General features: G+C 47.4%; 2 protein-coding genes and 1 long non-coding RNA gene across 4 annotated transcripts; 2 read left to right on the top strand and 1 right to left on the bottom strand.

The window, feature by feature from the left end:
* Positions 1 to 46,675: 46,675 nt before the first annotated feature.
* Positions 46,676 to 60,544, top strand: LOC109731563 (senescence-induced receptor-like serine/threonine-protein kinase). Of its 2 annotated transcripts, XM_045235001.1 has the most exons (12): positions 46,676 to 47,778; positions 47,969 to 48,533; positions 48,748 to 49,247; positions 49,893 to 50,037; positions 50,316 to 50,387; positions 50,473 to 50,535; positions 50,610 to 50,690; positions 56,919 to 57,073; positions 57,188 to 57,423; positions 57,582 to 57,711; positions 59,261 to 59,320; positions 59,439 to 60,544. In XM_045235001.1, exons 1-12 carry the CDS (start codon positions 47,682 to 47,684, stop codon positions 60,086 to 60,088), a joined length of 2,754 nt encoding a protein of 917 aa, XP_045090936.1. In that variant the 5' UTR covers positions 46,676 to 47,681; the 3' UTR covers positions 60,089 to 60,544. The 2 variants fall into 2 exon arrangements, with proteins under 2 accessions (XP_045090936.1, XP_020146332.3); XM_020290743.4 differs by lacking the exon at positions 46,676 to 47,778 and having other exon boundaries at positions 47,814 to 48,533; positions 57,582 to 57,708.
* A 1,051-nt stretch (positions 60,545 to 61,595) lies between these two features.
* Positions 61,596 to 69,218, bottom strand: LOC141042459 (uncharacterized). Its single transcript, XR_012205311.1, has 2 exons — positions 68,956 to 69,218; positions 61,596 to 62,018 (listed from the first exon to the last, which is right to left on the bottom strand). It is a non-coding gene; the product is annotated as an uncharacterized lncRNA (long non-coding RNA).
* LOC109731559 (probable LRR receptor-like serine/threonine-protein kinase At1g51880) lies at positions 61,867 to 70,957 on the top strand. The gene is made up of 14 exons (XM_073510823.1): positions 61,867 to 61,975; positions 62,194 to 62,761; positions 63,662 to 64,146; positions 64,588 to 64,732; positions 65,106 to 65,177; positions 65,264 to 65,329; positions 65,434 to 65,514; positions 66,155 to 66,309; positions 66,424 to 66,659; positions 67,463 to 67,529; positions 67,639 to 67,698; positions 67,813 to 68,482; positions 68,574 to 68,584; positions 68,912 to 70,957. The coding sequence occupies exons 1-14, from the start codon at positions 61,867 to 61,869 to the stop codon at positions 69,283 to 69,285; spliced, it is 3,099 nt and encodes a 1,032-aa protein (XP_073366924.1). The 3' UTR covers positions 69,286 to 70,957.
* Positions 70,958 to 72,089: the final 1,132 nt, after the last annotated feature.

Below are 72,089 nucleotides of genomic sequence, written 5' to 3'. Positions count from 1 at the left end.
GTGCATTACCGAGAGGGCCCAGAGATACCTCTCCGACAATCGGAGTGACAAATCCTAATCTCGATCTATGCTAACTCAACAAGTACCATCGGAGACACCTGTAGATCACCTTTATAATCACCCAGTTACGTTGTTACGTTTGGTAGTTGAGGGAGTCCTGGACTAAGGGGTCCTCGGGCGTCCGGCCTGTTATTCGTTGGGCCGGACTGATGGGCTGTGAAGACATGAAGGCCGAAGACTATACCCGTGTCCGGAGTGGACTCTACTTGGCGTGGAAGGCAAGCTAGGCGATCGACTATGAAGATTCCCTCTTATGTAACCGACCCCATGTAACCCTAGATCTCTCTGGTGCCTATATAAACCGGAGAGCATAGTCCGGATAGGGACAGATTCATTACCATATACACATAGGCTAGGCTCCTAGGGTTTAGCCATTACGATCTCGTGGTAGATCAACTCTTGTAATACTCATATTCATCAAGATCAATCAAGGAGGAAGTACGGTATTACCTCCATAGAGAGGGCTCAAACCTGGGTAAACATCGTGTCCCCCGTCTCCTGTTACCATCGATCCTAGTCGCACAGTTCGGGACCCCCTACCCGAGATCCGCTAGTTTTGACACCGACATTGGTGCTTTCATTGAGAGTTCCTATGTGCCGTCGACGAGAGGTTCGATGGCCCCTCCAATCGTCGATAATGACGCTGTCCAAGGAGAAACCTTCCTCCCCGGACAGATTTTTGTGTTCGGCGGCTTCGTACTGTGGGCCAACTCGCTTGGCCATCTGGAGCAGATCGATAGCTACGCCCCTGGCCATCAGGCCGGATTGGGAAGCTTGAATTACGTTGCGGATATCCGTGGAGATTCGATCTTCGATGGATTTGAGACCGCGGCGATCGCTCCCCCTCTCTCCGATGAACGTGACTTAAATCTGTCATCGGAGCACACCCAGGAGATGGATCCTGTTGCTGCAACGGCCTCAGAACCGAAGCAGATCATACCCTCCGAGGCCAAAAAGTCCGCGGCGTTGGAGCCGCACACAAACTCGACATCCTGCAATGCTTGCGCCAATGGAACTCCGGACTCGTCCCCAGCTATACGTTCCGGATCAGGTACGCCTGCGGACACCGAGCTGGATCGGTTATCCTCTAGATCAAAATCAAGAACTTTATCAAGGATAAATTCTGGAAGATCCTTAGTTATACGTTTCATTTCTTCATAACCCACAAGAAAACTAAGTTCATTATGATGTGCTGTGACGCCCCCGATTTGACCGTACACTAATCATGCACGCAAATGTGTACGATCATGATCAGGGACTCACGGGAAGATATCACAACACAACTCTAAAACATAAGTAAGTCATACAAGCATTATAATACAAGCCAGGGGCCTCGAGGGCTCGAATACAAGTGCTCGATCATAGACGAGTCAGCGGAAGCAACAATATCTGAGTACAGACATAAGTTAAACAAGTTTGCCTTAAGAAGGCTAGCACAAAAGTAGCAACGATCGAAAAGGCAAGGCCTCCTGCCTGGGACCTCCTAACTACTCCTGGTCGTCGTCAGCGGCCTGCACGTAGTAGTAGGCACCTCCAGTGCCGTGGGAGTCGTCGTCGACGGTGGCGTCTGGCTCCTGGACTCCAACATCTGGTTGCGACAACCAGATAGAAAGGAAAGGGGGAAAAGGAGGGAGAGAAGCAACCGTGAGTACTCATCCAAAGTACTCGCAAGCAAGGAGCTACACTACATATGCATGGGTATATGAGTAAAGAGGCATATCAGTGGACTGAACTGCAGAATGCCGGAATAAGAGGGGGATAGCTAGTCCTGTCGAAGACTAAGCTTCTGGACATCTCCATCTTGCAGCATGTAGAAGAGAGTAGATTGAAGTCCTCCAAGTAGCATCGCATAGCATAATCCTACCCGGCAATCCCCTCCTCGTCGCCCTGTTAGAGAGCGATCACCGGGTTGTATCTGGCACTAGGAAGGGTGTATTTTATTCAGTATCCAGTTCTAGTTGTCATAAGCTCAAGGTACAACTCCGGGTCGTCCTTTTACCGAGGGACACGGCTATTCGAATAGATAAACTTCCCTGCAGGGGTGCACCACATAACCCAACACGCTCGATCCCAATTGGCCGGACACACTTTTCTGGGTCATGCCCGGCCTCGTAAGATCAACACGTCGCAGCCCCACCTAGGCTCAACAGAGAGGTCAGCACGCCGGTCTAAACCTATGCGCGCAGGGGTCTGGGACCATCGCCCTAAGCACACCTGCACGTTGCGAACGCGGCCGCGAGCAGACCTAGCAACCCACACGATCACGGCGGTTACGTCAAAGCGGTCCAACACGGCGCGCGCCACTCAGTCGCTGACGTCAAAAGAGCTTCGGCTGATACCACGACGTCGGGATACCCATAACTACTCCCACGTAGATGGTTAGTGCGTATAGACCAAATGGCCAGACTCAGATCAAATACCAAGATCTCGTTAAGCGTGTTAAGTATCCGCGAACGCCGACCAGGGCCAGGCCCACCTCTTACCTAGGCGGTCTCAACCTGCCCTGTCGCTCCGCCGCAAAGATCCACTTGCGGGTACTCCTACGAGCCGACCCGACTTTAGTCATCACATGTGTCATGTATATAGTATATAAGTATATGCCCGTGATCACCGCCCAGGTGATCACGGCCCGATAGTATAGCACAGCAGACGGACAAGAATGTAGGGCCACTGATGGAAATCTAGCATCCTAGACTAAGCATGTAGGATTGCAGGTAAAGGTGTCAACAGTAGTAGCAAGGATAGGCTATGCATCAGAATAGGATATCGAAAAGCAGTAACATGCTACACTACTCTAATGCAAGCAGTAGAGATTAGAGTAGGCGATATCTGGTGATCAAAGGGGGGGCTTGCCTGGTTGCTCTGGCAAGTAGGAGGGGTCGTCGACTCCGTAGTCGAACTGGGCAGCAGCAGTGTCGGTCTCGTAGTCTACCGGAGAGAAGAGGGGGAAGAAACAGTAAATACAATGCAAACATAAGCAAGACGATGCGTGACAAGACAATGAGCGGTGCTAGGGGTGCCCTAACGCGACAGTAGGTGGTACCGGTGAAGGGGGGGAACATCCGGGAGGTATTCCCGATGTTTCGCGTTTTCGGACAGACGGACCGGAGGGGGAAAGTTGCTAGTTCGATAGGTTAGGGAGGTGTGGTGGACGAACGGACTGCGTATTCGGATTCGTCTCGTCGTTCTGAGCAACTTTCATATAGAAAACATTTTCATCCGAGTTACGGTTTAAAAGATATGAATTTTCAAAGTTTATTTGAATTTCTGGAATTATCTAATTAACAGAAAAAAGGGATATGACGTCAGCATGACATAGGAGTGACATCAGCGGTCAACAGTCCGGGTTGACTGGTCAAACTGACAAGGGGGACCCACCTGTCATAGACAGTGGGTTAACAGAGGATTAAACTAATTAGTTTTTAGTTAATTAACTACTGGGCCCACCTGTCAGTGAGAGATTAATTAAACTAATTATTTTTATTTATAAAACATTTTCTTTTTCTTTTCTTTTTTTTTTAATTTTTGCGGCGGGGCCCGCATGTCAGTGACTGGGCCTGCCCAGTCAGCAGTTGACTGGGTCAACCCAGTCAACTGGGGCCCGTGGGGGCCACTGGCAGGGTCACTGGGGGTGGGCCAGGCCAGCCACGTCGGCAGGGCACCGGAGAGGGGCTCCGGCGAGCTCCAACGCGGCGGCGATGCGCGGGTGAGCTCGGGTTTCGCCCACGGTGGCCCATTTGGAGCGCGGTTAGGTCCTATGACGAGCTGACGCTCGCGCGCATCGGGCGCGGCAAGCGGCAGGTGCCGAGGTGGTCGGAAATGGCACCGGCGATGAGCCGAGGCGGCGACCAGAGCACGGCACTGACGGGAAAGACGCAGGGGGCATGCGGGAAAGAGCTAGTGGGTGCTACGGCTTCCTACGGAGATGTTGAGCACGACGGCGTGCTCAAACGCCAGCTGCGTGAGCTGTGGCCGCAACGGCGAGGTGAGCGGCGGAGCAAGCTTTCGGCCGATGGCGGATCAGCTGCTAGAGCTCGCAATCGAGCGCGTTGAGTGAGGGGAAGGAGAGAGATGCTCACAGGGGGGGTCTGCAGAGGTGCTAAGCGGGCGCGGGGTGGTCCGGCGAGGCAGATCGATGAGGTGGACGACGACGGCCGTGGTTGGGGAAGAAGGCCGGCGGCGACGTCTCGAGGCACTCCGGCTCAACCTAGCGCTTGCATACGGTGCAGAAGAGGACGGCGGTGCTCCTCGACATCCTCCCGAGCGCCGGGGAGGCTTGTGGCCACGAGCACGGTGACGGCACGGCGATGGCGTTCGGACGACAGAGGAGGGAAGAGAGCGAGCGAGGAGGAGGGGAATGGATGGGGACGCCAGGGGGATTGGAGAGGGGATCGAGGAGTCGAGGCGTGGCAGCCTTATCCTCTCGCGGGGTTCATCGCCGGCGAGGGGGGGTCCGGCGGCGACCAGCCTCCTGTAGCGACGGGGTCGGGGGAATAGAGACCCGACCGGGGAGGGGGAGTGGGCCGGCTAGGGTGGGTCGACGGCCAGCTGGGCCGAGGCCCAGCGGGGAGGGGGGTCTTTTCCCTTTTTCCTTTTTTTTCTGGGATCTGTTTTCTGTTTTCCTTTTATTTGTTTATTTCCTTTTTTGTTTTATTTCATTTAAAAGTATTTAGACATTTTATAAAAATGTGATTTCTCCACCATAATTACCAGTGTATTATTTAGAACCCACTGAACATTTTTGTTTGAATTTTTGAAAACTTTTATTTTCCACTTTTAAATTTAATTGAAGTTTGAACTAGGAGTTTGACAAGGGTGTGGTTCAAATGTGATCTAGCCCTGTTTAGCAATATGATTAGCTTAATCACAGGGGGTTACTGTAGCATGATTCTCAGGGTGTTACAAATCTCCTCCACTACAAGAAATCTCGTCCCGAGATTTAGGAGGTAGAAGGAAACAGTGCGGGGTATTCTTCGCGCAGACGATCCTCTCGTTCCCAAGTGGCCTCATCTTCAGAATGGTGCGACCACTGGACTTTGAGAAACTTGATCGCCTTCTGACGTGTGCGGCGTTCAGCTTGGTCGAGAATGCGGACCGGATGCTCCTTATAGGAGAGGTCTTGCTGCAATTTGAGCACTTCGTGATCCACAGCTCGGATTGGATTCTTGAAGCAACGGCGGAGCTGTGACACATGGAACACATCGTGAACCTGAGAAAGGTTCGGCGGTAGTTCCAGTTGGTATGCCACTTTTCCACGCCTTTCGAGAATAGTGAATGGGCCAATATAGCGAGGAGCTAGTTTGCCCTTGATCCCGAAGCGGTGAGCACCCTTCATAGGTGTGACTCGAAGATAAGCCTTTTCGCCAGGTTGATAGACCATGTCTTTATGATGACGGTCATACTGACTCTTCTGACGTGACTGAGCAGTCTTGAGATTCTCGCGAATAATGCGGACTTGTTCTTCGGCATCTTGGATAATATCCGGACCAAAGAGTGTACGTTCCCCAGTTTCTGGCCAGTTCAGAGGGGTTCGGCACTTTCGTCCATATAACACTTCGAAGGGGGCCATCTTCAGACTAGCTTGATAGCTATTATTATAAGAGAACTCAGCATACGGGAGAGATTCCTCCCATTTCTTGCCGAAGGAAATAATGCAAGCTCGAAGCATGTCTTCGAGAACTTGATTGACGCGTTCAACTTGTCCTTGCGATTGAGGATGAAACGCAGTACTGAATGACAGATGAGTTCCCATTGCTTCTTGGAAACTTGCCCAGAATCTTGAAGTGAATAAGCTGCCACGGTCTGAGCTGATAACCAATGGAATACCGTGGAGTGAAACAATCCTGGACATATAGAGCGTTGCCAACTGGCTAGCAGTGATCGTTTCTTTGACCGCCAGAAAATGTGCAACTTTGGAAAGCCGGTCAATGACGACAAGAATAGCATCATTACCTTTCTGCGATTTGGGAAATCCAGTGACGAAGTCCATCTCAACATGGTCCCATTTCCATTCAGGAATAGAGATAGGTTGCAGAGTTCCAGCAGGCCTTTGATGTTCTGCTTTGATGCGACGGCAAACGTCACACTCAGCAACATAACGAGCAATGTCTTGCTTCATATTAGTCCACCAGAATCTCTGGCGGATATCTTGGTACATCTTTGTACTACCCGGATGGATACTTAGAGGCGTATCATGAGCTTCTTTCATAACTTCCTGTGTCATATCCAGGTTTTTCTCTGCACATGGCACCACTAGGCGGCCCTTGAAGTATAGGGCGCCATCTTCAGAAATGGTGAAGAATGAGGGCCTTCCTTCTGCGAGGTAGCGCTTAATCTTGTAGGCTTCAGAGTCATACTTCTGTAGCCTTTTGATGTTGTCCTCGAGATCTGGTTTAGCAACTAGGGTATTGAGGGAACCCTGGGTAACAACGTGGAGGTTCACCTTGCCAAATTGTTTAGGAGGGGGAGCGAGTGCACCCGGAGGAAAAATATGGAGGTTCAGCTTCCTGAATTCCTCAACAAGCGAGGGCTGAACTTTGTGAACCTGAAGGTGGTTGCAGTAAGACTTGCGGCTCAAGGCATCAGCCATTACATTAGCCTTGCCTGGCGTATAGGAAATACCCAAGTCAAAGTCTGCAACAAGCTCCATCCATCTCTGTTGACGGAGGTTCAGATCTGGCTGAGTAAACAGATACTTCAGACTTTGGTGGTCAGTGAAGATCTCGCAACGATTACCGAGAAGGTAATGTCGCCACTGCTTCAGCGCATGAATGACGGCAGCAAGTTCGAGGTCGTGAACTGGGTAGTTCTCTTCGTGAGGGCGCAATTGTCGAGAGGCATAAGCAATCACTTTGCGGTCTTGCATTAGGACACAGCCTAATCCTTGACGGGAAGCGTCGCAGTAAATGACAAAGTCCTTCTTAGTATCAGGTGGAGCTAGAACTGGAGCAGAAGTCAACTTGTCTTTGAGTGCTTGGAAACTTTCCTGACATTTGTCTGTCCATTGGAACTTGACGCCCTTATGCAACAGGTTAGTCAGAGGCCTGGCGATCTTAGAGAAGTTCTCGACAAATCGACGGCAATAGCTGGCGAGACCGAGAAAACTTCTGACTTGCTTAACGTTCTTGGGAGGAGTCCAATCAAGAATAGCCTGAACTCGTTCAGGGTTGACGGCAATACCATCCTTAGAGATGACATGCCCAAGATAGGTTACTTCGGGTAGCCAGAATTCACATTTGGAGAACTTGGCATATAGTTGATGTTCTCGTAGCTTTTCCAGCACAAGTCGAAGATGTTCAGCATGTTCTTCTTCGTTCTTGGAGAATATCAGGATATCATCCAGATAAACCACGACGAACTTGTCGAGGTAATCCATGAATATGTAGTTCATCAGACGAGAGAAGGTGGCTGGAGCATTGGTTAAACCGAAAGACATGACGGTGTACTCGTATGAACCATAGCGAGTCACGAAGGCGGTCTTTGGGATATCCTCTTCGCGAACACGGATCTGGTGGTAGCCCAACCTCAAGTCGAGCTTAGAGAACACTGACGAACCCGCCAGTTGATCATACAGATCATTGATCCGAGGAAGAGGGTATTTATTCTGAATGGTAGCTTGGTTTATAGGACGGTAGTCTTGAACTAACCGGTTTGTCCCATCCTTCTTCTTGACAAAGAGAGAAGGTGCTCCCCAAGGAGAGCAACTTGGGCGAATGAATCCTTTGCGAAGAGACTTGTCGATTTCCTCCTTAAGCTCAAGGAGTTCATGCGACGGCATTTTGTAGGGTCGCTTGGCTATAGGAGTGGTGCCTGGTTTCAAGTCGATGATGAATTCGACAGCTCTAGCAGGGGGAATCCCCGGAAGTTCTTCAGGGAAGACGTCGAGGAATTCACGCACGACGGGAATGTTTTCAATGCCCTCGAGTGGTGCAGCGTTCAATGCATTCAATGCATAGAGCCTTGCCTCGGCATTTTGCACCAGATGGGCTTGGTAAGTAACTATCTCATCTGAAGGGTGTAGCAGATGGACGGCCTTAGTGGTGCAAACGATTGAAGCAGTATGCGCTTTTAACCAATTCATTCCCAGAATGAGATCAATGCTACAGGACTTCAGTACGATGGGAGAGACAAGAAATTCCAGTCCTTCAATTTCAACAGTAACGTCGTGACTAACCATAGAGGTTTGACATTGGCCCGCAGGGGTGTGTACCACTAGCGGAGTGTTTATCTCTTCGTAATTAATGCCATGCAGGAATGCAAATTCTGCTGAAATGAATGAGTGGGATGCTCCTGTATCAAATAAAACGGATGCTGGTACTGAATTTACGAGGAGTGTACCCATCACAGTAGCAGGCTGGTCTTGAGCTTCGCTGAGATCAACGTGGTTGGCATGAGCACGACCATGAGACTTAGCATTGTTGTTGCGGGGCTGGTTGTTACCACGGCCAGCTGCTGGAAGGGCCAGTTGATTCTGGTTCTGATAGCAGTTCCTGGCAAAGTGACCCGGTTGACCACACTTGAAGCACAGACCATTATCGGGAGTGGGAACAGGAGCCCCAGGTGGGGGAGTTGGTAGCTTTGACTGCCTAGATGGTGGAGGAGGCAGACGCGGTGCAGCATAAGATTTCCTTGGAGCAGGTGCATTTGGACGATACATGCTGTTCGGGATCCATATCTTACGCTTCTGTGAGGGCGAGCCCGAAGATGAGCCCGTGTCACGGTTGCGCCTCTGAGAGCTCTGGTATTCCTGCAGACCAGTCTCGACATTGATGGCCTTATTCACCAAGGTGGCGAAATCAGCAAAGTCATGCACTAGAAGTGCGAGCTTGATGTCAGCTTGAAGGCCATCACGGAACTTCTCCTGTCTGCGTGCATCAGTTGCAATGTCTTCTTCAGCATAGCGGGACAAGTCCAGAAACTCCCGCTGATAAGCTTCAACAGTTTTGTTGCCTTGGGTGAGGTTGCGGAACTCACGCTTCTTCCGGTCCATGACTCCCTGAGGAATGAAGCGGGCACGGAAAGCAGCTTGGAAGTCTGGCCATGTGATGATTGTTCCAGCTGGCAGAGTACGCCTGTGGCTGTCCCACCATTGAGCTGCGAGTCCCTTCAAGAAGAAGGAAGCAAAGGTGACATAGCTGGCAGGGGCTACATCAGCAGACTCCATCTCATAGGTGATGTCACGGAGCCAGTCATCAGCATCCAAAGGCTGAGTTGAGCTGCGGTAGATGGTTGGGTTGAGGCGTATGAAATCTTGAAGAGTCACTTGGGCTGGCTGCTGGTTCATATTGGGGCGAGGAAACTGAGCCATCATATTTTCCATGAATTGGCGGTTCAGTTCAAACTGTTGGATCATACCAGCCATGTACTCAGGTGGTGGTGGGGCATCGCCACCACGACCACGACCACCTGGTCTAACCATCCTGCTAATATATAACAGGGGTAGTTCAGCATTGAGAAAATTGGCAATGACAAGAATCATTCATGATGAAACATGCATAATGAAAGGAGCACGATAGCTACTACATAGTAGTCGGCATAGCTTACAAAAGGGGTCATGCATAGAGTTCAGTACATAGACTAAAACATCATAGGCGGCACACAGGCTCGCGGCGAATGCCTTTAACACTACAAACAAGCCTACATCAGTCCCAAGAGGTACTGTGGAGGTAATCGTAGCCCGACAGCTGGTAGTGAGGCAACGGATAGCTCTCCACGTCAGCAGACTGGGGGCCGCGGATACTCAGGTGTAGAGCCCGACGCTCAGGTGGCAGAAGAGGACCAAGTGCGGGAGAGTAGCCTCCCACCTCTGGCCAACCGACACCGTGGGGCATCACGGTCCTGGCTGGGTAGATCGCAGAACGCGGTACCTGTCCAGACCGGACAAAGGGGTGCAGCAGCGTCAGAGCACGGTAAAGGTGCTGACGGGTGGTGTACATCTCGTGGCGAAGAGCTCGGTTAGCTCGATCCAGCCCATCAGCATGCAGAACCAGGTGCTGATGGTAGAAGGGCTCTCGGGTGACAGTGGAGTAGGCAGCAGTATAGTATCCCTCTGCACCAACATCAGAGGCGATAGCAATGTGCCTGAAAGGGGAGGTGTCCAACTCCCGATACTCTCCACGAAGACGGGTCAGAGCAGCATAGGCTGCATCGTGGACAGCCATATCGATGGTCACACCAACACCATGTGCGGTGTGCAGCACAGTAGTGGAGTCGTACTCCCGAGAGTAGAGGTGGACGATGGCACGGTACTGCTCCTGGTTAAAGTCCTGGTACTCCTCGTAGACGGTGTACTCAGGGTGCCAGCGATAACCCAGATAGGTCATCATCTCAGCTAGCACCGCAGGTGATCCCGAGGCACCAATGGCCGTCGTGTGGCGCACGACCTGCCTCGAGGGTTCCATCTGAAAGCAAAGACGTTTCAAAGGAGTCAAATGACAGTGTGTGAATTGTTCAAAATACTATTCTAAGAAACAACTATGGCTTATCCATCTTAGGGGTGAACGCGGTCACGGGATCCTAGTGTTAGAGTTAGTAAATTCGTTTAACCCGAGTAGAAGAGAGTTCAGAGTCCCAGAGTAAAGGTCGAGGAGTAAAAGATCCTAGTACCACCCAATGGCGACGTGGGCCCGTAAGCCGCACAGTCATGTTAGTAAAAGTTTTGCAATGACTAGACTCGACTTCGGCCAAGGAGTGTGGAAGGGGGGTTCCTACAGGCAGTCGGCTCTGATACCAACTTGTGACGCCCCCGATTTGACCGTACACTAATCATGCACGCAAATGTGTACGATCATGATCAGGGACTCACGGGAAGATATCACAACACAACTCTAAAACATAAGTAAGTCATACAAGCATTATAATACAAGCCAGGGGCCTCGAGGGCTCGAATACAAGTGCTCGATCATAGACGAGTCAGCGGAAGCAACAATATCTGAGTACAGACATAAGTTAAACAAGTTTGCCTTAAGAAGGCTAGCACAAAAGTAGCAACGATCGAAAAGGCAAGGCCTCCTGCCTGGGACCTCCTAACTACTCCTGGTCGTCGTCAGCGGCCTGCACGTAGTAGTAGGCACCTCCAGTGCCGTGGGAGTCGTCGTCGACGGTGGCGTCTGGCTCCTGGACTCCAACATCTGGTTGCGACAACCAGATAGAAAGGAAAGGGGGAAAAGGAGGGAGAGAAGCAACCGTGAGTACTCATCCAAAGTACTCGCAAGCAAGGAGCTACACTACATATGCATGGGTATATGAGTAAAGAGGCATATCAGTGGACTGAACTGCAGAATGCCGGAATAAGAGGGGGATAGCTAGTCCTGTCGAAGACTAAGCTTCTGGACATCTCCATCTTGCAGCATGTAGAAGAGAGTAGATTGAAGTCCTCCAAGTAGCATCGCATAGCATAATCCTACCCGGCAATCCCCTCCTCGTCGCCCTGTTAGAGAGCGATCACCGGGTTGTATCTGGCACTAGGAAGGGTGTATTTTATTCAGTATCCAGTTCTAGTTGTCATAAGCTCAAGGTACAACTCCGGGTCGTCCTTTTACCGAGGGACACGGCTATTCGAATAGATAAACTTCCCTGCAGGGGTGCACCACATAACCCAACACGCTCGATCCCAATTGGCCGGACACACTTTTCTGGGTCATGCCCGGCCTCGTAAGATCAACACGTCGCAGCCCCACCTAGGCTCAACAGAGAGGTCAGCACGCCGGTCTAAACCTATGCGCGCAGGGGTCTGGGCCCATCGCCCTAAGCACACCTGCACGTTGCGAACGCGGCCGCGAGCAGACCTAGCAACCCACACGATCACGGCGGTTACGTCAAAGCGGTCCAACACGGCGCGCGCCACTCAGTCGCTGACGTCAAAAGAGCTTCGGCTGATACCACGACGTCGGGATACCCATAACTACTCCCACGTAGATGGTTAGTGCGTATAGACCAAATGGCCAGACTCAGATCAAATACCAAGATCTCGTTAAGCGTGTTAAGTATCCGCGAACGCCGACCAGGGCCAGGCCCACCTCTTACCTAGGCGGTCTCAACCTGCCCTGTCGCTCCGCCGCAAAGATCCACTTGCGGGTACTCCTACGAGCCGACCCGACTTTAGTCATCACATGTGTCATGTATATAGTATATAAGTATATGCCCGTGATCACCGCCCAGGTGATCACGGCCCGATAGTATAGCACAGCAGACGGACAAGAATGTAGGGCCACTGATGGAAATCTAGCATCCTAGACTAAGCATGTAGGATTGCAGGTAAAGGTGTCAACAGTAGTAGCAAGGATAGGCTATGCATCAGAATAGGATATCGAAAAGCAGTAACATGCTACACTACTCTAATGCAAGCAGTAGAGATTAGAGTAGGCGATATCTGGTGATCAAAGGGGGGGCTTGCCTGGTTGCTCTGGCAAGTAGGAGGGGTCGTCGACTCCGTAGTCGAACTGGGCAGCAGCAGTGTCGGTCTCGTAGTCTACCGGAGAGAAGAGGGGGAAGAAACAGTAAATACAATGCAAACATAAGCAAGACGATGCGTGACAAGACAATGAGCGGTGCTAGGGGTGCCCTAACGCGACAGTAGGTGGTACCGGTGAAGGGGGGGAACATCCGGGAGGTATTCCCGATGTTTCGCGTTTTCGGACAGACGGACCGGAGGGGGAAAGTTGCTAGTTCGATAGGTTAGGGAGGTGTGGTGGACGAACGGACTGCGTATTCGGATTCGTCTCGTCGTTCTGAGCAACTTTCATATAGAAAACATTTTCATCCGAGTTACGGTTTAAAAGATATGAATTTTCAAAGTTTATTTGAATTTCTGGAATTATCTAATTAACAGAAAAAAGGGATATGACGTCAGCATGACATAGGAGTGACATCAGCGGTCAACAGTCCGGGTTGACTGGTCAAACTGACAAGGGGGACCCACCTGTCATAGACAGTGGGTTAACAGAGGATTAAACTAATTAGTTTTTAGTTAATTAACTACTGGGCCCACCTGTCAGTGAGAGATTAATTAAACTAATTATTTTTATTTATAAAACATTTTCTTTTTCTTTTCTTTTTTTTTAATTTTTGCGGCGGGGCCCGCATGTCAGTGACTGGGCCTGCCCAGTCAGCAGTTGACTGGGTCAACCCAGTCAACTGGGGCCCGTGGGGGCCACTGGCAGGGTCACTGGGGGTGGGCCAGGCCAGCCACGTCGGCAGGGCACCGGAGAGGGGCTCCGGCGAGCTCCAACGCGGTGGCGATGCGCGGGTGAGCTCGGGTTTCGCCCACGGTGGCCCATTTGGAGCGCGGTTAGGTCCTATGACGAGCTGACGCTCGCGCGCATCGGGCGCGGCAAGCGGCAGGTGCCGAGGTGGTCGGAAATGGCACCGGCGATGAGCCGAGGCGGCGACCAGAGCACGGCACTGACGGGAAAGACGCAGGGGGCATGCGGGAAAGAGCTAGTGGGTGCTACGGCTTCCTACGGAGATGTTGAGCACGACGGCGTGCTCAAACGCCAGCTGCGTGAGCTGTGGCCGCAACGGCGAGGTGAGCGGCGGAGCAAGCTTTCGGCCGATGGCGGATCAGCTGCTAGAGCTCGCAATCGAGCGCGTTGAGTGAGGGGAAGGAGAGAGATGCTCACAGGGGGGGTCTGCAGAGGTGCTAAGCGGGCGCGGGGTGGTCCGGCGAGGCAGATCGATGAGGTGGACGACGACGGCCGTGGTTGGGGAAGAAGGCCGGCGGCGACGTCTCGAGGCACTCCGGCTCAACCTAGCGCTTGCATACGGTGCAGAAGAGGACGGCGGTGCTCCTCGACATCCTCCCGAGCGCCGGGGAGGCTTGTGGCCACGAGCACGGTGACGGCACGGCGATGGCGTTCGGACGACAGAGGAGGGAAGAGAGCGAGCGAGGAGGAGGGGAATGGATGGGGACGCCAGGGGGATTGGAGAGGGGATCGAGGAGTCGAGGCGTGGCAGCCTTATCCTCTCGCGGGGTTCATCGCCGGCGAGGGGGGGTCCGGCTGCGACCAGCCTCCTGTAGCGACGGGGTCGGGGGAACAGAGACCCGACCGGGGAGGGGGAGTGGGCCGGCTAGGGTGGGTCGACGGCCAGCTGGGCCGAGGCCCAGCGGGGAGGGGGGTCTTTTCCCTTTTTCCTTTTTTTTCTGGGATCTGTTTTCTGTTTTCCTTTTATTTGTTTATTTCCTTTTTTGTTTTATTTCATTTAAAAGTATTTAGACATTTTATAAAAATGTGATTTCTCCACCATAATTACCAGTGTATTATTTAGAACCCACTGAACATTTTTGTTTGAATTTTTGAAAACTTTTATTTTCCACTTTTAAATTTAATTGAAGTTTGAACTAGGAGTTTGACAAGGGTGTGGTTCAAATGTGATCTAGCCCTGTTTAGCAATATGATTAGCTTAATCACAGGGGGTTACTGTAGCATGATTCTCAGGGTGTTACACCCAGGAGATGGATCCTGTTGCTGCAACGGCCTCAGAACCGAAGCAGATCATACCCTCCGAGGCCAAAAAGTCCGTGGCGTTGGAGCCGCACACAAACTCGACATCCTGCAATGCTTGCGCCAATGGAACTCCGGACTCGTCCCCAGCTATACGTTCCGGATCAGGTACGCCTGCGGACACCGAGCTGGATCGGTTATCCTCTAGATCAAAATCAAGAACTTTATCAAGGATAAATTCTGGAAGATCCTTAGTTATACGTTTCATTTCTTCATAACCCACAAGAAAACTAAGTTTTCGATCTTCGATGGATTTGAGACCGCGGCGATCGCTCCCCCTCTCTCCGATGAACGTGACTTAAATCTGTCATCGGAGCACACCCAGGAGATGGATCCTGTTGCTGCAACGGCCTCAGAACCGAAGCAGATCATACCCTCCGAGGCCAAAAAGTCCGCGGCGTTGGAGCCGCACACAAACTCGACATCCTGCAATGCTTGCGCCAATGGAACTCCGGACTCGTCCCCAGCTATACGTTCCGGATCAGGTACGCCTGCGGACACCGAGCTGGATCGGTTATCCTCTAGATCAAAATCAAGAACTTTATCAAGGATAAATTCTGGAAGATCCTTAGTTATACGTTTCATTTCTTCATAACCCACAAGAAAACTAAGTTCATTATGATGTGCAAGGGAAATCAAGTCATCACAATTTTTGGACACGATACGATCATGAAACAATTTGCATTGGAGATTTAAATGATCACGTTCATTGCAAAGTTCACAAGGATGGCAAAGAAATTTAAATTTTCAGCACAATCATCTAGCCTTTCTTGCAACCATTTAGTTTCCAAATACTTATGCCTCTTGCAAAATCTATCTTCCATATTTGGTGTGTACTTGCAAACTCTATGTACTCCACAAAAGTTGACATGCTTATAAGAGACATTTTCATCATGACTAGTGCAATCATCATTAGTACTATGGATATTCAAAGAGTTCATACTAACAACATTGCAATCATGTTCATCATTCAAAGATTTAGTGCCAAACATTCTAATGCATTCTTCCTCTAGCAATTGAGCACAATTATCAGAATCCTTATTCTCACGAAAGATATTAAAAAGGTGAAGCATATGAGGCACCCTCAATTCCATTTTTTTATAGTTTTCTTTTATAAACTAAACTAGTGATAAAACAAGAAACAAAAAGATTCAATTGCAAGATATAAAGATATACCTTCAAGCACTCACCTCCCCGGCAACGGCGCCAGAAAAGAGCTTGATGTGTACTACACAACCTTCTTCTTGTAGACGTTGTTGGGCCTCCAAGTGCAGAGGTTTGTAGGACAGTAGCAAATTTCCCTCATGTGGATGACCTAAGGTTTATCAATCCGTGGGAGGCGTAGGATGAAGATGGTCTCTCTCAAGCAACCCTGCAACCAAATAACAAAGAGTCTCTTGTGTCCCCAACACATCCAATACATTGGTAAATTGTATCGGTGCACTAGTTCGGCGAAGAGATGGTGATACAAGTGCAATATGGATGGTAGATATAGGTTTTTGTAATCTGAAAATATAAAAACAGCAAGGTAGCAAGTGATAAAAGTGAGCACAAACGGTATTGCAATGCTTCGAAACAAGGCCTAGGGTTCATACTTTCACTAGTGCAAGTTCTCTCAACAATAATAACATAATCGGATCATATAACTATCCCTCAACATGCAACAAAGAGTCACTCCAAAGTCACTAATAGCGTAGAACAAACGAAGAGATTATTGTAGGGTACGAAACCACCTCAAAGTTATTCTTTCGGATCGATCTATTCAAGAGTTCATACTAGAATAACACCTTAATACACATATCAACCGAAACCCTAATATCACCTAGATACTCCAATGTCACCTCAAGTATCCGTGGGTATGATTATACGATATGCATCACACAATCTCATATTCATCTATTCAAACCAACACAAAGTACTTCAAAGAGTGCCCCAAAGTTTCTACCGGAGAGTCAAGACGAAAACGTGTGCCAACCCCTATGCATAAGTTCACAATGTTACGGAACCCGCAAGTTGATCACCAAAACATACATCAAGTAGATCATGTGAATATCCCATTGTCACCATAGATAAGCACATGCAAGACATACATCAAGTGTTCTCAAATCCTTAAAGACTCAATCCGATAAGATAACTTCAAAGGGAAAACTCAATCCATTACAAGAGAGTAGAGGGGAACAAACATCATAAGATCCAACTATAATAGCAAAGCTCACGATACATCAAGATCATACCACCTCAAGAACACGAGAGAGAGAGAGAGAGATCAAACACATAGCTATTGGTACATACCCTCAGCCCCAAGGGTGAACTACTCCCTCCTCGTCATGGAGAGTGCCGGGATGATGAAGATGGCCACCGGTGAGGGATCCCCCTTCCAGCAGGGTGCCGGAACAGGGCCCCGATTGGTTTTTGGTGGCTACAGAGGCTTCCGGCGGCGGAACTCCCTATCTTGGTTTCTTTTTGGAAGTTTGGGGTTATATAAGAGGTGTTGGAGTCGGGAACAAGTCAGGGGGTCCCCGAGGCGGCCAAGAGGCAGGGGGCGCGCCCAGGGGGTAGGGCATGCCCCCCACCCTCGTGGTGGCCTCGGGGCTCTTCTGGCCCACTTCTGGTACTCCGTGGGCTTCTTCTTGTCCAAAAATGATCTCCGTCAAATTTTAGCTTAATTGGACTCCGTTTGGTTTTCCTTTTCTGTGAAACTCAAAACAAGGAAAAAACAGAAACTGGCACTGGGCTCTAGGTTAATAGGTTAGTCCCAAAAATCATATAAAATATCATATAAATGCATATAAAACATCCTAGAAGGATAATATAATAGCATGAATACTTCATAAATTATAGATACGTTGGAGACGTATTAATAAATGAGAAACATATCCTTAGTCCTTTTCAGGTATTTCAGGATGTTCTTGACTGCTGTCCAGTGATCCACTCCTGGATTACTTTGGTACCTCCCTGCTAAACTAATAGCAAGGCACACATCAGGTCTGGTACACAGCATTGCATACATGATAGAGCCTATGGCTGAAGCATAGGGAACACCTTTCATTTTCTCTCTATCTTCTGTAGTGGTCGGGCATTGAGTCTGACTCAACTTCACACCTTGTAACACAGGCAAGAACCCTTTCTTTGCTTGATCCATTTTGAACTTCTTCAAAACTTTATCAAGGTATGTGCTTTGTGAAAGTCCAATTAAGCGTAGATCTTGATGCCTAATATATAAGCAGCTTCACCGAGGTCTTTCATTGAAAAACTCTTATTCAAGTATCTTTTATGCCATCCAGAAATTCTATATCATTTCCAATCAACAATATGTCATCCACATATAATATTAGAAATGCTACAGAGCTCCCACTCACTTTCTTGTAAATACAGGCTTCTCCAAAAGTCTGTATAAAACCATATGCTTTGATCACACTATCAAAACGTGTTGGGATTCGTAGCATAATTTTAAAATTTTCCTACGCTCACCAAGATGCATATATGGAGTATACTAGCAACAAGGGGAAAGGAGTGCATCTACATACCCTTGTAGATCGCGAGCGGAAGCGTTCCAATGAACGTGGATGACGGAGTCGTACTCTCCGTGATTCAAATCACCGATGACCGAGTGCCGAACGGACGGCACCTCCGCGTTCAACACACGTACGGTGCAGCGACGTCTCCTCCTTCTTGATCCAGCAAGGGGAAGGATAGGTTGATGGAGATCCAGCAGCACGACGGCGTGGTGGTGGATGTAGCGGGTCTCGGCAGGGCTTCGCCGAGCTTCTGCGAGAGGGAGAGGTGTAGCAGGGGAGGAGGGAGGCGCCCAAGGCTGTAATGTTGCTGCCCTCCCTCCCCCCCTTTATATAGGCCCCCTGGGAGGGGGGGCCGCAGGCCAAGATCCATCTGGAGGGGGGGGGGCGGCGGCCAAGGGGGGTGGCTTGCCCCCCAAGGCAAGTGGGGCGCCCCCCACCCTAGGGTTTCCAACCCTAGGCGCAGGGGGGAGGCCCATGGGGGGGCGCCCAGCCCACTAGGGGCTGGTTCCCTTCCCATTTCAGCCCACGGGGCCCTCCGGGATAGGTGGCCCCACCCGGTGGACCCCCGGGACCCTTCCGGTGGTCCCGGTACAATACCGGTAACCCCCGAAACTTTCCCGGTAGCCGAAACTTGACTTCCTATATATAATTCTTCACCTCCGGACCATTCTGGAACTCCTCGTGATGTCCGGGATCTCATCCGGGACTCCGAACAACTTTCGGGTTTCCGCATACACATATGTCTACAACCCTAGTGTCACCGAACCTTAAGTGTGTAGACTCTACGGGTTCGGGAGACATGCAGACATGACCGAGACGCCTCTCCGGTCAATAACCAACAGCGGGATCTGGATACCCATGTTGGCTCCCACATGTTCTACGATGATCTCATCGGATGAACCACGATGTCGAGGATTCAATCAATCCCGTATGCAATTCCCTTTGTCAATCGGTATGTTACTTGCCCGAGATTCGATCGTCGGTATCCCAATACCTTGTTCAATCTCGTTACCGGCAAGTCTCTTTACTCGTACCGCAATGCATGATCCCATGACTAATGCCTTAGTCACATTGAGCTCATTATGATGATGCATTACCGAGTGGGCCCAGAGATACCTCTCCGTCATACGGAGTGACAAATCCCAGTCTCGATCCGTGCCAACCCAACAGACACTTTTGGAGATACCCGTAGTGCACCTTTATAGTCACCCAGTTACGTTGTGACGTTTGGCACACCCAAAGCACTCCTACGGTATCCGGGAGTTGCACGATCTCATGGTCTAAGGAAAAGATACTTGACATTGGAAAAGCTCTAGAAAACGAAACTACACGATCTTTTATGCTATGCTTAGGATTGGGTCTTGTCCATCACATCATTCTCCCAATGATGTGATCCCATTCTCAATGACATCCAATGTCCATAGTCAGGAAACCATGACTATCTGTTGATCAACGAACTAGTCAACTAGAGGCTTACTAGGGACACGTTGTGGTCTATGTATTCACACATGTATTACGATTTCCGGATAACACAATTATAGCATGAACAATAGACAATTACCATGAACAAAGAAATATAATAATAACCATTTATTATTGCCTCTAGGGCATATTTCCAACAGTCTCCCACTTGCACTAGAGTCAGTAATCTAGTTACATTGTGATGAATCGAACACCCATTGCGTCCTGGTGTTGATCATGTTTTGCCCTAGGGAGAGGTTTAGTCAACGGATCTGCTACATTCAGGTCCGTATGTACTTTACAAATATCTATGTCTCCATTTTGAACACTTTCACGAATGGAGTTGAAGCGACGCTTGATATGCCTGGTCTTCCTGTGAAACCTGGGCTCCTTCGCAAGGGCAATAGCTCCAGTGTCGTCACAGAAGAGAGTCATCGGGCCCGACGCATTGGGAATCACCCCTAGGTCGGTAATGAACTCCTTCATCCAGACTGCTTCCTGTGCTGCCTCCGAGGCTGCCATGTACTCCGCTTCACATGTAGATCCCGCCACGACGCTTTGCTTGCAACTGCACCAGCTTACTGCGCCTCCATTCAAAATATACACGTATCCGGTTTGTGACTTCGAGTCATCCAGATCTGTGTCGAAGCTAGCATCGACGTAACCCTTTACGACGAGCTCTTCGTCACCTCCATAAACGAGAAACATATCCTTAGTCCTTTTCAGGTACTTCAGGATATTCTTGACCGCTGTCCAGTGTTCCATGCCGGGATTACTTTGGTACCTTCCTACCAAACTTACGGCAAGGTTTACATCAGGTCTGGTACACAGCATGGCATACATAATAGACCCTATGGCCGAGGCATAGGGGATGACACTCATCTTCTCTCTATCTTCTGCCGTGGTCGGGCATTGAGCCGTGCTCAATTGCACACCTTGCAATACAGGCAAGAACCCCTTCTTGGACTGATCCATATTGAACTTCTTCAATATCTTGTCAAGGTATGTACTCTGTGAAAGACCAATGAGGCGTCTTGATCTCTATAGATCTTGATGCCTAATATATAAGCAGCTTCTCCAAGGTCCTTCATTGAAAAACACTTATTCAAATAGGCCTTTATACTTTCCAAGAATTCTATATCATTTCCCATCAATAGTATGTCATCCACATATAATAAGAGAAATGCTACAGAGCTCCCACTCACTTTCTTGTAAACACAGGCTTCTCCATAAGTCTGTGTAAACCCAAACGCTTTGATCATCTCATCAAATCGAATGTTCCAACTCCGAGATGCTTGCACCAGCCCATAGATTGAGCGCTGGAGCTTGCATACTTTGTTAGCATTCTTAGGATCGACAAAACCTTCCGGCTGCATCATATACAACTCTTCCTTAAGGAAGCCATTAAGGAATGATGTTTTGACGTCCATCAGCCATATCTCATAATCATAGTATGCGGCAATTGCTAACATGATTCGGACGGACTTCAGCTTCGCTACGGGTGAGAAAGTCTCATCGTAGTCAACCCCTTGAACTTGTCGATAACCCTTAGCGACAAGTCGAGCCTTATAGATGGTCACATTACCATCCGCGTCTGTCTTCTTCTTAAAGATCCATTTGTTTTCTATTGCTCGCCGATCATCGGGCAAGTCAGTCAAAGTCCATACTTCGTTTTCATACATGGATCCTATCTCAGATTTCATGGCTTCTAGCCATTTGTCGGAATCCGGGCCCGCCATCGCTTCTTCATAGTTCGAAGGTTCACCGTTGTCTACCAACATGATTTCCAGGACAGGGTTGCCGTACCACTCTGGTGCGGAACGTGTCCTTGTGGACCTACGAAGTTCAGTAGTAACTTGATCCGAAGCTTCATGATCATCATCATTAACTTCCTCCCCAGTCGGTGTAGGCACCACAGGAACATATTCCCGCGCTGCGCTACTTTCCGGTTCGGAAGGGGTGACTATCACCTCATCAAGTTCCACTTTCCTCCCACTCAATTCTTTCGAGAGAAACTCCTTCTCCAGAAAGCACCCGTTCTTGACAACGAAGATCTTGCCTTCGGATCTGAGGTAGAAGGTATACACAATAGTTTCCTTAGGGTATCCTATGAAGACGCATTTTTTCGACTTGGGTTCGAGCTTTTCAGGTTGAAGTTTCTTGACATAAGCATCGCATCCCCAAACTTTTAGAAACGACAACTTAGGTTTCTTCCCAAACCATAATTCATACGGTGTCGTCTCAACGGATTTCGACGGAGCCCTATTTAAAGTGAATGCGGCAGTCTCTAAAGCATAGCCCCAAAATGAGAGCGGTAAATCGGTAAGAGACATCATAGATCGCACCATATCCAATAGAGTGCGATTACGACGTTCGGACACACCGTTTCGCTGAGGTGTTCCAGGCGGCGTGAGTTGTGAAACTATTCCACATTTTCTTAAGTGTGCACCAAACTCGTGACTTAAATATTCTCCACCACGATCTGATCGTAAGAATTCTATTTTCCTGTCACGTTGATTCTCAACCTCACTCTGAAATTCCTTGAACTTTTCAAAGGTTTCAGACTTGTGTTTCATTAGGTAGACATACTCATATCTACTTAAGTCATCAGTGAGAGTGAGAACATAACGATATCCTCCGCGAGCCTCAACACTCATTGGACCGCACACATCGGTATGTATGATTTCCAATAAGTTGGTTGCTCGCTCCATTGTTCCGGAGAACGGAGTCTTGGTCATCTTACCCATGAGGCATGGTTCGCACGTGTCAAATGATTCGTAATCAAGAGACTCCAAAAGTCCATCTGCATGGAGCTTCTTCATGCGCTTGACACCAATGTGACCAAGGCGGCAGTGCCACAAGTATGTGGGACTATCGTTATCAACTTCACATCTTTTGGTATTCACACTATGAACATGTGTAACATCACGTTCGAGATTCATCAAGAATAAACCATTAACCAGCGAGGCATGACCATAAAACATATCTCTCAAATAAATAGAACAACCATTATTCTCGGATTTAAATGAGTAGCCATCTCGAATTAAACGAGATCCAGATACAATGTTCATGCTCAAAGCTGGCACTAAATAACAATTATTGAGGTTTTAAAACTAATCCCGTAGGTAGATGCAGAGGTAGCGTGCCGACGGCAATCACATCGACCTTGGAACCATTCCCGACGCGCATCGTCACCTCGTCCTTCGCCAGTCTCCGTTTATTCCGTAGTTCCTGTTTTGAGTTACAAATATGAGCAACCGCACCGGTATCAAATACCCAGGAGCTACTACGAGTACTGGTAAGGTACACATCAATTACATGTATATCACATATACTTTGGTGTTGCCGGCCTTCTTGTCCGCTAAGTATTTGGGGCAGTTCCGCTTCCAGTGACCACTTCCCTTGCAATAAAAGCACTCTGTCTTAGGCTTGGGTCCATTCTTCGACTTCTTCCCAGTAACTGGCTTACCGGGCGCGGCAACTCCCTTGCCGTCCTTCTTGAAGTTCTTCTTACCCTTGCCCTTCTTGAACTTAGTGGTTTTATTCACCATCAACACTTGATGTTCTTTTCTGATCTCCACCTCCGCTGATTTCAGCATTGAATATACCTCAGGAATGGTCTTTTCCATCCCCTGCATATTGAAGTTCATCACAAAGCTCTTGTAGCTTGGTGGAAGCGACTGGAGGATTCTGTCAATGACCGCGTCATCCGGGAGATTAACTCCCAGCTGAGTCAAGCGGTTGTGCAACCCAGACATTCTGAGTATGTGCTCACTAACAGAACTATTCTCCTCCATTTTACAGCTGAAGAACTTGTCGGAGACATCATATCTCTCAACCCAGGCATGAGCTTGGAAAACCATTTTCAGCTCCTCGAACATCTCATATGCTCCATGTTTCTCAAAACGCTTTTGGAGACCCGGTTCTAAGCTGTAAAGCATGCCGCACTGAACGAGGGAGTAATCATCAGCACGTGATTGCCAAGCGTTCATAACGTCTTGGTTCTCTGGGATTGGTGCTTCACCTAGCGGTGCTTCTAAGACATAATCTTTCTTGGCTGCTATGAGGATGATCCTCAGGTTCCGGACCCAGTCCATATAGTTGCTGCCATCATCTTTCAGCTTGGTTTTCTCTATGAACGCGTTGAAATTGAGGACAACGTGGGCCATTTGATCTACAAGACATAGTGTAAAGATTTTAGACTAAGTTCATGATAATTAAGTTCATCTAATCAAATTACTCAATGAACTCCCACTCAGATAGACATCCCTCTAGTCATCTCAGTGAAACATGATCCGAGTTAACTAGGCCGTGTCCGATCATCACGTGAGATGGACTAGTCAAGATCGGTGAACATCTCCATGTTGATCGTATCTTCTATACGACTCATGCTCGACCTTTCGGTCCTCCGTGTTCCGAGGCCATGTCTGTACATGCTAGGCTCGTCAAGTCAACCTAAGTGTATTGCGTGTGTTCCGAGGCCATGTCTGTACATGCTAGGCTCGTCAACACCCGTTGTATGCGAACGTTAGAATCTATCACACCCGATCATCACGTGGTGCTTCGAAACAACGAACCTTCGCAACGGTGCACAGTTAGGGTGAACACTTTCTTGAAATTATCATAAGGGATCATCTTACTTACTACCGTCGTTCTAAGCAAATAGGATGGAAAACATGATAAACATCACATGCAATCAAATAGTGACATGATATGGCCAATATCATTATGCTCCTTTGATCTCCATCTTCGGGGCACCATGATCATCTTCGTCACCGGCATGACACCATGATCTCCATCATTGTGTCTTCATGAAGTCGTCACGCCAACGATTACTTCTACTTCTATGGCTAACGCGTTTAGCAACAAAGTAAAGTAATTTACATGGCGTTATTCAATGACACGCAGGTCATGCAAAATAATAAAGACAACTCCTATGGCTCCTGCCGGTTGTCATACTCATCGACATGCAAGTCGTGATTCCTATTACAAGAATATGATCAATCTCATACATCACATATATCATTCATCACATCTTCTGGCCATATCACATCACATAGCACATGCTGCAAAAACAAGTTAGACGTCCTCTAATTGTTGTTGCAAGTTTTTACGTGGTTTGTAGGTTTCTAGCAAGAACGTTTTCTTACCTACGTATGACCACAACGTGATTTGCCAATTTCTATTTACCCTTCATAAGGACCGTTTTCATCGAATCCGTTCCGACTAAAGTAGGAGAGACAGACACCCGCTAGCCACCTTATGCAACTAGTGCATGTCAGTCGGTGGAACCTGTCTCACGTAAGCGTACGTGTAAGGTCGGTCCGGGCCGCTTCATCCTACAATGCCGCCGAAACAAGAAACGACAAGTAGCGGCAAGAAGAATTGGCAACATCGACGCCCACAACTTCTTTGTGTTCTACTCGTGCATAGTAACTACGCATAGGCCTGGCTCATGATGCCACTGTTGTGATTCGTAGCATAATTTTAAAATTTTCCTACGCTCACCAAGATGCATCTATGGAGTATACTAGCAACGAGGGGAAAGGAGTGCATCTACATACCCTTGTAGATCGCGAGCGGAAGCGTTCCAATGAACGTGGATGACGGAGTCGTACTCGCCGTGATTCAAATCACCGATGACCGAGTGCCGAACGGACGGCACCTCCGCGTTCAACACACGTACAGTGCAGCGACGTCTCCTCCTTCTTGATCCAGCAAGGGGAAGGAGAGGTTGATGGAGATCCAGCAGCACGACGGCGTGGTGGTGGATGTAGCGGGTCTCGGCAGGGCTTCACCGAGCTTCTGCGAGAGGGAGAGGTGTAGCAGGGGAGGAGGGAGGCGCCCAAGGCTATAATGTTGCTGCCCTCCCTCCCCCCCTTTATATAGGCCCCCTGGGAGGGGGGCCGCCGGCCAAGATCCATCTGGAGGGGGGGCGGCGGCCAAGGGGGGTGGCTTGCCCCCCAAGGCAAGTGGGGCGCCCCCACCCTAGGGTTTCCAACCCTAGGCGCAGGGGGGAGGCCCATGGGGGGCGCCCAGCCCACTAGGGGCTGGTTCCCTTCCCATTTCAGCCCACGGGGCCCTCCGGGATAGGTGGCCCCACCCGGTGGACCCCCGGGACCCTTCCGGTGGTCCCGGTACAATACCGGTAACCCCCGAAACTTTCCCGGTGGCCGAAACTTGACTTCCTATATATAATTCTTCACCTCCGGACCATTCCGGAACTCCTCATGACGTCCGGGATCTCATCCGGGACTCCGAACAACTTTCGGGTTTCCGCATACACATATCTCCACAACCCTAGCGTCACCGAACCTTAAGTGTGTAGACCCTACGGGTTCGGGAGACATGCAGACATGACCGAGACGCCTCTCCGGTCAATAACCAACAGCGGGATCTGGATACCCATGTTGGCTCCCACATGTTCCACGATGATCTCATCGCATGAACCACGATGTCGAGGATTCGATCAATCCCGTATGCAATTCCCTTTGTCAATCGGTATGTTACTTGCCCGAGATTCGATCGTCGGTATCCCAATACCTTGTTCAATCTCGTTACCGGCAAGTCTCTTTACTCGTACCGCAATGCATGATCCCGTGACTAACGCCTTAGTCACATTGAGCTCATTATGATGATGCATTACCGAGTGGGCCCAGAGATACCTCTCCGTCATACGGAGTGACAAATCCCAGTCTCGATCCGTGCCAACCCAACAGACACTTTCGGAGATACCCGTAGTGCACCTTTATAGTCACCCAGTTACGTTGTGACGTTTGGCACACCCAAAGCACTCCTACGGTATCCGGGAGTTGCACGATATCATGGTCTAAGGAAAAGATACTTGACATTGGAAAAGCTCTAGCAAACGAAACTACATGATCTTTTATGCTATGCTTAGGATTGGGTCTTGTCCATCACATCATTCTCCCAATGATGTGATCCCGTTATCAATGACATCCAATGTCCATAATCAGGAAACCATGACTATCTGTTGATCAACGAGCTAGTCAACTAGATGCTTACTAGGGACACGTTGTGGTCTATGTATTCACACATGTATTACGATTTCCGGATAACACAATTATAGCATGAACAATAGACAATTACCATGAACAAAGAAATATAATAATAACCATTTATTATTGCCTCTAGGGCATATTTCCAACAAAATATTTATTCCAACTCCGAGATGCTTGCACCAGTCCATAAATGGATCGCTAGAGCTTGCACACTTTGTTAGCATCCTTTGGATCGATAAAACCTTCAGGTTGCATCATATACAACTCTTCTTCCCGAAATCCATTCAGGAATGCAGTCTTTACATCCGTTTGACAAATTTCATAATCATAAAATGCAGCAATTGCTAACATGATTCAGACGGACATAAGCATCACTACGGGTGAGAAGGTCTCATCATAGTCAACTCCTTGAACTTGTCGAAAACCTTTCGCAACAAGTCAAGCTTTTTAGATAGTAACATTACCGTCAGCGTCAGTCTTCTTCTTGAAGATCCATTTATTCTCGATGGCTTGCCGATCAACGGGAAAGTCAACCAAAGTCCACACTTTGTTCTCATACATGGATCCCATCTCAGATTTCATGGCCTCAAGCCATTTCACGGAATCTGGGCTCATCATCGCTTCCTCATAGTTCATAGGTTCGTCATGGTCAAGTAACATGACCTCCAGAACAGGATTACTGTACCACTCTGGTGCGGATCTTACTCTGGTTGACCTACGAGGTTCAGTAGTAAGTTGATCTGAAGTTACATGATCATCATCATTAGCTTCCTCACTAATTGGTGTAGGAGTCACAGGAACAGATTTCTGTGATGAACTACTTTCCAATAAGGGAGCAGGTACAGTTACCTCATCAAGTTCTACTTTCCTCCCACTCACTTCTTTCGAGAGAAACTCCTTCTCTAGAAAGGGTCCATTCTTAGCAACGAATGTCTTGCCTTCGGATCTGTGATAGAAGGTGTACCCAACAGTCTCCTTTGGGTATCCTATGAAGACACATTTCTCCGATTTGGCTTCGAGCTTATCAGGTTGAAGCTTTTTCACATAACTATCACAGCCCCAAACTTTAAGAAACGACAACTTTGGTTTCTTGCCAAACCACAGTTCATAAGGTGTCGTCTCAACGGATTTAGATGGTGCCCTATTTAACGTGAATGCAATCGTCTCTAAAGCATAACCCCAAAACGATAGCGGTAAATCAGTAAGAGACATCATAGATCGCACCATATCTAGTAGAGTACGATTACGACGTTCGGACACACCATTACGCTGTGGTGTTCCGGGTGGCGTGAGTTGCGAAACTATTCCGCATTGTTTCAAATGAAGACCAAACTCGTAACTCAAATATTCTCCTCCACAATCAGATCGTAGAAACTTTATTTTCTTGTTACGATGATTTTCTACTTCACTTTGAAATTCTTTGAACTTTTCAAATGTTTCAGACTTATGTTTCATCAAGTAGATATACCCATATATACTTAAATCATCTGTGAAGGTGAGAAAATAACGATATCCGCCGCGAGCCTCAACATTCATCGGACCACATACATCAGTATGTATGATTTCCAACAAATTTGTTGTTCGCTCCATTGTTCTGGAGAACGGCGTTTTAGTCATCTTGCCCATGAGGCATGGTTCGCAATTTCCAAGTGATTCCAAAAGTCCATCAGAATGGTGTTTCTTCATGCGCTTTACACCAATATGACCTAAACGGCAGTGCCACAAATAAGTTGCACTATCATTATTAACTCTGCATCTTTTGGCTTCAATATTATGAATATGTGTATCACTACTATCGAGATTCAATATAAATAGACCACTCTTCAAGGGTGCATGACCATAAAAGATATTACTCATATAAGTAGAACAACCATTATTCTCTGATTTAAATGAATAACCGTCTCGCATCAAACAAGATCCAGATATAATGTTCATGCTCAACGCTGGCACCAAATAACAATTATTCAGGTCTAAAACTAATCCCGAAGGTAGATGTAGAGGTAGCGTGCCAACCGCGATCACATCGACTTTGGAACCATTTCCCACGCGCATCGTCATCTCGTCCTTAGCCAATCTTCGCTTAATCCGTAGTCCCTGTTTCGAGTTGCAAATATTAGCAACAGAACCAGTATCAAATACCCAGGCACTACTACGAGCATTAGTAACGTACACATCAATAACACGTATATCACATATACCTTTGTTCACCTTGCCATCCTTTTTATCCGCCAAATACTTGGGGCAGTTCCGCTTCCAGTGACCAGTCCCTTTGCAGTAGAAGCACTCAGTCTCAAGCTTAGGTCCAGACTTGGGCTTCTTCACTTGAGCAACAACTTGCTTTCCATTCTTCTTGAAGTTCCCCTTCTTCCCTTTACCCTTTTTCTTGAAACTGGTGGTCTTGTTGACCATCAACACTTGATGCTCCTTCTTGATTCCTACCTCCGCAGCCTTTAGCATTGCGAAGAGCTCGGGAATTGTCTTATCCATCCCTTGCATGTTATAGTTCATCACGAAGCTCTTGTAGCTTGGTGGCAGTGATTGAAGAATTCTATCAATGACACTATCATCAGGAACATTAACTCCCAGTTGAATCAAGTGATTGTTATACCCAGATATTTTGAGTATATGCTCACTGACAGAACTATTCTCCTCCATCTTGCAGCTGTAGAACTTATTGGAGACTTCATATCTCTCAATCGGGGCATTTGCTTGAAATATTAACTTCAACTCCTGGAACATCTCATATGCTCCATGACGTTCAAAACGTCGTTGAAGTCCCGGTTCTAAGCCGTAAAGCATGGCACACAGAACTATCGAGTAGTCATCAGCTTTGCTCTGCCATACGTTCATAACATCTGGCGTTGCTCCTGCAGCGGGTTTGGCACCTAGCGGTGCTTCTAGGACGTAATTCTTCTGTGCAGCAATGAGGATAATCCTCAAGTTACAGACCCAGTCCATGTAGTTGCTACCATCATCTTTCAACTTAGCTTTCTCTAGGAACGCATTAAAATTCAACGGAACAACAGCACGGGCCATCTATCTACAACAACATAGACATGCAAAATACTATCAGGTACTAAGTCCATGATAAATTAAAGTTCAATTAATCAAATTACTTAAGAACTCCCACTTAGATAGACATCCCTCTAATCATCCAAGTGATCACGTGATCCAAATCAACTAAACCATGTCCGATCATCACGTGAGATGGAGTAGTTTTCAATGGTGAACATCACTATGTTGATCATATCTACTATATGATTCACGCTCGACCTTTCGGTCTCAGTGTTCCGAGGCCATATCTACATATGCTAGGCTCATCAAGTTTAACCCGAGTATTCCGCACGTGCAAAACTGGCTTGCACCCGTTGTATGTGAACGTAGAGCTTATCACACCCGATCATCACGTGGTGTCTCGGCACGACGAACTTTCGCAACGGTGCATACTCAGGGAGAACACTTGTACCTTGAAATTTAGTGAGAGATCATCTTATAATGCTATCGCCGAACTAAGCAAAATAAGATGCATAAAGGATAAACATCACATGCAATCAATATAAGTGATATGATATGGCCATCATCATCTTGTGCCTTTGATCTCCATCTCCAAGGCACCGTCATGATCACCATCCTCACCGGCGCGACACCTTGATCTCCATCGTAGCATCGTTGTCGTCTCGCCAACTATTACTTCTACGACTATCGCTACCGCTTAGTGATAAAGTAAATCAATTACATGGCGATTGCATTTCATACAATAAAGCGACAACCATATGGCTCCTGCCAGTTGCTGATAACTCTGTTACAACACATGATCATCTCTTACAATAAAAATTAGCATCATGTCTTGACCATATCACATCACAACATGCCCTACAAAACAAGTTAGACGTCCTCTACTTTGTTGTTGCAAGTTTTACGTGGCTGCTACGGGCTGAGCAAGAACCGTTCTTACCTACGCATCAAAACCACACAGATTTTCGTCAAGTGTGTGATGTTTTAACCTTCACAAGGACCGGGCGTAGCCACACTTGATTCAACTAAAGTTGGAGAAACTGACACCCGCCAGCCACCTGTGTGCGAAGCACGTCGGTAGAACCAGTCTCGCGTAAGCATACGCGCAATGTCGGTCCGGGCCGCTTCATCCAACAATACCGCCGAATCAAAGTATGACATGCTGGTAAGCAGTATGACTATTATCGCCCACGACTCACTTGTGTTATACTGGTGCATATAACATCTACGCATAAACCTGGCTCGGATGCCACTGTTGGGGAACGTAGTAATTTCAAAAAAATCCTACGCACATGCAAGATCATGGTGATGCATAGCAACAAGAGAGGAGAGTGTTGTCTACGTACCCTCGTAGACCATAAGCGAAAGCGTTATGACAACGCGGTTGATGTAGTCGTACGTCTTCACGATCGACCGATCCTACCACCGAAGATACGGCACCTCCGTGATCTGCACACGTTCGGCTCGGTGACGTCCCACGAACTCACGATCCAGCAGAGTGTCGAGGGAGAGCTTCGTCAGCACGACGGCGTGGTGATGGTGATGATCAAGTTACCAGTGCAGGGCTTCGCCTAAGCACTACAACGATATGACCGAGGTGGATTATGGTGGAGTGGGGCACCGCACACGGCTAAGACAATGTCTGTTGTGTGTTCTAGGGTGCCCCTTGCCCCCGTATATAAAGGAGCAAGGGGGAGGCCGGCCGGCCTTGGGGCGCCCCAAGGAGGGGGAGGAGTCCTCCTCCTAGTAGGAGTAGGACTCCCCCTTTCCTAGTCCAACTAGGAGGAGGAAGGGGAAGGAAGGAGAGGGAGAGGGAGAGGGAAAGAGGGGCCGCGCCCCCCTCCCCTAGTCCAATTCGGACTCCCCTTGGGGGGGCGCCACCTCCTGGGCTGCTGCTTTCTCTCCCCTAAGGCCCACTAAGGCCCAATACTTCCCCGGGGGGTTCCGGTAGCCCCTCCGGCACTCCGGTTTTCTCTGAAATCATGCGGAACACTTCCGGTGTCCGAATATAGTCGTCCAATATATCGATCTTTATGTATCGACCATTTCGAGACTCCTCGTCATGTCCGTGATCATATCCGGGACTCCGAACTACCTTTGGTACATCAAAACACATAAACTCATAATACCGATCGTCACCGAACGGTAAGCGTGCGGACCCTACGGGTTCGAGAACTATGTAGACATGACCGAGACTCATCTCTGGTCAATAACCAATAGCGGAACCTGGATGCTCATATTGGTTCCTACATATTCTACGAAGATCTTTATCGGTCAAACCGCATAACAACATACGTTGTTCCCTTTGTCATCGGTATGTTACTTGCCCGAGATTCGATCGTCGGTATCTCAATACCTAGTTCAATCTCGTTACCGACAAGTCTCTTTACTCGTTCCGTAATGCATCATCCCGCAACTAACTCATTAGTAACATTGCTTGCAAGGCTTATAGTGATGAGCATTACCGAGAGGGCCCAGAGATACCTCTCCGATACACGGAGTGACAACTCCTAATCTTGATCTATGCCAACTCAACAAACACCATCAGAGACACCTGTAAAGCATCTTTATAATCACCCAGTTACGTTGTGATGTTTGATAGCACACAAGGTGTTCCTCTGGTATTCGGGAGTTGCATAATCTCATAGTCAGTGGAACATGTATAAGTCATGAAGAAAGCAACAACAATAAAACTCAACGATCATAATGCTAAGCTAACGGATGGGTCTTGTCCATCACATCATTCTCTAATGATGTGATCCCTTTCATCAAATGACAACACATGCGCATAGGATTTAGACCGGCGTGCTGACCTCTCTGTTGAGCCTAGGTGGGGCTGCGACGTGTTGATCTTCCGAGGCCGGGCATGACCCAGGAAAGTGTGTCCGACCAAATGGGATCAAGCGTGTTGGGTTATGTGGTGCACCCCTGCAGGGAAGTTTATCTATTCGAATAGCCGTGTCCCTCGGTAAAAGGACGACCCGGAGTTGTACCTTGACCTTATAACAACTAGAACTGGATACTTAATAAAACACACCCTTCCAAGTGCCAGATATAACCCGGTGATCGCTCTCTAACAGGGCGACGAGGAGGGGATCGCTGGGTAGGATTATGCTATGCGATGCTACTTGGTGAACTTACCATCTACTCACTTCTACATGCTGCAAGATGGAGGTGGCCAGAAGCGTAGTCTTCGACAGGATTAGCTATCCCCCTCTTATTCTGGCATTCTGCAGTTCAGTCCACAGATATGGCCCTTTACACATATACCCATGCATATGTAGTGTAGCTCCTTGCTTGCGAGTACTTTGGATGAGTACTCACGGTTGCTTTTCTCCCTCTTTCCCCCCTTTCCTTTCTACCTGGTTGTCGCAACCAGATGCTGGAGTCCAGGAGCTAGAGATCCCGAGGATGATTCTACGTGGAGTTCGGCTTCGAGGAGTAGATAATCAAGCATATTAACAAGCAACCATGTCTTTCAAAATATCAACGCTAGAGTAAGCTATCCCTAGCCCATCATGCTCAAACATTGATCCATTCATGAAACACACTCGACTATTAGCTACACCCAATACTTGAGTACGATCATATTGCCTCCTAGTTGGTGCTAGAGAAGATGGAGACTCAAAATAAAAATTGCATAAAGTAAAAGAAAGGCCCTTCGCAGAGGGAAGTAGGGATTTGTAGAGGTGCCAAAGCTCAAAGCGAAAAAACATTTTGGGAGGTGTATCCATCCCACCAACGAAAACAACTTGGAGTTCCGAACACTATCCATGCTAGATATGCCATAGGTGGTTCCCAAACAGAAAATAAAGTTTATTCCTTTTTCCACCATTCTTTCACTTTCCATGGCTAACCGTATCCACTGGTGCCTCCATACCAACACTTTCCAAGGAATTTATTATTTGACAACATAAAGTAAATTCATTTTTGCATTTCGGGACTGGGCATCCCTAAAACCTTTGCCTTACTCTCGTGCAATGACAAGTGAATAAACACTCACCTTGAGAATAACACATCCAGCATGGAAAAAATTAGCCACCCGTTACCATTCCGCGAGCGAAACAAACACACAAAAGAGAAGTTTATTTTGAAAATTAGAGATGGCACATGCAAATTTGCTTAGAACGGCAAAATAATACCGCATATAGGTAGATATAGTGGACTCATGTGGCAAAACTAGTTTAAAGGATTTTGGATGCACAAGTAGAGATCATACTTGGTGCAAAATGAAGGCTAGCAAGAAGATTGAGAAGCGACCAACTAAGAAACAAATAATCTCATAAGCAAGCATTAAGCATATTAACACCGAATAATGCACCACAAGTAGGATATAATTTCATCGCATGACTATTGACTTTCGTGCATGCATAGGGAATCACAAACCTTAACACCAATATTCTTACTAAAGCATAATACTCATCAACACGACTCACATATCACATCATCATATCTCAAAACTATTACTAAGAATCAAGTTTAATTTGTCCAATGATCTTCATGATTTTTTTACTTATCCTTCTTTGATATCTATCACTTTGGGACTAATTTTCATGTGTTGCTTTTTCATAAGCTCAAACAAATATAAGTGAAGATCAAGAGCATAACAATTCATATTCTCTCAAAATAATTTAAGTGAAGCAAGAGAGAATTTCTTTAAAATTTTACTAACTGTCAAATAAATCTAAGTGAAGCAAGAGAGCATTTCTTCAAAAAGATACTAAGCACACCGTGCTCAAAAGGATATAAGTGAAGCACTAGAGCAAGTCCTAGCTCATAAAAGATTTAAGTGAAGCATAGAGAGCAATTCTAACAAGTCATAACATAATTTTGGCTCTCCCAAATAAGTGTGTCCAGCAAGGATTGATGACTTAAAACACAAAATAAAACAAGCAAAGACTCATATCATACAAGACGCTCCAAGCAAAACACATATCATATGACGAATAAAAATATAGTTTCGAGTGAAATACCGATGATAGTTGGAAGAAAGAGGGGATGCCACTCGGGGGCATCCCCAAGCTTAGTTGGTTGCTCATTTTTGGATAAAAGCTTGGGATGCCGGGGCATCCACAAGCTTAGGCTCTTCTATCCTTCCTTCATCCATCGTAAGATCACCCAAAAATTGAAAACTTCAATCACACAAAACTCAACAAAACTTTCGTGAGATCCGTTAGTATAAGAAAGCAAACTACCACTATAAGTACTGTATCAAACCAACTCATATTTTTTTTTTGTATTATATCTACTGTATTCCAACTTTTCTATGGCAAAAACTCATCAAAGAAAAACCAAGAGCCATCAAAATAAGCACACAACACAAAAAAATAGAATCTGTCAAAACAGAACAGTCTGTAGCAATCTGACTATTTCGAATACTTCTGTAACTCCAAAAATTCTGAAAATTAGGACGACCAGGATAAAAAATATATTGATCTACTGCAGTTGGAATTAGTATTTTATCGTTCTCTGGTTAAAAATGATAAATATTTTCGTGAGTGCATACTTCCTGGTTTTTTCAGCAAGATCAAACAAATATCACCCAAGAAGATCCTAAAGGCTTTACTTGGCACAAACACTAATTAAAACACAATCATAACAGTAGCATAATTGTGCAAACACTCAAAAACAGGAAGCAAAAAGCAAAAATAAATTTTATTCATTGGGTTGCCTCCCAACAAGCGCTAGTTTAACGCCTTTAGCTAGGCATAAAGCAAGGATCTAAGTTTTGTCTTCCGAAGTTTTGGCAACTTTTGTAAGGGTTTTCTCAAACCCGGGAGGCTCTTTACGCTTCCCTAAATTCTCCGGGAAAGAAACCATCTTAAGATCCAAAATGTCCAAACGTTTGTTGCAAAGAGTAATCAAGGTATTCATGCGATTAATACTGCCATTGAGGTGTTTGAGGGGTTCATTATATTTCTGTATTTCAACCATATGTTTATGAAAATCACCAAGTTTGTCCAACATCTGAACTCCCTCAGGGGTAAAAGAAAGCCCCTTCTTTTGAGGAGGAATTACCAAAATTCCTTCTACAATTTCATAGGCAGCATTAGCATCAAGCTCAATAAAATTTCCTTTAGCGGCAAAATCTAGAAGCTGTCTATGATGCAAAGCCAATCCTATGTAAAAATTACGAAGCAAAACCTTAGCGCCCCCCTTTAAATTGGAAATACGATATGATTCCATAAGCCTATACCAGGCATCTTTCAAATTTTCTCCTTGTCTTTGCTTGAAGTAAAGAACTTCAAAGTCTGGTGACAAAGGAGGAGTAGGGACGCTAGCCATTATGAATAGAAAGCAAGAACACGGATAGATCTGACGAGAAAACGGCGAACGGAAAAGAGGGGCAAATAAAACGACAAATTTTTCTGAAGTGGGGGAGAGAAAAACGAGAGGCAAATGGCAAATAATATAAATTGCGAGGAGAAGAGATTTGTGATTAGGAACCTAGTATATATTGAAGATCCTCCCCGGCAACGGCGCTAGAAATTCCTTTTGATGTCGCTTGAAGCTACGTCGGTATTTCCCCAAAGAGGAAGGGATGATGCAGCACAGCGGCGGTAGGTATTTCCCTCAGATATGAAACCAAGGTTATCGAACCAGTAGGAGAACCAAGCAACACAATGTAAACAACCCCTGCACACAAATAACAACACCTCGCAACCCGACGTGTTAAAGGGGTTGTCAATCCCTTTCGGGTAACGGCGGCAGAAAGGCACGTGAACGGGAGATAAAATTGTAATAGATTGATAATTGGATCACAAATAGAATAAATTGCAGCAAGGTATTTTTGGGTTTTTGGATAAATAGATCTGAAAATAAAAGGCAAATAAAATAGATCGCAAAGAAAATATAAGAGAAAGAAGACCCGGGGCCGTAGATTTCACTAGTGGCTTCTCTCGAGAAAGATAGCAAGTGGTGGGTGAACAAATTACTGTTGGGCAATTGATAGAACCTCAAATAATTATGACGATATCCAGGCAATGATCATAACATAGGCATCACGTCCAAGATTAGTAGACCGACTCCTGCCTGCATCTACTACTATTACTCCACACATCGACCGCTATCCAGCATGCATCTAGTGTATTGAGTTCATGAAAAAACGGAGCAATGCAATAAGAACGATGACATGATGTAGACAAGATATGTCTATGTAGAGATAGACCCCATCGTTTTGTCCTTAGCAGCAACGATACATACATGTAGTTTCCCTTTCTGTCACTGGGATCAAGCACCGTAAGATCGAACCCACTACCGGGCACCTCTTCCCATTGCAAGATAAATAGATCAAGTTGGCCAAACAAAACCCAAATATCGGAGAAGAAATATGAGGCTATAAGAAATCATGCATAAAAGAGATCAAAGAAACTCAAATACTTTCATGGATATAAAAAGATAGATCTGATCATAAACTCAAAGTTCATTGATCCCAACAAACACACCGCAAAAAGAGTTACATCATATGGATCTCCAAGAGACCATTGTATTGAGAATCAAGAGAGAGAGATGAAGCCATCTAGCTACTAACTACGGACCCGAAGGTCTACAAAGAACTACTACTCATCATCAGAGAGGCACCAATGGAGGTTGTGAACCCCATCCGAGATGGTGTCTAGATTGGATCTGGTAGTTCTGGACTCTGCGGCGGCTGGATGAATATTTCGTCGACTCCCCTAGGGTTCTGGAATTTCGTGGGTATTTATAGAGCAAAGAGGCGGTCCGGGGGCACCCGAGGTGGGCACAACCCACCATGGCGTGCCAGGGCCTCCTGGTGCGCCCTGGTGGGTTGTCCCCTCCTCGGGACTCCCCCCAGGTGCAACCAGGGCCCAACTTCTTCCTTCTGGCCCATAAAAAATCTTCGTAAAGTTTCGTGCCATTTGGACTCCATTTGATATTGATTTTCTGCGATGTAAAAAACATGGAAAAACAGGAACTGGCACTGGGCACTATGTCAATAGGTTAGTGCCAAAAAATGATATAAAATGACTATAAAACATCCAAGATTGATAATAAAACAACATGGAACAATCAAAAATTATACATACGTTGGAGACTTATCATTGCGTAGCACATTCCCCTTCACATCGGTCGAGGTCATTGGCCACCTCATTTGTCTCACTCGGCCCAGATCCAACCCTATGATCTCTTGGCTTTCGGTGACGAATGACCCTCTCGCTGGTTTGGCTGTGAGCCATGGGGTTGCGGTCGGTGCGAGATGCAATGACCTCCCCTACCTAGATCGGGCCAAGCGAAGTCATCGACGTGGGTCGATCTTCAGACCTAGTCGTGGTCGGGCGGTTGATCAATGGGGGATGGGGAAGGAGTCACTTCCCGTCCCCTTTCTGACAACCGGTGTCCTATCTTCGATAATCGATGGCTGGTGGTATCTTCCAATAGTTGTGAACATTGAAGGCTGGGGGTAATGCAGTGGCTCGGGCTCTTGGATGCTGGGGAGCTAGACATAGAAGGTGGGTTGCACTATTACCTCTCCGACGAGCTACATGGCAGTGGTGTTGGATGCTCCCCTTGACTATATGGATGGTGAGGGAAGCGGTGGTGTTTACTCCTGGTGAGGTTTGCCGTTTGTGGTGATTGTGCCTGTAAAACATAGGGTTTGGGAAACTGGCTCGACACCCTAAAACGGGGTGTGGCTATCTCATTATATAGACGTACCAAGAGGTACAATACAAGGCCTATACAAGACTACGTATATACAGTCTAACACCCTCTCTCAATCTTAACTATAGCCTGAAGTACAAAGTAAGTTAAGATTGCGCCTACAGCCTACAAACTGTGGTTGTGGAAGAGGCTTCGTGAAGATGTCAGCAAGTTGATCCTTTGAGGAGATGGACTTGATACAAAGTAGTCTCTGTGCAACACGTTCCCGAGCAAAGTGATAGTCAACCCCAATGTGTTTCGTCCTAGCATGAAACACCGGATTAGATGAAAGGTATTTAGCACCGATGTTGTCACACCACAGAACTGGAGGATGACCTGGAGAGATTCTCAACTCCCGCAATAAGGACTGTACCCATATGATCTTAGCGGTGGCATCAGCAACTGCTTTATACTCAGCTTCAGTACTGCTATGAGACACGGTGGCTTGCTTGCGAGCATTCCAGGCGATCAAGTTAGGACCAAAGAACACTGCATATCCCCCCGTGGATCGCCGATCATCAGGACTTCCAGCCCAATCCGCATCAGAGAAAGCCGAAAGTTCACAAGACGGTGCAGACTGAAGGAGCAGACCATATGAGGCAGTGGAAGAGACATACCGCAGAATGCGCTTAACTGCCGAGAAATGAGTGGCACGAGGTGCATGAAGGTACTGGCACACACGGTTGACTGCATAAGAGACATCAGGCCTGGTGATAGTGAGATATTGCAGACCGCCAACAAGACTGCGATACTCAGTGGCATCATCAGTAGAAAGAAGATCTCCATCAAGAGTAGACAACCGATCAGTCGCAGACATCGGAGTGATAGCATGTTTGCATTTGAGCATCCCAGCACGATGCAACAAATCCAAAGAATACTTCTTCTGAGTCATAGTCAACCCAGCAGAAGACCGTGACACCTCCAAACCAAGGAAGTAATGCAGGGTACCCAAATCCTTGACAGCAAACTCCTCACTCAATGCAGGCACAAGGCGATCAACAGCAGCATCAGAGGAACTGACAAGGATGATATCATCAACATAAACCAATAGATACATCGTCACCTCAGGACGTTGAAGGAGGAACAGTGATGTGTCAGCAGTGGAGGGAATAAACCCAAGAGTCCGGAGAACAGAACCAAGGCGCGCATGCCACGCACGAGGCGCATGTTTAAGTCCATACAACGCCTTGACCAGACGACAGAGATGATGCGGACGTGTAGGATCAACAAAGCCTGGTGGTTGACGCATATAAACCTCTTCTCAAGAACTCCATGGAGGAAGGCATTCTGCACGTCAAGCTGACGAAGAGACCAACCACGAGTAACAGCAAGAGACAGCAGTATACGAATAGTAGTAGGCTTGATAACTGGACTGAACGTGTCTTCATAATCAAGACCATACCTCTGCTTGAAACCCTTGGCAACCAGCCGTGCCTTGTAGCGCTCAATAGAACCATCTGCATGTCGTTTTACCTTAAACACCCAGTTGGAGTCAATGATGTTGATGCCAGAGACCGGAGGAACAAGTTGCCAAGTGCCATTTTTCAGCAAAGCCTGAAATTCCTGCTCCATCGCAGCACGCCAGTGAGGAATACCCAATGCGTCCTAAAAATGACGCGGCTCAGCCGTCGGATCCGCAGCAGCATGAGCCACACATGCGGCAAGCCACGCCACAGTGCCGTCTGTGCGTTCCTTGGGCCGAAAAACACCAGACCGGCTCCGTGTGTGTGGACGATGAGCGACCACAGCAGGCGGCGCCGGCAACACAGGGCTTGCCACAGGAGACGAAGGCGGGACCGATCCTGAGCTGGAGGAGCCAGGGTCATCAGGCTCAGCACCGGACGACGTGGCCGAGACGAGGCTGCCGATCCTAGCCGACGACAAGGCCGGCTCGCGAGGAGCCGAGGGGGCCGAGGCGGGGCTGGCCGGTGCAGCTGACGTGGCCGCTAGGCCACCTGCCGCTAGGCCAGTGGCTGCTGGGCCGCCTGCCGCTGGGCTAGGCAAGGGCGACGCTGGCGGCGTTGACTCGTCACCAGGCCCAGGTGATGCGGCCAACGGGGCGGGCGAGCCAGGCGAGCCGGGCGCACCTGCGGGCGCTGCCGACGCCCGCGGGGCGGCTGTGGATGCATCGGGCTGGCGGGCACGACCCGTCATGCATGGGCCATGCACCGGACCGACGTGACCATCGTGAGTGTTGTCCATAGCCTCATCATCCAGGAGTTCAAGACGGGCACCACGTCCAATACCTGCAACATGGTTAGGAAGCAACACAGGAGCATTTGCAACATCCACAAATTGATCAGGCGAAGGTGTAGCTGAGTGCACAGGTGGTAAACTAATGGTAGAGTGGTTCGGAAGAGCACGAAATGGGAACACATTCTCATCAAACACGACGTCACGGGAAATGTAGACACAATTGGTGGGAACATGAAGACACTTGTACCCTTTGTGGAGAGAACTGTACCCAAGAAAGACACACTTCTTAGACCGAAACTCTAACTTACGCTTGTTGTACGGCCGCAAGTGCGGCCAACATGCACACCCAAATACTTTGAGAAACATGTAGTCTGGGATATCATTGAGCAAGAGTTCAAGAGGGGTTTTCATTTTCAGTAGTCGCGAGGGAAGCCTATTTATCAAGAAACAGGCGGTGGAGAAAGCATCACTCCAGAACCGAAACGGGACGGAGGCATGAGCTAGTAAAGTAAGTCCAGTCTCTACAAGATGACGATGCTTACGTTTAGCGGTGCCGTTTTGCTGATGTGTATGAGGACAAGATACGCGATGCGAGATCCCAAACTTGTTAAAAAACGAGTTGAGGTTGTGATATTCACCCCCCCCCAGTCGGATTGAACATGAATAATTTTGTGCTTAAGGAGACGCTCAACGTGTGCTTGGAACTGAACAAAAACATCAAACACATCAGATTTACGCTTGATAAGATATAGCCAAGTAAACCAACTGTAAGCATCAATGAAACTGACATAATAGTTGTGACCACTAACAGACGTTTGGGCATGACCCCATACATCAGAAAACACAGCTCAAGAGGATGTTTCACAACACGACTAGACTCTGAAAAAGGTAGTTGGTGACTCTTGCCCTGCTGACAGGCATCACAGATAGTTTCAGCACTTTTATTTGACACAACTGGTAGTTCATGGCGATGCAGCACATGACTAACTATAGGAGCAGCAGGATGACCAAGGCGCGCATGCCAGTGCGTAGGCGACACACAAACACCACTGAACACCTGAGGAGAAGACGGTGTAGGAGATGCAGGCGGTGCGTCAAGTGCATACAAGCCATGGCGAAGACGACCACTAAGCAGAACGGCCTTCGTGTCCCGATCCTTGATAAAGAAACGAAAAGGGTGAAACTCAGCAAGGACATTATTACCACGAGTAAGTTGAGGAATAGACAACAAACTACGTGTAGCAGAGGGAACTCGAAGGACACTAGAAAGATGCAGTTTGCAAAAATTGTGTGCAAGAAGTGATGCCTGACCAACATGGGAGATGCGCATACCTGCTCCGTTGGCGGTGTGCACCTGATCATGTCCACGATATGGTTCCTGAGTGGAGAGCTTGCCCATCTCACTGGTGAGATGATTCGTCGCTCCTGTATCCATATACCACGCCGGACCAAGAGAGTAGGACTGGGTGCGTCCGTGCTCGTGCCCTGTCACAGCAGCTGCAGCCTTCTTATCATTCCCTTTTCCATTGTTACCAAGGCCAAGGAAGTCTTGCTTGTAGCGTCTGTGGCAGCGAGAGGCAAGGTGACGATCTATGCCACAAAGCTGACAAGCCTGAGGAGCACCGCAACTAGAACAGCAAGCAACTGGGCGACTCCCGCTAGTGATGGTCGGCGCGTTGCCCCGCGAGGCCTGCGACGAGGAAGTTGGTGGTTTGCCACCTGATGGGGCTGGCTTCTGAGGTTTGCCGCGTGTGGCGGCGTTGGCGGAGACGAAGCTGGGGGAAACACGGCGCGCCTTGATGCGCTGCTCACGCCCAAGGAGGCGCGCATAGAGCTCACGACGCGGGAGCGTATCCTCTCGACCATGGACGTTCTCAATGAGATTGTCATAATCATCATCGAGCCCGTTAAGCACAAAGGTGATGAAGTCCTCGTCCTGAAGCGGCTGACCAACAGAGGCCAAGGTGTCGGCGAGGCTCGTCATCTTGTTGAAGTACTCCGTGATGCTGAGATCTCCAAGCTTGGTCTCACCCAGCTCGGTGCGTATAGAGTGTGCACGCGCCTGAGACTGAGAGGCGAAACTAGTGTGGAGGGCCGCCCACGCCTCCCTGGACGTAGCGGCGAAGATGACCATCGACGAAACACTCGCGTGAGCGAAGACTGGATGGCGGAGAGAATGGCCTGATCCTGCGCCACCCACGTGTGATATGCCGGATGGTGAGGGGGTGGGCACGGGATGGACCCGTCGACATAGCCCTCCAAGTAGCGGCTGCGGAGTAGAGGCAAGACCTGAGCACGCCATGACAGGTAGTTGTCTGGCGCGAGCTTCACCGGCAGCAGGTGCGAGAAATAAAACGGCGGAGGCGCTGCGGTTTGAGCAGTGTACACCTGCGCCAGTGGTGCATAGGGATCCATGGACAGGGCCATCTCTGGACGAGAGACCATCGCGTAGGCGCCAGGCGAGGAGTAGGATCCGGGAGAGGCGCCTGCCAAAGGTCCGTGGCCGGGCGCTGCAAGAGGACCGTAGGTGCCGGGCGCGGCGTAGGGGCCAGCACCCGCAGCAGCCGAAGCACCTTGGCCGGGCGCTGCAGGGGCGCCATACGGCGAGGTGGCCGCGCCCCCATAGGATGGCTGCGGCGGCGCCGGGTAGTAGTGGTGCGGTGGCGGCGGATGCGGCACCGCCGTGTAGGGTTGCGGCGGCGGCGCAGCATAGGCCGACCCCGGCCATAAGGACAACGGCGGCGGGGGCGCACCATAGGATGGCGCGGGGGCGCCGTACCATGGCACCCCAGCACCAGGGTGCAAACTCGGCGGAGGAGGGCCATCATGGGCCGGCAGCGCCGCGGGCTCGGGCGGGGCGATCAGATCGTCCGAAGCCCCCGAGGCCTGCGGGGAAGCGGGCGGCGGCGGCAAGGCACCGTACGTCGCCGCGAGGGGCCGAGAGGCCAGGAAGGGCGACATCGGGGCGAGGGCCGGCGCGGCGGCGGCGGTCGAGATCGGCGCGGCGGCGGCGGGAGGTGTTGCAGCGGAAGACATCGTAACCTAAACTGATACCATGTAAAACATAGGGTTTGGGAAACTGGCTCGACACCCTAAAACGGGGTGTGGCTATCTCATTATATAGACGTACCAAAAGGTACAATACAAAGCCTATACAAGACTACGTATATACAGTCTAACAGTGCCTAGGTGTAGATTAGGTGTCCCGGATCCCATCATGGTGGGCCTTCCCTTGTGGTGGGGGCTCAGTGACCAGATTTCTCGGCAAGGCGAGCGGGATGTACCGAGCAAAAGCTCAACACTTCGGTGCCCGCGTCAGCAACGCCTGCAGGTGTCGCGTCCCTCCTGGGGGCACCGTCGTGGTCCTCCCCTCCCCTTCCTGCCAGTTCGCCCCTCGCAAGCGAGTTGTGGGAGCACCCAGGTCCTAATAGGGATGTGATGGTGTTCTTCTGGGAAGGTGGATCTTGACCCGATGCTTCTTTGGCACCATCGCTTGGTGGTTTCGTTTGTCCCCTATCCTCGACACGGGTCCTCGTCGTAAGCTTTCTGGTCAAAACTACACCCACGGGGTTCCTGCTCCACGGTCCAGAGCGAGAGGGCAGTGGGCTCTTTTCGGCGGCAGTTCGGTGGGGGCTTTGTGATGAAACCCGATGCTTTTTTGTACGTGACGCGAGTTTGCTTTGGGTCGGCTTCTTCGAAGCCTCTGGTTGTGGTTCCGCCACTCCTATGCTTTCGCTCATCGGTCTGTAAACTGGCATATATGTATGTCTTGTACATTGTTGGTGAGGACTAGGCTAGGCTGTAGCCTAGTGGCAAGGGTGGGCAGTGGCGCACCCTGCAGCCAGGGTTCAAATTCTGTGAGAATCGAATTTTTGATTTCTTACCCGGGTGGGCTTCTTCTATAAAACTAAGTCCTGGGTACTAGTGTCCATGGATCTTATTTTTTTTATACATTGTTGGTGCTTTAGCTTTGTTTTGTAGTTTTCTTTGATCCGCTTTGCAAGAGGTTTTTTTTGAAACAACGCTTTGCAAGAGGGTTACCTATAAAGGAAAAAAAAAGGTTCCTAGCTCGTGTGTATTAGGGGCGTGTTTGGTTGTCGTAGCCAACAGTAGCTACATTGCATAGCCTTCTCAACTCAGCCTGGCTATGCAAATGCAGTCTCAAATGCACCATCTGCATGTTGTTTGGTTGCCTGCATGCCCTCTTGCCTGCATAGGCAGAACCACACTGTCTGGTGTTTGGTTGCCTGCATGTTAGTGGACAAACCCAAGGCATGGTGTTTGGTTGTATGCAACGCCTGGTGTGTGGTAACCTCTTTGGCTAGTTGGTGAGGTTACCAGCACACATCATAAGCAGAGCAGAGTATAAACTTAAGAGCATATTTCAGATAAGCAGTACCACACTTCATAACAGTTCTACGCATAAACCATAAACATAAACAGTTCAAAGCAGACTCGATAGTACTTAGGGAGGCCTCGGCCCTACTCTTTGGCGACGAAGGTTTCGTCGTGCTTCCCGCACTTGTTGACGACCTCAATGCCATCGTTGTCGAAGATGATGGCCTTGAGGGTGTCAGGAGTGAGGAGCTTGAATGTCACCATGTAGCCGATCTTGATGTGATGAACGGCTGCGTAGGTGGCCCAACCCTGATCCAGGGTCACCCTGCCGTTCATCAGCTTCACCGTCACCTTTCAGGAGCAGCCGGTGTTGTTCCTTAGCTTGAACTCCGTCGGCACCGCGATGAAGTGCTTGGTGAAGTCCAGGGGCATGGAGATGCACTCAAGCTTCGGTGCAAGGATGACCTTGCAGAAGTGAGTTGGGCCCTAAAGGTAGTGGCCGTAGTTGTGGCGCTTGTTGTTGGGGGGCTCCTCCATGCCCTCGTCGTCGCCACCCTCAGGCGTCTTCGGGTCTTCCTCAGCGGTGGGCGGCAGCACAACCTCGTCGGGCATTGGGTAAAGGGGCTGGTTGCCCTTGTTGTCAACGGCCGGGAGCACCTCATTGCTCTCCTCGATCTGCACACAATTCATGGAGTCAGGCACAACACATAGTTCATGGCTTATTGAAGAGTATGTAGTTAAAACGGCATGACTGTCACTCTTCTCCTCCTCTCCATCACCCCTATATTTACTCATCCTACCCAACACTACTTACCCACCCCCTCTCTTCTCTCACTGTCAACCTTCCTCCTCCCCATCGCCATGAGCTCTAGCTCTAGCTCCAACGCCAACCCCTTCCCTTGGGGTATTGGCTGGAGGGCCTTCTTACTCGGGTGGTCGGCTGGTGACTGCACCAAGTTCGAGAACACCATGGAGGTGTGCTCGAACTTCGGCTCCATGCTTGACATGCAGAAGGAATCTAATGCAGTGCTCATGAAGGCCACTGCAGAAGAGCTGAAGACGTTGATTCCTGACCCAGCGAAGGGCGCGATGGCAGTTGACATCATTCGCTGGGCCATGAATTAGGCCGTCTCCGACGACGCTAAACAAAGGAAGAAGTGGTGCAAGTACAAGAACTACTAGGCTCCTAATGACCGCCGTGTCGCAGTGTACTGGGAGACGGCTATCGCGCCACCGGCGGTCATCGGTGGGGAGCCTAAGGAGGAGGAGGAAGCGGTGCAGATGCCAGCGAGGGCGCCGGAGCCAGGCCGTCGTACCTGGCAGATCGACCTCGACTCCGCCGAGAACGACGACGATGACCCGCCGGCCCGCACGGCGACGAAGAAGAAGATGAAGGCCAGCGGCTCGACCCGCCGCTTCGCACGCCGGTGACGGCCACCGCGGTGAGCCGGTGTCCATTGTGTACCCCCTATCCCCCAATCCCCCCTTCTGCATCCGCATCTACCTCTATTCCGATATTGCATGAACTAGTTTGAAGTACTATGAACTCATATGAACTCGTATGGACTAGTATGAACTACCTCTACATGCTTATCTACCTCTATTCCCCATTCCCCTCCGCCATGGATCGAATATATCGCTGGATCGAACGGGAAAACGTTATGCATGTCGAACAGAGAGAAGTGCTTACCGCCATTGCCGCGGGCCAAGTGATGATCCGCTCGCCGATGATGAAGTCCGGTGGTCTTCTTGCTCTACTCCAATCCGCTGCCGCCGGTGAGAGTTGGGAGAGTGGGAAGAGGGAGCGGTGAGGCTAATAACTGCCGGCGCTTCGGAAAGCAATGCGGCTTCTCGAGCGTGGCCGCGCGCGTGCAGCCGCCGCCGCCCACGTGCACCGCTCGGGCCGGGCCCTGGAGAAACCGTGCGTTTCCAGGAAGCCAGGCCCAGAAGTACTTTAAGGTTCATGCCATGCGAGGCGAACAGTGAAAGCAGGCTACCAATCGGCCCGTTTTAACACGTCCTAGTAGAACGAGGCTACCAGAGCTTTGCTCGCGGGGCCTGCTAGTCTCCTACTTAAGCATCCACGGGACGTGCCGGCGATCTGTCGCCCCACGAAACATTGGAAGTGCGCTGCGTCCTCCCCAGGAAACATCAGAATTCGACATGCATTGCCCAACCGCATGCTGATGGAAAATTCACGGGTAAAACAACCGTTTGAGATTTCACGGCTTGAGGGGACGCATGCCGGCATGCGTGCTGTCGCTCACTCTTACGCCAGCGGAGTTAGGTCTCGCTGGGTTTGGCCCAACGTCGGCGAACTGGTCTTGCAAGTTGCCCTCTTCTTTTTGTCTTAAAACCACTGATCTACTGATATCCACTTTGTTACTCTCGTTGAATTTACCACAGTAGACTGGTTCATCGCTGTAGGAGCGAGCTGCATGCATGGTTCGCCAAAAATGAACCCATCTTTGTAACCGGCATCTTGCCGTCCTCTTCTTTAAATGGATGATACGCATGCTATGCGTATTCGCCAAGAAAAATGCGTCGATCTTGAGCTAGGATTTCGTTATGACGCTGATGGGCAGTACGTTAGCGCAGAGCCAGTCAAAAACTAAACTCCACGACAACTCGGCCAGTTGCATTTTCATTTTTTAGGTGAGATGCAAGTTGCATTTCTTACATGATGAAAAGGCTACCTACTGATGAACAGAACGTTTTGTTTCATCCACATTGTTAATCCAGCGCCGAGGCCAAGTCAATCCAAATAGTACTAAGTTGTGTTTCTCTGCTATATAACTACGTACAGAATCATGAACAGAACTGCGTACACAATACATTTGTAGCAGAGAAACACAAACGCTTACTTTTTGCATGATCGCTTGCAAACATTGCAAGAACCCAAGAGTACCATGGTGATCAGCTTCAGTTGCTCAGCAAGTAGAAAACTGACGGGGATCTTGGCCTTGCTGTTCATGATGACCCGAGTCTATGGCCAGTCTACTTCGGGTGATGTGCCCCACTGCATTTTTTAGTTTACTTTGGAGTGCAATTTAAGAAACACTTCCCACTTTACTGAAGCCTTAGCGATAACATACTAGGAGTATTATCTACTGAATATCTAGTCACACCAGCCATGATCTTGGCGTAGATCTTAAACTTGAAACACATGAAACTGATACAAATTCTCCTTGTGCAGGGTTCATAAGCATCGATTGCGGAAACAGACGCACCTACAACGACAGCCCAACAGGAATACAGTACCATTCTGATCATGGATTTGTCGATGGTGGATTGAGCCACAAGATTTCAACGGAGTTCATGGCTGATGCCACGAATGAGCAACAAAAAACCTTGAGAAGCTTCCCTCAGCGCTCAAGGAATTGCTACACGCTGCCATCCGCCACTGGTAAGAAGTTTCTGGTGAGGGCCTTGTTTACTTACGGCGACTATGATGGGTTGAACAGTACTATGAGCGGGTCGCTTTTTCGGTTTGGGCTCCATATCGGTGTCAATTTCTGGGAGGCGGTGAACTTGACAAATTCAGATCCATCAAACACAATATGGAAGGAGGTGCTCACTGTTGCACCTGGCAACAACCTGTCGGTCTGTTTGATAAACTTCGGTACAGGGACACCGTTCGTGTCTTCGTTGGAGCTGAGGCCACTGCAAGATGTGATGTACCCTTTTGTGAATTCTTCGGTGTCAATCAGCTACTTTATACGGATCAGATTTGGTAACATGACAACAAACCTTATCACAAGGTGAGACAGGACCTTCATCCATATTTTATTTTTTTGATTGGATCATAGTTATACATGTCAATGGTTTAAATTCGGTTGGCTAACCAGCTCAATTCATTTGAAGTGTGTGCTTCTTTGTTTCCTGAATCCTGTAAATATCATGTAAAGACCAAAGGGGTAGTGTATTTGTGCTGACTATTTAATTGTTCTTTCCTTGTCATTGTGTGCGATGAAGATATCCGATGGACGATTATGACCGGTTCTGGGAGAGCTCTTCTTCCTCCTACGCCACCTACCCCTTTCTCAGCCGGACCACTAGCAATGAAGTGAGGAGGCTCCCAGGCAATGACGCCTTCCAGGTACCGCAAGCCATCCTCCAGAACGCCACGACCCTAGACACGAACTACACCTTTTTCAGCGTTGTCGTGGCGGCGGGTCCCAACCTGGACTCAACGAACCTGCAGCTTCTCCCGATCTTCCACTTTGCCGAGGTCGTTGACAACAATCCAAATAGGTCGTTCAACATCTACAGCGGCGACGAAATGTTGTTCCCAGACTTCTCACCTTCGCGATCCCAGGTGGACAGCATGCACCAGAATGGGCGCTTCTTGCATAACCCCGCAGCCTCCTTCCTTCTGAACAAGACCAACAACTCGGTGCTCCCACCGCTCATCAATGCGTTCGAGCTGTACTCTCTAGTTCGGATGGATAACCTCACGACTGACTCCAACGACGGTAAGATATAATGTATATACTGTGTGTGCATTACACATTTGCCAGCAATCCAATTATTATGTTTGAGGGGAAACAACAGGACTCTGCTGTGTATTTTTATTAATTTTCAAATAAATGATACAAAGCATAGTTCGGAAAGAAAAGAAAAGAACTATACAGACCTAGTTGAAAACAAACAAACAAGAAACACAAGATACAAAAGATACAACAGGGCAAAACTAAGGATCAGATTCCAATTAGCATCATGCAGTTTATTCAGTAGGTTAAACTGCTCGAACACCTCTGGCTCCCTGCTTTAAAACAAATGTTATTGCCAATCTAGACCTCTGAGACCCCTGACACCACTTGACATTGTCACACTCTTCACCAAAGTAAGGTATAAACAAGTTTTTTTTGGAAAAGAGAGAACAAGTTTAACCAACTGATTTAGCAATACAGTCGATTCCTGAGTATGCCACCAAGATTAGAGAAATGAATCAGTGCATATTCAGTTCTACAAAAACATAATGCTTGCATACGGAATATTTTGGTAACCTCTTACGTTACAGTTTCCGCCTCTTTTAAAACATATAAGCCCCCATACCCAACATACACAACTTTTTTATTCCGTTCCAATTTGTTTCCATTGACTTTTTGCTATTGTAGTCAGTTACATCAAAGAAGTGAAGAAGCACTACAATTTGGCACAAATAAACTGGAATGGAGATCCATGCTCCCCAAGAGAGTATTCCTGGGAAGGTTTGATTTGCAGCTACCCTAAGAGCAACCAGAATCCAAGAATAATTGCAGTGTAAGAACTGAGAACTAACAAAACCAGGACTTGTACCACATACATTTTGAAATCTAAACATTGCAGACAATCTTTTAAACTTTGAAGAGTACCGCATGTTTTTATAAATAGTAAGAGACTCAGTCACGTGTCTAAGACCTTGAAAACACAGGTAGCTTGGTGTAAACCTGAACCACAGAAAGATACTTGAATAATCTTTAAAATGGAGCTTAAAATGCATGTTAGCTCCATGCTATCATTAAATTCATGGCTTCTATTAGAATGAGTTGTTTTTGCAGAAATCTGTCTACCAGTGGACTGAAAGGTGGATTAACCATATCATTCATGAACATGTCATCACTGATAAACTTGTAAGTGGTGCCTACCGCATAATATTGATGGGCTAAACGAGATTATGTTTGCCATCTGTGTGACCCTACGCGAATATATATATAGGGATTTATCACACAACAATTTGACAGGAGCTATTCCAGACTACCTAGGGTCACTCAGAGTCCTGTAAGTTCTGTGATGATTAACTCTTTGGTTGATGATATTAATTTTCAATAATGATTTTAACAATTATTTTACAGCAACTTGTCAAATAACCAGCTTGATGGACCGATCCCTGATTTTATTCTTCAAGGTTTTCAGGCCGGCCTGCTTGACTTAAGGTTTGTCATTCTCTGCCACACAATTCTTTAAAACAAAGGAATGTTACAAAATTCCATACTAAATATAAGAAGAAAAATAGACCAAACAAACATAGTTGGTGCCCAGGTAAAGGAGGAGGATTGTGATAGGCTTGGCAAGCCAACTTCAAAACACAGCCACTCTTATGAGGATGAAACTCAAAAGGTTGGCCAACTAAAAGGCGTCCTGATCCAGATCTGGGGATCTGACATCGTCGCACTCCTCCTGGCTGCCTCGTGGTGGCACGAGTGAGTTGCCGAGCAAAAGCTCCATGCCTTAGCGCCGATACCCGAGCGTGCTGCGCCCTTCTTGAAGACGTCGTTGTGGTTCTTCTCTCCGTGTCAAGGCTCTGGGTGAAGACCTTTGTCCAGTGTGGACTCGGCACCGGCGATGCTTTGCGCCATTCTCCCTCTTGAGGGCGTTGTCGTGGAGCTCAGGTGTGCTAGGTCGTAGCATGAGGGTGTTTAGTTCTTTCGGTGTTCGTTGAGGGTAGTGTAGTCGCGTGCGTTCTGCGTGTGCCGGTTATCTCAGGATCGGCTTTGTAAGAGGGCTACCTCACCATCTGGTATCGCCCGACCATGTACTTTTTGGGTTGTTGCTTTATTTATACCCAAAAAGGCTTTCGCCCCGCTTTATATATAAAGCAAACCGCCCAAGCCAAACATCCATTAAGGTTCACACACACACACAAGTCTCACAAAAAGTAGCAAATAGGGTTAATGCTGAGGACACAGCTCAACAAGCCCTGGAAACAAAACACACACTCACACACAGCAACCAGAGCAACAAGTCTAATCGGGCTCCGGAGGAGGGGGCGGCAGCAGGGGCGCCACGTGGAAGGCCATCGAGCGAAGGTCGGCGAGAAGGGTGTTGATGGTGTCCCGGTCCTGGGGGCGGCTAAGCGACCGCCAGAGCTGCAAGTAACCACACAATTTGAAGATCGCGTCAGTCGCACGTCAGAGAGGCATTTTCTGAATAACAAGCTTGTTGCGGATGGTCCAAAGCGTCCAGGCGAGGACCCCAACACACAACCATCTAATATGGCGGTGGCGAGGGGGGGGAGGCGTGGATTTCCGCAAACAAGTCATGGAAGTTGGTGTTGCACCACTGTCCGCCGACCGTCTCGCGGAAGCAGGACCATAGGAACTGTGTTGTGTGGCAAGAGAAGAAGATGTGGTTAGCATCCTCCACCATGCCAAACATGGGACACATTCCGTCGCCAGGTCCATTACGCTTGAGGACCTCAATCCCAGAGGGAAGGCGTCCCCGGATCCACTGCCACAGGAAGATCCTGATTTTCAGGGGCAGGCGGATGTCCCAAATCAGGCTAAAGGACCTCAATTCCGTTGCTTTATTTATAAAGCGGGGCGAAAGCCTATTTCGAGACTAAAAGGCGACATGTCCAACAGTTAGGAGTAGTAGAGATGCGCATGCTTAGATGGATATGTGGCCACAGAAGAAAGGACCGGGTCCGGAATGATGATATACGTGATAGAGTTGGGGTAGCACCAGTTGAAGAGAAATGTCCAACATCATATGAGATAGTTTGAGCATATACAACATAGGACTCCAGAAGCGCCGGTGTAGTGCATAGCGGAAGGATAAAACATGTTGATAGTGTTAAGAGAGGTTGGGGTAGAGCAAACTTGATATGGGAGGAGTCCATAAAGAGAGACCTGAAGGACTAGAGTATCACGAAAGAACTAGCCATGGAAATGGGTGCATGGAAGTTATCTATCCACATGCCAAAACCATGACTAGGTTTCGAGATCTTAGAGCATCTCTAACAAATGCCCTAAACTTAATCCTCAAACCCTCTTCCTATCCCAAAAAGTAAAAAAAAGGATTAAACATTTCCTCAGCTGGCAGATCCCCTAAAACTTATTCTCTTAAAAATATTGTTTTGCTAATCCATCCAACCGTTTCCAAACTTTATCACATCATATTAGTTCAATACTTAAGAATTCAGGTACATACAATTCAAATACATAGCAAATTTGATATTCTCAAACATAACCATGCAAGTTCAAAACACAACAAATGGTCCAAATGAATTAAGAATCCAAATAAACATGGTAAAAGCACAAGAATCGGTGCTATAAAGGCGCCAATCTTCTCAATAAGATCTTCTTGAAGTTAGTTCTGAGCTTGACGGTTATTGTATTTCGGTGTGCTTGGAGGAAGGCTTCAATCTTGTCTGGGTTATGTTCCGGCTCCACCAGGTGCCCATTGAAGAGATACCGAAAGTCCTACGGGTCCTCTCATCCTCAATGATCATGTTATGCAAGATAACACATGTTGTCATGATTTTCCATACGATCTCCGGGTTCTGATATACTCAGCAGGGCCATAGACAATCACAAAGCATCGTTGAAGCACACCAAAAGCTCTCTCAACATCCTTTCTAGGAGATTCTTGCATAGTTGCAAAGTGAGATTTCTTGTTGCCTTTAAGACGGTGGATTGTCTTCACAAATGTGGCCTGTGGAGGATAGATCTCGTCGGCTCAATAGTATCCCACGTTATACTCATTGCCATTGACAACATAGTTGCAAGGTGGATTGTCAACGGCAACATGCCTTACAAAAAGAGGAGATCAAGAGAGGACACTGAGATCATTGTGAGAGCCAGGCATCCTAGAGTATGCATGCCAAATCCAAAGATCATGTGATACAAATGCCTCAAGAATGATGGTTCGATCATGACAATGCCCTCTCTACTGACCTTGCCATGCCATAGGGCAATTCTTCCATGTCCTACAGATTCAAGAATATTGGGCCGACCTCTCTCTTCATTTTATGCCATGAGCTTCTTGGTATCTTCATCATTGGGAGCCCTCAAGTACTCTCGGTCCATAGATTTCGGTCACAGCATCACAAAATCGTCTCACACAATCTAGAATAAGATCTTCCCCAATGCGAACATAGTCATCAATGGCATCGATCAGGCATCCATAAGCAAGGACTCCCATGGTTGCGGTAATCTTCAACAATCGAATTGCACTTGCAGTGAGCTACATTCCTTCTTAGCTGAAACCAAGGATCATGTTTCTCCAAAGCTTTTGCAATGGTGCTGAAAAGATCTTGGTGCATTCGGAATCTATGCCGAAAATAGGAAGCATATACTGCATTCGGCGCAAAGTAACCCCTCACTAAACCATCATGACCAATGATTCTATCTTGAAGAAACGTCCTTTGATCAAACCGAGAACCGAGCCTCGGCCGCGGGAAATCCTGCTCCATAGACACCACGGCAGCCATCGCCAGATCAAAGTCATCATCTTCTTCTTTCTACACAATTCAAGACCTTTCTTTGATGAAAACAAGAAAAAAACATAGAGGCATTTTGACAAATAACTTGTGGGCGGACAGGGTTAGAGACATGGCGTCTGATGATGGAGCTCGGGCTGAGGCCGAACGACGGTAGAGGACACCGGCGACGCTGCCTAGCAGTCTGCAGAGGCGATTCCCGGGCATGGAGGCGACAAACCTCCATGCCCGGGATGTGGGGCGGCAACGGGGTGGTGGGGCGGTCTTCATCGCCAGTTCTGGCGCCGTTGATCGTCTAGGAGTTGCATTGGACCTTCCTACGCCGTCTCCAAGGTCGTCCGGTTCGATTCCCGATGAAACAGACCTCGTGACCACCGGGCGGAGCGATGGGAAGGCGGGTTCGTCGGCGGTGAAAAGGTTGATTCCGGCACCGAAGAACGAGGAGAAAGTGCAGGAGAGGGCGGCAGGACTGCAGGATGGTCGCGCACAACGGTTCCTGCATAGGGAGCCGAACAACGGCGACGGGGACAACATGGCGGCCGACTGTTTTTACTAAGAAGTTGCGGCTTTGGACTAAGTTAATTCGGGATGGCCGCGTTTTGGGGGATGAAAAGCTTTTTTTTAGGGATTTTTGGTTTGAGGGATCTGCTAGCTAGGCCTTAATCCCTCAAAACAAAACAATGTAAATTTTAGGGCATCACTAGAGATGCTCTTATGGGTTTCAACTTTAGCCTACCCCAACTTGTTTGGGACTGAAAGGCTTTGGCAGCTACGCCAAAAAGAAATAGGCTCAACAATTGGTTATCATTGGAAAAAATTAAGGTTTGGCAATAATCTTTGAACATACAAATACATTGGCTAAACATTTGGTTCAGACCCACACTTTGCCAAACTAGAGTTACACAGGTTTGGCTTTCTCTGGGGACTGTTTGGTTAATGATATATTTGTGGCATGGCACACTTTCCTAGCGCCTAGCCCCACTTGTCATACACATGAACTCATAGAGAATTTGACTAAGTTGTGGTGGCCAACTTGGGTGCCACACAAAGTGTGTGAAGCCACACTTCTGTAGGGCATTGCATTGATGCAAACACGCCCTCAATTACACAACTCACATCTATCAAATATAAATGTTTTGTTATCTATCGGCTTTCAACAAGAGAGGTAGATAAGGACTTTAGTAATTGCACATGATATACAAACCATGAAGTTTGTTCCTTTAGAGTGACTAGATGGGATATCCTAAAATTGTTCTTTTAGAGTGCATAGATGTTTAGCTGGCTAGTTGTGTTAGAAAACAGACTCATCCTCTAATCATAATATTTAGGGAAAAGTATATTTTTCGTCCTTAAACTCTTGTCAAAGTTTACAAATCGTCCCTCAACTCCAATACCAGCAACATAGTCCCTCAACTAATTAAACCGAATATTTTTCGTCCTTCATGACACTTTGGGCGGTTTTGGTCTGACGTGGATACCCAGTTTTGACAAATACTGCCCATGTGACCCGGTTTTAGTCTGGAGCTCAAAACTGGCAGCTAAATAAACTAGTCGGCCCACCTGGCAATGGCTCAGGGCCGGTCAACACGCGGTGGCGCTCACGGGTAGGGCCAGGGCGCAGAGGGTGCTCGCCCGGAGCACGGTCGGGCACGCGGGAGCGGACAGAGGAGGACGCGCGTTGGGCTGCAGGAGCGCGCGCAAGCGAGGCTGCGACCAGGGGCGTACGTGGCCGTAGTGCAGGAGGCCAGCCGAGCTCGCGGCCATGGCGCATAATGGTATCGGCACGAGGGGGAAAGGGGCTAGGCGCCATGGACGCCTCCATCCTCCTGAGCTTCCTGCACACCATGGACGCGGAGGATCTATGAGATCACCAGATCGAAACGGGAGAGCCTCAATCGCTGGCGCCCTTGTCATCTTCTTCGCCTCCAGTGACCCGCCGTAGCGCCCCGCTCTCCTCCACCGTGCCTACTTGACCTCTCCGGCTCTCCCTCGAGTCCCCGGTGTGCTGCTCATCATCATCCCATAACAAACCATCACCGAGTGCCGCCCGATGCTGCCGCCCCTGCTCACTGTTGCCCACTCTCTGGCTGCCCGACGTTGCCACCACATGCTCTCCTCTGCCGCCTCCTGATGCCCGCAGGCTCGTGTAGGTGATCCAGGCTGCCGCTGGAGCTCCAGGCGAGTGGGCTCGGGCGCGTGCTCCAAGGAGGGGAGGAAGGAGAGACAGGAATGCAAGGGGCAGTGGGCAGCCACGCAGGGATAGGGAAGCAGCAGTCGCGGCCATCCAAGCGTCTGCCCACAACGTACATCAGCATCGACGCAGCCACCTTCCGCCTCACCGTGCAGCGCGTCACCAACGCCAAGGCTGAGCTGCAGGTCAGCGACGACGCCAGCCTCGGTTTCCTCCTGTCGCCCTTCGACTTTGACTATTTGAGCACTTGCTACCCACTACCGTCAGACCCTGCGGCAGCCGCGGCCAAGTCGCCGCGTACGCCCTTCTGCACCCGCTGGCGGCGATGGCGGAGCAGCCGTGCTTCCCGATGCTGGACTCCTCGAACGTCATGTATGACAAGAACTAGGTGACCTGGATCGAAACTGAAGCTGCATGACCCTGCGCCATACTGTCCTTCGTTCTCTTCCACGGGAGGTCTTCACTTAACTGACGTGGTGGTCAACCCCAGGGCACATGGCCGGTATTACTCAAAACCAGTGTCCATGTCAGAGTAAAACAACCTGAAGCGTTATCAAGGACGAAAAATATCTGGTTTGAATAGTTGAGGGACTGAGTTTCGGTTGTTTTAGAGTTGAGGGACGATTTGTAAACTTTCGCATGAGTTTAAGGACGAAAAATATACTTCTCCCTATTAAATATTTATATAACTGTTGCAGCTAAGGTCTTATGAATTGCTCTTTTCTATATGTTGTGTAACTGTGCCACTAGATTAGAAGGCAATCCCCTATGCTCAAAAGTCAAAGATGCATACTGCTCAAATAAGAAGAACACCATACATATCATACTCATCGCAGTGATAGTTCCTGTGGTACTGGTATCCCTCCTAGTAGTGATGTGCATACTCTGGAAGTTATGCTGGAAAGGTAAACAAAAATCTATGCTCTAATATTCCCTTAATCGATGCAATGGGTGGTAGATATTAGAGAGCAGCTTCGTATCTAAACTTTCATGTAAAGCACAACTTCTTGACTCAGCAGGGAAGTCAGAAGACCATGAGGATTATTCCATGTATGAAGAGGAAACTCCACTACATATTGATATCAGACGGTTCACGTACACAGAGCTGAAGCTCATAACAAAAGACTTCCAATCAATCATTGGAAAGGGAGGTTTCGGTATTGTTTATCATGGCACACTGGAAAATGGTGACGAGGTAGCTGTGAAGGTGCTCATGGAGACATCAATAGCAGAGTCAAAAGACTTCCTCCCAGAGGTATATCACAAAACAAACTAGGTCGAATCAATGCTTTCTTCAATAGAAAATAATAATAAGTCCGCAAGACGTCCAAAACCCTTTACAGAGTCCATACCACATAATGATGCGATTGGCTTTAGTTCTAGGATATTTGATACTTATATCCGTTGCTGCAGGTGCAAACCTTGTCCAAAGTTCATCACAAGAACCTTGTGACTCTGCAAGGATATTGCCAGAACAAGAAGTGCCTAGCACTCGTTTATGATTTTATGCCCAGAGGAAATCTTCAACAGCTTTTAAGAGGTGGTTTCTCTCTTAACTTCTCCTAATGTTTATGCCAAGCATAGTTGACTTAGGTACAACAAATCCAACTTCCAGTTTGTTATTATCACTAGTTGCATTTGTACTTTAATTCAATATAAAATAAAATCATTCAATCAAAACTAAAATCTGCTCAATCTGAAAAGCAAGTTCACCAGTTCAGAGTTTTACTTCCTGGGAAACCAACAGTTACACAGGGACCCAAATGCCAGCAGCTTTCACTAACAACTTTGGAATCACCTATTTCTCAAATCTTATCAATATACTGTGCATCCATAAAAATAAAATCCGGCAGGACCTAGTTGTATGTACAAAAAGGACACTCTAAAATCAAACTATTCTGGCTTTGACATGGTACTGCAACCAGGATTTTCGAAACTGGCTCTCCTTATTAAAGGTACAGTTGATTGCCTAAACTGTTATTGCTGCTGCTAGTCAATACAGTTGAGTTGGTAGACATAATTTACTCTGTAGAGATATTCAACTAACAAGTGAGAGACCATAGCTGCATCCTAGAGCTGCATAAAATCCTAACCATGGCATGGTCATAGATATTCCGTAACAAATTTGGGCTACCAAAGTAAAATTCTTTTTCAAAAGCATGGCATGATAGTCACAAAATATAAACATGCACATCTTTGAAAAGCCAGTAAGAAACAAAGCACTAGAGAGATATGTATTCAAAGAATGCTTCAATAGCTTCGTTCTATTGTTAACTGGATTTCAGGATTTGTATATAAAAACATGCGCTGGTAAAGCAAATGAAAATGTTGTGGACATTAGTGCATTGCCGCAAAGCAGAATCGGATGCATTGCAGCTTCCCAGCCGGCCAGCAAGGGTAGGTGAGTTCTGTACAGGAAAGAGACCCCAATAAGATTCAAGGAAGGAGTCGGCTAGGGAAGAGTTCAGGAAGGAGACAACTTAAACTGAGTTACAGGTAGAATTAGGAAGACTAATTTGGAACAGCAAGGATTAGGAAAGTATGAATTGAGATGCTCATATCAGAGGGTTTCCTAGTTAGAGTGCAACCCCATGGGTGTCAACTGTCAAGTTAGGAGGTACTCCCTCCGTAAAGAAATGTAAAGGCGTTTAGATCACTATTTTAGTGATCTAAACGCTCTTATATTTGTTTACAGAGGGAGTATCATATATGTGCATGTCATGAAAGGTTTGGGAAGGAGGCAAGAACAATCAATCTATTCTCCCAAGTTATTCTCTTATCTAAATCTATGCCTACCAATCCCTCACAGCAATGCTGTCTGGCTATCTTCAACACGATAATTACCACGTTGTGGATCAAGCTTCACAACAGAAAAGCAGTGACCTCTGGAAGATCAAAGTGCCTGTTTATGCAGGACTCAGATCTTAAAACGCCAATGATGATATGGTTAACCATTGTGTGTTTATCCATCATTTGTTAGCTTAAATGGAGTCGATCTAAAATAATATGTGCAAGTGTTAGGAAAACTGGTATTTATGCTATTATGCACATATCAAATGGCACTTACATTAATTTTGTATGTATTGATGCAGGAGATGACTATAGTTTGAATTGGGAACAACGGCTTCATATTGCACTTGATGCTGCACAAGGTCCGTACTTCAGTTGTGTGTTTGCCTTTAGGCCATGTATGTATGTATGTGTGAGTTTTCTTTCTTTTGAGGTGATGTATGTGTGTGTTGACAAACTACGAGTTTTGATAAACAACAGGCCTTGAGTATTTACATGAGTTATGCACCCCATCAATAGTGCACAGAGATGTGAAGACCCCAAACATCCTTCTGGACAATAATCTGGTGGGGGTAATATCTGATTTTGGGCTTTCGCGGGCTTTTAATGATGCTCACACACACATATCTACTGCTGCTGCTGGCACTCTTGGCTACCTCGACCCTGAGTACCATGCAACTTACCAACTCACTGTCAAGACAGATGTTTACAGCTTCGGCATCGTGCTCTTGGAGATCATCACCGGCCAATCCCCAGTAGTTATGGACCCTCAAACTGTCCACCTCCCAAATTGGGTGCGGCAAAAGATAGCTAACGGCAGCATTCACAATGTTGCAGACAAGAAACTGCTGGATCTGTACGATGCCAGTTCCCTGCAGAGTGTAGTGGACCTGGCCATGAACTGCCTCGAAAACGCAGCCATCAACAGGCCGACCATGACCGAGGTTGCTTCAAGGCTCAAAGTGTGGTTGCCAGCTGTTTCTGGGGCCCCTCGACACACGGACTCCATGGATACTGAAATTCCAAGGCAGTTCCGGCTGATGATTTCAAGAGCAAGAAACGAGGGGATATCCTTCCAGTCTGGCTATACCAATGGGATTTCACAAACGAGCCTCTTTTCTGGACGGTGAAAGGGAGACGCCTACTGTGTTTATTGTTGGATCCTCTTAGATAATGTTTGGTAATTTGCTTAACTGCGTTCATTGATCGTCCGTAAACTGGAATTTAGTAATTGTATGACTTTCAGATTCTAATATTGCTCGTTTCTACCGGTAATAGTGTTCAAGCATGAAGCTGCTCGTACATCAAGACCTAACCCCTTCCATTTGAGAACTCGGTGGCCCATTAATTAGTGCCCGTACATCAAGTCCACAGCAATCCTAAGACAAGTGGTCTGCTTACACACTGCCGCCTAAGGATTCGTCCTTTTATTCCCCATTCTCTCTTGGGAGCATGTGGATTCAAATCTAAAGTACTGGTTTGTTCTACCAAACCATCCGAGCATCTGCGGAGTTTTTCAACTAACACAGCACTACATGCGATGGCACACAAGTTGGAGCCTGAGGACCTGAGCAGAAATGGCACATGACATACCTTAGTCTCGCCGCTCGCGCCGTGGGCAGTTCCTCGACTTGTCCGCGAGCTGCAGCGCCTGCGCCTCCTCCCCCTCCGCCTCCGCCTCGAAACCCGAGCTGTACGAGAGATTAGGGGCAGCACATCAGTGCAGTAGAGCAGCTCCGGTGCTGCCCGATAAATGGGCGTGCGGCGGCGCCCTGGTGTGGAGTCGAAGTGGGCGGCGACCCCCGCCGTGCCTGAGGGCGAAGGGGTGGGTCCTTACCGGCCTGTCTTTTTCTTTTCTTTTTTTTTTTTGAGAAAACCTTACCGGCCTGTCAAGTTACAGCGTGGGCGCAGCCGCGCAAGAAGCCTAGCGATACCCCACGCGGGCACGGCCCACGGGCATCCGTGAGGAGGAACCCCTCCTATTTTAATTTTTGCTCGCCCCAGTCGGCCCACGCCACTGCCTAGTATCGAGCGGCCGAGATCCGACGAGAGCGGACGGCCGTGCGCTTCGCCATATCTGACGGTGGATCTGTTGACCTGTCGGTGATCGTTAAAGTCTAAAGCTCCGCCACGCTTGTCTTTAACACTTCCTTTCGTGTGCAAGCACTTTGTTCATTTTTACACAGAAGAAACAAAACGGGCAACCATGGTCCCATGATTCGTCTGCCAAGTTTTTTTTTTCTGAAACAACAAGCCCCTCGTCGAATTCCATTTAGAGAAACCGCCAACAAGCGTATCACATCACCCTAGTTCTAGTTGAGTTAAGTTACCAGGGCGTATCATCATCGAACTGGTCTGGCAAGTGGCAAGTTAAGCGCGTAGCATCGTCCAACTGGTGAGTTATCCCTTTCTTTTTAATCCCGTGACTAATCTGTTACGGTTCTTTACTTTGGCATGGCAGACTGGTTCAGACAAAGATCAGCATCCTTGACTGCATAGGCGACCTGCAATTCTGCATGCATGTCTCGCCCAACACAAACACCGAGTCCGTCTCCTAGACTTACAACCCCCCTCGTCATCGCACTGACGAGCAGTGCCTTTGTCGCATGCAGAAGATTGTAAAAAACAACACGGCAATTGACGTGCAAATTTGAACTCCCATGGCAAGTTGCACCCTCATTTCTTTCGATGAATGCAAGTTGCATGCCGTTCTTTCACCAGAATTACCTACCGCGGGAACCCAACGGTCTGTTTTTCTCAGCATTGTCAGTCCAGCGCCGAGGCCTAGTCAACCAAAATAGTAAAAGAAAATCATTACTGAACCGTGTCAGTTGTCTTTCTCTGCCATATAACTGCACGAGCCGTCTGTCTCTTGCCTCCAGACATTGCAAGAACCCAACAACACCAAATGGCGACCAGCTTCAGTTGCTCGGCAAGTACAAAGCTGACATGGATCTTCGCGCTGCTTCTCATCCTGGCCACCATGATTCAAGTCCGAGCCCAGCCTCCTACCGCTGGTAATGCATGCCATATCCTCCCAGCGTTTGCCCGGTACTCCATCTGCACGCACAGTTCAGTTTACTTCAGCCTGTTCAACTTGAGAAATCTCAATTTACTGAAATCTCAGAAATCAACAAATTAGTAGCCATGCATGCCATGCATGCCACGATCATTGATTTAGTATGCATCTTATACTCAAAGCACATGAAACTGATACATACTCACCGTATTTCAGGGTTCGTAAACATCGACTGTGGATGGACAAACAGCAGTGCCTACATCGACAACGCCACCAGAATAGTGTACCGTTTTGATGGTGAATCTGTCGAGGGCGGTTTGAGCCATGAAATTTCGGAGGAGCTCATGGCTGGCGCAGCAAATGAGCAACAAAAAACCCTGAGGAGCTTCCCTGACGGCTCAAGGAATTGCTATACACTGACATCCATCGTTGGTAAGAAGTATCTATTGAGGGCCTTGTTCACTTACGGCAATTATGATGGGTTGAACAAGACTATGGATGGGTCACCTTTTCTGTTTGGGCTCCACATCGGGGTCAATTTCTGGGAGTCGGTGAACTTGACAAATACGGATCCATCAGACACCGTGTGGAAGGAGGTGATCACCGTTGCTCCGAGCAACGCCGTGTCCGTCTGCCTGATAAACTTTGGTTCAGGGACTCCCTTCATATCTGCGTTGGAGCTGAGGCCACTAGAAGATACCATGTACCCTTTTGTCAATACTTCTGTGTCAATCAGCAACTTTCAACGGTTCAGATTTGGCAACGTCACCGACCCTATCACAAGGTGAGACGACGCTGCCATCCTTTTTTTCATACAAGCAACACTGCTCAGGATCAATTATCGGTTTTTTTTCATACAATCCTCGAAAAGTATCGGGTTCCACAGTCAACGATAACGTAACAATTATCAAAATAACGGAACACATCCAAGTCTGGAAATTAAAAACAAAGTGCAGAAAAGTAAAGATAAGTTCAAACAGATCAGCCAACAACCTGATGCACAAAACACCCTCACAACAACTAGTGCGCCCTCCTACAGCGCCTAGGAACGACCCAAACAAACTTCCACAATTCCAGCATATATACGCAACCATCCAAAAGGCCCAGCACTACACAGCAAACATATCAGGCGACAGGCGAGGTACACAACAAGCATCATCACCCTTTTTTTTTAGAATCATCACCCTTTTTCTAGAATACGCATAAGCATGCATATCATCTACTGTATTAAATGAAAAGGAGTACATAGCCCGTCCATAATCACCACGTTACATACGCAACGACCATCCACACACCAACCTAAAACAACTACTTGTCCTGAATGTGGATCAGCCCACGAGTCGATGCTGATGAGGCTGCCATACATAATATTGGATTATATCTTCTTTTTTTGCAGGGGAATATTGGATTATATCTGAATTATGACTGTTAATCGTTTTAATTCAGTTTGCTAGCTTAACACGTTTGAAATGTTTGGTCCTTTGTTTTCTGAATCCTGCAATCACTTCTAACAAAACATAATAGTAAACCTCAAAGTGATAAGAAGTTCCTTTTTTTAGAGAGAGAAAGGTGATAAGAAGTTGGCATTGCTAGATCACATATTAAGTGCCTTCAGGTAAAGACCAAAGATTAGCGTACTCTGCTATCTATTTATCTGTTTTCCTTGTCTCTGTGTGCAATGAAGATATCCAACGGACAATTATGACCGGTTCTGGGAGAGGTGGCCCGATACATCCTACCCCTGGATCAACTTGAACACGAACAACAAAGTGGAGAGCCTTGACAACGTCTTCAACGTGCCGGCGGACATCCTCCAGAAGGCGTCGACCATAGACACGAACTACTCCCACATGAGTGTCATCGTGGCAACGGGTCGCAATCAAGATGGCAAGAGCCTACAGCTTCTCCCGATCTTTCACTTTGCCGATATCAACGAGAGCAACCTGAGCAGGAGGTTCGACATCTACAATGCCGAAGGTTTGCTGTTCCCAGACTTCTCCCCGTTGCGATTCCAGATGGTCAGCAAGTACAAGAGCGGGGAGTTCCTGCACGCCGATGCATTCTTCAACTTGAGCAAGACACCCAGCTCAAGTCTTCCGCCGCTCATCAACGCTTTGGAGGTGTACTCGCTCATTCGGATGGATAATCTCACCACTGACTCTGACGATGGTAAGATCAATGTATATACTGCACACGCATTACACATTTGCTATGTATATATGTGGCAGATTCACATGATACAGTTGTCAATGCTAATGATCGAGGTCTCTTTGTCTAGACCCCTGAAGATTCCCAAACTCCATTTCATATTGTCGTGATCTTTACTAAAGTAATAGAATCAAGTTTATCAACCAACTGATTCAGTTGTACACTCAACTCCTGAGTAAGCACTCAATTAGTGCAAATGTGCCATGAAGACCGTAATTGATAAATGAATTAGTACAATTTAATCAGTTCTATGTTAAGATATACTTGCATATATATGCAATGATATTGCAACTTCTTAAGCTAATATTTTCATCTTTTAAATACATAAAGGGGGCCCCATACCAAACTTATACAGCTACATTTTGGGTACATATTTATTTCCATTCTCTTTTGGTGTTGTAGCCAATTACATAAAAGAAGTCAAGACGCACTACAGTTTGGCACAAAGAAACTGGAATGGAGATCCATGCTCCCCAAGAGAGTATTCCTGGGAAGGTTTGACTTGTGACTACTCTAAGAGCAACCAGAATCCAAGGATTGTCACAGTGTAAGAGCATAACCAGGACTTATATCATATACATTTTGAAATCTCCAAACATTCCAATTCAATCTTCTAAACCTTTGAAGTACATTGCATCAACCCCAAGCAATTTAACGCTCCCGCAAAAGCTCCTTTTGGTTTACACGTTGTGCAGATATGTTCATGTTTTTATACACATATCACTAGGAAGAAACTCAGTCACGTGTCTTACTGGCTAAGATCTTGAAAACACATGTAATTTAGTTGAAACCCGAAAGCACACGTAATTTAGTGTAGACCTGAACCACATAAAAATATTTACGTAATCTTCAAAATCCATCTTAGCTTGATGCTATCACTAGATTAAGATGACTTGTATTAAAATGAGTTGGTTTTGCAGAAATCTGTCTACCAGCAGACTGAGGGGTGGATTTGCCATATCATTCATGAACATGACATCACTTGAAAACTTGTAAGTGGCGCCCACCACATAATATTGATGGGCTCAATGAAATTATGTTGACATCTTTTGTGACCCTAATAACGAAATATATATAGGGATTTATCACACAACAATTTGACGGGAGCTATTCCAGACTATCAATTACAGTCACTTAAATTTCTGTAAGTCTACATGCTGATTACACCTGTGGTTGATGGTAGTGCTGATTACATTTGTGGTTGATGGTATAAATTTTAGATGAATGATTATTATTATTATTTTTCAGTGACTTGTCAAATAACAAGCTAGATGGAGCAATCCCTGATTCTATTCTTCAAAGATTTCAGGCCGGTTCGCTGGACTTAAGGTTTTGCCATGCTCCATTGCACAATTCCTTACTAGATTTTTTTTTCTTAAAACTAAAAAACTACACCTAAAAGGAATAGGCTCAGCATAAAGTTGGTTATCAAAGAAAACAATTCCAGGTTAGCAGCATATTTGCACATATAGCAGTGCATTGGTTAAAAGTTAAAACGCATCTGAATTTGCCTTTTTCTGGCCACTGTTTGGTTAGTGGCATGCCACACTTTGCTAGCACTATGCCAGAGCATCCCCACTTGGCATATACATAAACTTTTGGTAATTTTTACCAAATTGTGGTGGCCAATCTGAGTGCCACAAAAAGATCTTGGAGACACACTTCCCTGTGCATTTTATCGATCCAAATGTGCCTTTAATTACATGTACTAGCATCTAGTGACTATAAATATTTTTGTCATCTATGGGCTTTCAAAATGAGAGGTAGATAAGGACCTATTAGTAACTGCACATGATTTAGAAACCGTGTAGTTTGTTCTTTTGGAAGGTAGAGATGTGTAGAAGCACTATTAGCAAGTTAGTTGTGTTAGAACATAGAGGTGTGTTATAATCAATTAATCATAGCTTTATAGAGAAGCTGAGATCTTTTGAGCTTATTTTTTACGCATGATATTTAATTGTATCACTAGATTAGAAGGCAATCCTGTATGCTCAAACGTCAAAGATACGTACTGTTCAAAGAAGAAGAACACCACATCTACCGTGCTTATCGCAGTGATAGTTCCTGTGGTACTGGTATCCCTCCTAGTAGTGATGGGCATACTCTGGAAGTTATACCGGGAAGGTAAAACGAAATTCTATGCTCTAAATTTCCCTTTCATCAGTGCAATATGGTAGGCAGAAGACAGCAGCTTCGTACCTAAACTTTCATGTAAAAAACAACTTCTTGACTCTTCAGGGAAGTCAGGAGATGATGAAGATTCTGCTATGTATGAAGAGGAAACTCCACTACATATTGATATCAGACGGTTCACGTACGCAGAGCTGAAGCACATAACAAACGACTTCCAATCAATCGTTGGAAAAGGAGGTTTTGGTACTGTTTATCATGGCACACTGGAAAATGACGATGAAGTAGCTGTTAAGGTGCTTATGGAGACATCAATAGCAGAGTCAACAGACTTCCTCCCTGAGGTATAACACGAAACCAACTAGGCCACGTCATTACTTTCTTCAGACAAAATTAAGGTTGCAAAACATACAAAATCATTTCCACAGTTCATATTCTATAAAATAATGCAACTGGTTTCAGGTCTAGGATGTTTTGTAACTATATCAATTATCGCAGGTGCAAACCTTGTCCAAAGTTCATCACAAGAATCTCGTGACTTTGCAAGGATATTGCCAAAACAAGAAATGCCTAGCACTCGTTTATGATTTCATGCCCAGAGGAAATCTTCAACAGCTTTTAAGAGGTGGCTTTTCCCTTAACTTCTATTAGTGTTCCTATCAACCATAGCTGACTTAGGCTTGCAGTTAATTATTATCACTAATTTGACATGACCTAGTCTTAATACAAAAAGAATAAACTATAAACCAAGCTACTCTGGCTTTGACATTGTACTGCAATCAGGATTTTCATGTTAAACTGAATTCCATGTTAAAGGTGTAGTTGATTGACGAAAGTGTTACTGCTGCTATTTAATATAGTTGAGTTGGTAGACCAAATTTACTCTGTATAGATACTGTACTAACAATTGTGGCCACCATAGCTGCATTCGTAGAACTGCATATTTTTAGTGTCATAGTCATGGCATCATAAATATCAGGTAAACAATTGGGGCTGCCACAGTTACATTCTTAGTCATAGGTCCTAAACATGGCATGATAGCGACAAATTATAAACATGTACATCTTTCAAAGCCAGCAACACACCAAAAACTAGAGAGGTGTGTATTCAAAGAATATGTCAATAACTTGGTTCGCTCATTGATTAGATTTGTATAGAAAATTGCTCCGGTAGAGAGAAGGAAAAGCAGTTATCTCTTGAAGATCAAAGTGCACGTATTAGTTAGCTTAGATATGTGCAAAAATTACAGAAATTGGTATTTATGCTAGTACCACATGAACAAATCAAATGGAACTCACGTTAATTTGGTATGTACTGATGCAGGAGGTGACTATAGTTTGAATTGGGAACAACGACTCCATATTGCACTTGATGCTGCACAAGGTCCGCATTTCAGTTGTGTGTTTGCCTTTAGGCCATGTATGTATGTGTGTGTTTTCTTCTTTTCTAGGTCATGTATGTGTGTGTTGACAAAGGACGGGTTTGAATAAACTGCAGGACTGGAGTATCTACATGAGTTATGCACCCCATCAATAGTGCACAGAGATGTGAAGACCCCCAACATCCTTCTGGACAAGAATCTGGTGGGGATAATATCTGATTTTGGGCTTTCGCGGGCTTTTAACGATGCTCACACACACATATCTACTGCTGCTGCTGCTGGCACTCCTGGGTACATCGACCCCGAGTACCATGCATCTTACCAAATCACTGTCAAGACAGACGTTTACAGCTTTGGCATCGTGCTCTTGGAGATCATCACCGGACAACCCCCACTATTAATGGACCCTCAGACCGTCCACCTACCAAACTGGGTGCGCCGAAAGATAGCTATGGGAAGCATTCATGATGTTGTAGATAAGAGGCTGATGGATCAGTACGATGCCAGTTCCCTGCAGAGCGTGGTGGACCTTGCCATGAACTGTGTGGAAAACGCAGCCGTCGACAGGCCAACCATGACTGTGGTTGCCACGAGGCTCAAAGGGTTGTTGCCAGCGGTTTCAAGTGAAAAGCAGTCTGTTTCTGCGACCCCTCGACGTACCTACTCCATGGATAGTGAAATTCCAAGGCAGTTCCAGATGATGATTTCAGGAGCCAGCAACGAGGGGAGCTCCTTCCAGTCTGGCTATACCAATGGGATGTCACAAATGAGCCTCTTATCTGGACGGTGAAAGGGAAACGCCTACTGTGTTATTGTTGCATCGGCTTAGATAATGTTTTGTAATTTGATTAACTGCATCGTCATTGATCGTTCGCAGAGTGGAATTCAGTAAGTGTATCATTTTCAATTTCCAATATTACTCGTTTACTACCGGTAATAGTTTCCAGGCATGTAGCATCCCCTTCCATTTGAGAACTCGGTGGTCGGTTAATCGATGCACGTACATTGAAGTCCACACAAATCCTAGGACAAGTGGTCTGCTTACACATTACCGCTTAAGAATTCCGACATTCATTCCCCAATCTCTCTCGCTAGGCCGTGGATTCAAATCAAAAGCACTTGTTTGCTCTACCAAATCATCCAAGCATCTTCGGAGTTTGTCAACTATGAACTAACACAACATTATATGACATGGTACGCGAGTTGGCGCCTGAGGACCTGAGCTATCAAAAGGGAAGAAATGCAATCACATGACATACCTAGCTCTCGGCGCTGTTCCTCGACTTGTCCGCGAGGTGCAGCGCCTCCGCCTCCTCCCCCTTGGCCTCCGCCTCGAAACCGGAGCTGGACAAGAGATTGGGGGCAGCACAGCAAGCTTTTTCCCGACTGATGGCTGTGGCGCGTGCCATTGTGTGGAGTCGGAGTGGAAGTGGGCGGCGCCTGCGACCAGTGCCGTGCCTGACGGCGAAGGGGCTACGGTCTTGTTACGGGTCTTCCCAATCTATGGCCGATGCCTACCGCCAGAGCTGCGAGGCGATAGCTCCGGCTCGCCTCTGGCGCGGGGGTACAGGGCCAACCCAATACTGTAGCTGAGAACGCGTGTTTTTTTTCTTCCCTCTGTGGTTTCTTAATGATTTTTTTTCACTGTTTGCAGCGGTTTTATTTTATTTTCTCTGGTTTTCTTTATTTTTTATTTTTTATCCTTTGTTTTTCCTTTTTTTTCTTTTCTAATACATATATACATTTTTCTGTACACATTTTTCGTATACATCAGGAACATTTTATACACGTTTAAAATTTTCCAGTGAATAAGATTTTTTTCAAATATATGTTTTGATTTCTATTTCTATATATAAATTGTATATTTTTGTGTTCATGTAAAGTATATTTTTATACATGTTTAACAATTTTTAAATACATGAATAGTATTTCTTCATAAACATGTTTTTAATTTTTTTAATAAGTGTTCAACATTTTTCAAATACACGTTGAATATATATTTTTAAATAATAGTACAAAACATTTTTTTTACCGCAACGTCGTTGAACTGGCCTTGCAAGTTGTTCTCTTCTTTTTGTCTTGTATAACTACTGAACTACACTCTGTCACTCTCTTTTTAATTTAGCACAGAAAGACTGGTTCAGAGAAATGTCAGCGCGCGTCGCTATAGCCTGCAGAATCGAGCTGCTTGCATGATTCGCCAAAATGCACGAATCTTCAAACTGGCACTTCGTTATCATGCTGATGGGTAGTACGTCAGGGCAGAGATTGTAAAACTAAAATCCATGGCAAGTTGCACTTTCCTTTCATAGATGATTGCTCTCACGAGTCACAAGATGGTTACCTACTGATGAACAGGCCGTTCTGTTTCCTCACATTGTTAATCAAGTGTCGAGGCCAAGTCAATCCAAATACTAAACTGTGTTACTTGTGTCTGTCTGCCATATATATAACTCGTACATAAGTCATTTGTACCAGATACGAAGCCTCTCAGTTCGCATGATTGCTTGGAAACATTGCAGAAAGAAAAAGGGGTACCATGGTCATCAGCTTCGGTTGCTCGGCAAGTAGAAAACTGACATGGATCTCGGGCTTGCTGTTCATCCTGGTCATGATGACTCGAGTCCATGGCCAGTCTATTTCAGGTAATACAAGCCATATCCTCCTAGTTTCGTTTATTGATCCTGAACCTCTTTATGGCTCCTTTGATTCAAAGGAATTCCATAGGACTTTTGGTGGACTGCAATCCTTAGAAATTACTTCTATATTGGTCATTTGATTCGTATGATTGAATCCGATTTTTTCTTAAGGCATAATTTGTACTATGTTCCAGTCCAACTTTTTTTACAATTCATTTATTTTTTTTCTATGCCATCAAACACACTCTACCAATCCTATAAAATTCAAGTGGGCATGCCACTCCAATCATATATTTTCCTTATTCTTGTGTTTTGAGAATCCTACAAATCAAAGAGGCCCTTAATCCATGCTCCATCTGCACATTACTAGCTACTCTGCTACTGAATATCTGGTCACACCGGTCATAATCCTGGCGTAGAACTGTAGATCTTAAAAAAACTTGAAACACATGATACTGACACATATTCCCCTTTATGCAGGGTTTGTTAACATCGATTGTGGATGGACGAATACTAGTGCCTACTGTTAGATGTGTATAGTCTCTTTCTGGTTTATCCCCATTATATAAGGGGTTTTCTGCACTTTACCACACATGTATATGTATTGGCCTTTGGCCCTCAGTAAAGGTAGTTGCCCATTCCTAACATGGTATCAGATGCTTAGGTTCCTCTCCCGCTCCCGCACGCTCGCAGCTCCGTGCCTAGCTCCCCCGTCACCGGCCTCCATCTACCTCGTCGCCGGCGCCGGCCACCTCCTCCCTCGCCCCCGGCTCTCTCCTTCCCCGCCGCCACGCCGTCTCGCCCCGGCCTGCGCTGCCCCGAGCTCGGCCGCGGCCTGCCGTCACTGTCCCGCGCCGCCCCGCGCCTTCCCGTGCTCGGCCGCGACCGGCAGCCACCTCCCAGCGCCTCCCCGCGCCCTGCCGCCCCTGGCCGCCTCCTGTTGCAGCCGGTGCTGCCCAGGGCCGGCCACTCCCACGCTCGCCCTCCCCCCCCCCCCCCCCCCCCGCTTCCTCCATCGGGGCTGGATTGAGCCAGCGCGAGCCCGATCCCGATCTGGATCGGGGTCTCCTGTAGCAGTTGACAAAAAAAGAAAAAAAGAGTTCCTCATGTCTTCTTCGGGCTATGTCGCCGTTCCTCGGTGCTCGGTGATCTTCGATGGCACCAACTATGCCGAGTTTGCGGGGTTTATGCGTATCCACATGCGCGGTCTCCTTCTGTGGGGTGTTCTCTCTGGCAAGGTCCCCTGTCCGCCTTGCCCTGTTGCTCCAGTGGCTCCTACCCCGCCAGCACCGTCGGTTCTTGCTGCTGATGCTTCTCAGGCTGATCGCGATGCCGCCAAGGCTCTCGATGATACTGCAGTGGATGCCTATGAACAGCAGATGTCAGCCTATTCGGATGCCCTTTCTGCCTATCGTGATGATCTGTCTGCTTACACTCAGTAGTGCAATGATGATGCTCGTGCTGCTGCTGTTCTTCCTGCGAGTGTCCTTTCTCAGTTTGCCTCGGAGTTCATGGGACTTGGCACAGTTGCAGCGATGTGGTCTTATCTCTGTCTCCGCTATCAGCCCTCTGGTGATGCTCTCGACCTATCTGTGGTGCGTCAGGAGCATGCACTCCAGCAAGGTGATTCCTCTGTTGATGAGTTCTATTCACAGTGCTCTGCCATCTGGCGTCAGCTTGACTCTCTTCGGACCGTCGTTTGTGGAACTTGCCGTTGCTGTCAGACTACACAGTCCGATTTGGAGTTTCAGCGG

This window comes from Aegilops tauschii, chromosome 3, assembly GCF_002575655.3.
Source record: "Aegilops tauschii subsp. strangulata cultivar AL8/78 chromosome 3, Aet v6.0, whole genome shotgun sequence".
Classification (NCBI taxonomy): Eukaryota; Viridiplantae; Streptophyta; class Magnoliopsida; order Poales; family Poaceae; genus Aegilops; species Aegilops tauschii.
This window is presented reverse-complemented; position numbering and strand designations above follow the sequence as displayed.

Excerpts from the sequence above, each read along its gene's own strand:
- LOC109731559 (XM_073510823.1), top strand. The coding sequence starts at position 61,867 with ATGGCGACCAGCTTCAGTTGCTCGGCAAGTACAAAGCTGACATGGATC. Across the intron at positions 65,330-65,433 it reads TTACAGTCACTTAAATTTCT|TGACTTGTCAAATAACAAGC; the intron begins GTAAGTCTACAT and ends ATTATTTTTCAG. Across the intron at positions 65,515-66,154 it reads GCCGGTTCGCTGGACTTAAG|ATTAGAAGGCAATCCTGTAT; the intron begins GTTTTGCCATGC and ends TTGTATCACTAG.
- LOC109731563 (XM_045235001.1), top strand. The coding sequence starts at position 47,682 with ATGGTGATCAGCTTCAGTTGCTCAGCAAGTAGAAAACTGACGGGGATC. Across the intron at positions 49,248-49,892 it reads CACGACTGACTCCAACGACG|TCAGTTACATCAAAGAAGTG; the intron begins GTAAGATATAAT and ends TTGCTATTGTAG. Across the intron at positions 50,691-56,918 it reads GCCGGCCTGCTTGACTTAAG|ATTAGAAGGCAATCCCCTAT; the intron begins GTTTGTCATTCT and ends CTGTGCCACTAG.